Here is a 72087-nt window from a genome sequence, read left to right as displayed (position 1 = left end):
AATCATCATAGCTGGGTCTATTGACTGTTTACCTATGGAAGGAAAGGGTTTATTTCAAGCTTATAGCTCTGCAGCACAGTCTACCATCAAAGGAACTCCAGGCAGGAACTGAAGCAGAAGCCGTGGGGGGATGCTGCTTATTTGCTTGCTCTTTGAGGCTTGCTCAGCCTACCCACTTGTAGCAACCAGGGTGACCTGCTGAGGGGTGGAACTGCCCACAGTGACCTGGACTCTCCCACACCAACTACTAATCAAGAAAATGCACCACAGGTTTGTCCACAGGCCAATCTGGTATAGGGCATTTTCTCAATTGAGGTGCCCTGTCTTTGACTCCAACCTGTGTTGAGTTATTGTTAAAAACAAGTCAGCACATTAGGGTTGAGAAAGATCATTAGACCCCTTTCCTGAGCGTCCAGCCTCCCAATGGAGGTGTATGCAAGTATTCCCTGACTGTTGTCTTGGGGGAGGGGCTAAGGGATACAGAAGGGAGAGGATAAAGGGAGGGAGCACCTTCTACACAGTCATGGGAAAGCCGTCATCCTGCCGAGTGCAGACTCTTCTAGTGTGACCTCTTTAGGTCAACTTGCACCCACCTGGCACTGCTCCCCTGCTTGCTCTGTAAGTCCGATAATACATTTCTTGTTTTTCCTGTGTGAACTTCGAGGAAATCATATCTCCGTTTATCATTAAGCTCCACGGAGAAATAGATGTTATGTATGCCTCCCCCAGAGAAAGAATTTTAGGAAGAGTATGTGAGAGAACATAAGCAATATTTATTTTTCAGTTTTATTTTTCTTAATGATTCCCAGTTCCATTCATTTTCTGCAGATGTCAACATTTTATTCTTCCTTACACCTGCATACAGCTTCGTTGTGTATATACACATTGTTTCTCTATTCATTCATTTGCTGAGGAGTCCCTACAGTGATTTCATGTCTCAGCCAAGTGAAGAGTGTGACTATAAATATGGACCTAGTATTTCTGTGGAATGCTTTTTGAAGACTTAGAATCTTTTGGGTATATGCCCAGGAGGGGTATTGCAGGATTGTATTGCAACTTTTCTTTTAGATTTATGAGACCCCTCCATACTGGTTTCCTTGGTGACTATTTAAGTGTACATCCTCACCGACAATAGGCAAGGACTCCTTTTTCTATACATCTTTGTCATAGTTTATTGTTTGCCTTCCTGCTGTGTGCCCACTGACTGGGACACGATGGAATATCAGTGTTGTTTAGTTTGTTTTGATGCAGTGGCTCATGTAGTACAGGCTGGCCCTGATCTTGCTGTTAGCCTACGATAGCCTTGACCTCTTTTTTTTTTTAATATTTTTGTTTTCTATATTCTTTGTTTACATTCCAAATGATTTCCCCTTTCCCGGATCCCCCCTCCCCATATGTCCCATAAACCTTCTTCTCTCCATCCATTCTCCAATCACCTCCCTCCTTTTTTTCTCTGTCCTTATATTCCCCTCCAATGCTAGATCAATCCTTTCCAGGATCAGGACCTTCTCCATACTTCTTCATGGGAGTCATTTGTTATGCGATTTGTGCCTTGGGTATTCAGGGCTTCTAGGCTAATTAATATCCACTTATCAGAGATTGCATTCCATGTGTATTCTTTTGTGATTGGGTTACCTCACTTAGGATGATATTTTCCAGATCAAACCATTTGCCTAAAAATTTTGTGAATTCATTGTTTCTAATTGCTGAGTAGTATTCCATTGTGTAAATATACCACATTTTCTGTATCCATTCCTCCTTTGAGGGGTATCTGGGTTCTTTCCAGCTTCTGGCTATTATAAATAAGGCTGCTATGAACATAATGGAGCATGTGTCTTTATTGCATGCCGGGGAATCCTTTGGGTATATGCCCAGGAGAGGTATAGCAGGGTCCTCCGGAAGTGTCATGTCCAGTTTTCTGAGGAACCGCCAGACTGATTTCCAAAGTGGTTGTACCACCTTACAGCCCCACCAGCAGTGGAGGAGTGTTCCTCTTTCTCTACATCCTCACCAACACCTGCTGTCTCCTGAGTTTTTGACCTTAGCCATTCTGACTGGTATAAGGTGAAATTTCGGGGTTGTTTTGATTTGCATTTCCCTAATGACTAATGATGTTGAGCACTTCTTAAGGTGCTTCTCAGCCATCCGAATTTCTTCAGGTGAAAATTCTTTGTTTAGATCTGTACCCCATTTTTTAATAGGGTTATTTGGTTCCCTGGGGTCTAACTTCTTGAGTTCTTTGTATATATTGGATATTAGCCCTCTATCAGATGTAGGGTTGGTGAATATCCTTTCCCAATTTGATGGTTGCAGTTTTGTCCTTTTAACAGTGTCCTTTGCCTTACAGAAACTTTGTAATTTTATGAGGTCCCATTTGTCAATTCTTGATCTTAGAGCATAAGCTATTGGTGATCTGTTCAGGAACTTTTCCCCTGTGCCCATGTCCTCTAGGGTCTTCCCCAGTTTCTTTTCTATTAGTTTCAGTGTGTCTGGTTTTACATGGAGGTCCTTGATCCACTTGGAGTGAAGTTTAGTACATGGAGATAAGAATGGATCAATTCGCATTCTTCTGCATGCTGACCTCCAATTGAGCCAGCACCATTTGTTGAAAAGGCTATCTTTTTTCCACTGGATGTTTTCGGCTCCTTTGTCGAAGATCAAGTGACCATAGGTGTGTGGGTTCATTTCTGGATCTTCAATTCTATTCCATTGGTCCACTTGTCTGTCGCTGTGCCAATACCATGCAGTTTTTAACACTATTGCTCTGTAGTATTGCTTGAAGTCAGGGATACTGATTCCCCCAGAATTTCTTTTGTTGTTGAGAATAGTTAATTCAAGAACACATCAAAATGATCATCCACCATGATCAAGTAGGCTTCATCCCAGGGATGCAGGGATGGTTCAATATAAGGAAATCCATCAATGCTATCCACTACATAAACAAACTCAAAGAAAAAAACCGTATGATCATCTCATTAGATTCTGAAAAAGCATTTGACAAAATTCAGCATCCTTTCATGCTTAAAGTCTTGGAAAGAACAGGAATTCAAGGCCCATACCTAAACATCGTTAAAGCAATATACAGCAAACCGGTAGCCAACATCAAACTAAACAGAGAGAAACTTGAAGCAATCCCACTAAAATCAGGGTCTAGACAAGGCTGTCCTTTCTCTCCATATCTTTTCAATATAGTACTTGAAGTTCTCGCTAGAGCAATTAGACAACATAAGGAGGTCAAGGGGATACAAACTGGAAAGGAAGAAGTCAAATTATCACTATTTGCAGATGACATGATAGTCTACTTAAGTGACCCGAAAACCTCCACTAGAGAACTCCTACAGCTGATAAACAACTTCAGCAAAGTGGCCGGTTATAAAATCAACTCAAGCGAATCAGTTGCCTTCCTATACTCAAAGGATAAGCAGGCTGAGAAAGAAGTTAGGGAAATGACACCCTTCACAATAGCCACAAACAATATAAAGTATCTTGGTGTGAGTCTAACCAAACAAGTGAAAGATCTTTACGACAAGAAGTTCAGGTCTCTGAAGAAGGAAATTGAAGAAGACCTCAGAAAATGGAAAAATCTGCCATGCTCATGGATCGGCAGGATTAATATAGTTAAAATGGCCATCTTGCCAAAAGCCATCTACAGATTCAATGCAATTCCCCTCAAAATCCCAACTCAATTCTTCACAGAGTTAGAAAACGCAATTCTCAAATTCATCTAGAATAACAAAAAACCCAGGATAGCTAGCCTTGACCTCTTAATCCTCCAGAAAGATGGATTATGACTGTATACTTCAGTGTAGTAGAGTTTTGTTTGTTTGCTTGTTTTTCTTTTAAAAGAAGCTCTCACTATGTGGCCCTGTCTACCCTGGAATTCACAAAGACCCACCTGCCTCTTTCTCTTAGTGCTGGTTCTAATTTACGTTTCCTTGATGACTAACTATTTTGAAAGATTTTCAAAGATTTATTGATCATTTGCGTTCTTCCTTTAGACCTGTCTATTCATGAATCCCTTTCCCATCTGTGCTATTGTTAATACCCTTGGTCTTGTTGCCCTGGCTAAAATTTCTGGCAGTGTATTGAATAAGAGGGGTGAGAGTGGATACCCCTTCCCTTCTCTTAAATACTAGTTTTAGTTTTTCCCCATTCAGTGTGATGCTGGATGTGCATTTTATCATACACACCTTAATTGTGTTCTGAAGCAATTCTATGCTATTTTTCAAGAGTACTATAGTGAAGGAATATATTTGGTCTGTTTATGTTTTCATGTCTTCTTGGTTCAAATTTGGTAAGTTACATGTGACAAGATTTTGGCTTTTTTCTACATTTGTCTAATTCTTTAGCATATAGCTTTTCATAGTACTAATCATGTTCATATTTTTTGTCTTTTTTTTATATATTCTTTGTTTACATTGCAAATGATTTTCCCTTTCCTAGTTCCCCCTCCCCCTAAATCCCATAAGTCCTCTTCCCTCCTCCAGTTCCCCAATCAACCCCTCCCACTCCTCTGTCCTGGAAATCCCCTACAATGCTGCATCAAGCCTTTCCAGGACCTGGGTCCTCGCCTTCCTTCTTGGGAATGATTTGATATGTGAGTTGTGTTTTGGGTATTCTGAGCTTCTGGGCCAATATCCACTTATTAGTGACTGCATTCCATGTGTGTTCTTTTGTGATTGGGTTACTTTACTTAGGATGGTATTTTCCAGATCCAACCATTTGCCTACGAATTTCATTAAATCATTGTTTTTAATTGCTGAGTAGTATTCCATTGTGTAAATATACCACATTTTATGTATCCATTCCTCCACTGAGAGACATCTGGGTTCTGTCCAGCTTCTGGCTATTATACATAAGGCTGCTATGAACATAGTGGAGCATGTTTCCTTATTGCATGCTGGGGAATCCTCTGGGTATATGCCCAGGAGTGGTATAGTAGGGTCCTCTAGAAGTGTTGTGCCTACCTAGTTCTGGAAAGACTCAGTGCAAGAGTATAGGGGAATTCCAGAACAGGGAAGTAGGAAGGGGTGGATGGAAGAACAGGGGGACGGAAGATGGCTTTTGGGACTTGCGGGGAGTGGGGACCAAGAAAAGGGGAAATCATTTGAAATGTAAATAAAAAATATATCAATAAAAAAAATTAAAAAAAAAAAAAAAGAAACCACCAGACTGATTTCCAGAGTTGTTGTGTCCATCTTGCAACCCCACCACCAGTGGAGGAGTGTTCTTCTTTCTCCACATCCTCGCTAACACTTGCTGTCTCCTGAGTTTTTAATCTTAGCCATTCTGACAGGTGTGAGGTGAAATCTCGGGGCTGTTTTGATTTACATTTCCCTAATGGCTAATGATGCTGAACGTTTCTTAAGGTGCTTCTCAGCCAACCGAAGTTCTTCAGGTAAAAATTCTTTGTTTAGCTCTGTACCCTATTTTTAATAGGATTATTTGGTTTTCTGGGGTCTAGCTTCTTGAGTTCTTTATATATATTGGATATTAGACCTCTGTTGGAGGTAGGGTTGGTGAAGATCTTTTCCCACTTTGTTGGTTGCCATTTTGTCCTTTTGACGGTGTCCTCCATATTTTTGTTACTAGATGTGATGTCTTGTTTTCACCTATGACTGTGTCTTTTCTCTCTTAGTCTGTATCAAGGCTTATTGATATTATTTGTCCTTTGAAAAAACCAACTCTTTCACTTTTGGTGCTGATTTTATCTTTATTTCACTAGTTTGGTTCTAAACTTTATTTTTGCTAATTCTGATTTTGATTTCTTTTCTTTGCCCTTAAGATGGATTGGGTAGTTTATGTAAGCTCTATAGTAATTGCTGTAAAATTTCCCCTCAGTACTACTTTTGCTGTATCTCATAAGCATTGGCCTGCTATATTTCTACTGTCCCTTATTCCAAGAAAATTTAAATTTCCTTTCTGACCGTCTCTATAACCTTCTCTTTTTAGAAGTATATTACTTAGACTCTATGTATCTATGTAACTCCTAAGAGCTCTTTTGTGATTGAATCAATTTCATTCCTCTGTGATCAGGAAATGAACTTCAATATTTTTTAATTTGTGTTTTGTATATTGAAATATGGTCCATTCTTGAGGAAGGAACACATGCATGTGGAGTAATAGCTCAATAGAAGATTCTATAAACACACATTAGATCAATTTGATCTGTAATGCAGTTTAACTTTTGTCTTCTTTCAGTCTTGATGATTGCTACATTAATGAAATTTTTGTATTGGTATTTCTTTTCCTATTGTATTGGAATCCTCCTTTCAGTTTTGGTCTAATAGTGTTAGTTTTATAAAACTCGGGTCTCCTATTATTAGGTGTATGTAGTATTATAATCATTGCATTTTCTTATACAGTTGATCAGTTCTTATATACAGTAATGCATCCTCATGGTATTTTTCTTTCAAGTCAGCCCTTTCTGATATAAGTATAGCCATTTCTGTTTAGGTTCCCATTTATTTGGAATATCATTTTTATTTTTTATCTTTCAGTATTTCTGTGTAGCTTTGCTGCTAAATTTCTTACAAGCAGGACATTGTTGGGTATTAAGGGTATGACTTTTTTCTTTTACTAAAAATAGATTTTCTACATAATATATCCTGATTATCCTTTCTCAACCCTTTACTCCTCCTCCCAGTTCCTCCCCATCTCACCTCCGATCCAAATCTACTCCCTTTCTGTCTCTTATTAAAAAACAGATGGACATCTAAGGGATAATAATAAAACATAAGATAAAACAAAATGAATACACTGAGATTGGACAAAACAAACGGAAGGAAAAGAGCCCAAGAGAAGGTACAAGCAACAGACTACTCATTCACACACTCAGGAATCTTATAAACAGCACTAATCTAGACACCATAATAGACATAGAAAGGACCTGGTGCAAACCCATGTAGGCTCTGTGGACGCAGCTTCAGTGAGTTCATGTGAGCTTTGATCATCTTGGTTTAGAAGGCTTTATTTTCTTAATATCCTTCATCCTCTTCTTCCAGTGTTCCCTGAGCTCTGGAGAGGAGGAATTTAGGGCTGAGGGTTGCAAGTATTCTCTGAACAATATCAGAGTGTTGGTCTTTTTTATTTGTTCCCGTTTGCTAAAAGAAGATACGTCTTTGATGATGGCTGAGCAAGGATATAGTAGAATGTCATTAGGAGTTGTTTTATTTCTGTGTAGTATTTGGTATTACCCTAAGACCCTGGGTGATCTAGTTCAGGTTCTTGGTCACTCACAGTGTCTGGTATGGGTTCCATTTCCTGGAGTGTACCTTAAGTCAAATCATGTTGGTTAGTTATTACCACAAGCTTTGAACCACCATTGCCCTACCATATCTTGTAGGCAGGATAGCATTGTAGACCAAAGGGTTTGTGGCTGACTTGGTGTGTATGTTTCTTTTTAGGTTGTGTGCAGAGTACCTTTCTATACCAAAGACGCTAGAATGTAGTTGTGAAAGCTCTATGTAAGCAGTGGTTTGACTTATCCATGTTCAATGAGTTATATCTGTATTTTCTTCAGCAATGGGGCCTTGCTATCAGTTTGTAGAGCGCAACTTATGTTCTTGGCAACAGCCTTGGTTGCTTGCAATTTGAGATTCCTCTATTGAGAATTCTGTTTAGACCTGCACTCCATTTGTTAATTGGGTTATTTGTTTTCTTGATATCTAGTTTCTTTAGTTCTTTATATATTTTGTATATCAGACTATTAGATGTGTAGTTGGTAAAAATCTTTCCCCATTCATAGGCTGCATTTTGTCCAAATAACAGCATCTTTTGCCATGCACAAGTTTTTCAGTTTTATGGGGTCCCATTTATGAATTGTTGATCTTATGCCTATGCTAACAGTGTTATATTCAGAAGGTTTTTCCTTCTGTTTCAGTGAGTCCAAGACTATTCCCAACTTTCTCTTCTATCAGCCTCAGTGTATCTGGTTTTATATTTATATATTTATACGGCCTTTGATCCATTTGAACTTGAATTTTGTGTAGGTGATTAGTATGGATCTATTTGCATCCAGTTGGATCAGCACCATTTGTTGAAGATGCCCCCCCCCCCAGTGTATGTTTTTTCTTTATTAAAACAAAACAGAAGAACAATGAAAACAAGTGTCCATAGGATTGTGGATTTGTGCCTGGGTCTTCAGTTTGATTCCATTAACCATCATGCCTGTTTTATGCCAATACCATGCTGTTTTTATCATTATAGCTCTGTTGTACAAATTGAGGTTTGGCTTCCTATATGCCACGAATGTTTATGTTTCCTAAGATTGGGGATATTTTCTGTTGTGATTTAATTCAATGGGTCTAAGCTCACCTCTGAATATTCCAGAATATGTGGGTATTTGTACGACGGACTGATGTTTTAAATATTATCAATCCTTTGTTCATTCATTGTTTTTCCCTCTCTTCCTCCTCTCTGTAATTTCACTCTCCCACTTCTTAAGAATCTTTAAAAACCCATCTTGAAGTTCAGATAGTTTCTTCTTTTTGATCTAATCTGTGGCCATTTTCTACAGTCCATTTTACCTAACTCACTAAATCCTTTGAGGTTTCATGCTTTATTTTTTTCCACACTTTTTGCTGAATTTCTCAGACGTATCCCATATCATCTTCCCAATTTCATGGTACTGCTTACCTGTGGTCTCTTATACTTTATTGAGGACTATACATTTTTCTTTAAATTCTTCTTGTATGTTTGTTTGTATACTGTGACCTCCCCCAGCCCACTGTTCTTAAAGAATAGCAGCCAGCAACCTGATCCACCCACCTCATTGAAGAACAAGAAGAACCCCGGTTTCCAGGCTTCAGGGGAGGGGCTTGGCCTGCCTTTGTATCTTGGAAGAGATGGATTAAAGATGGAGACTTGAACCAGAAGCCATGTTTTTGTCTCTCTCCACATGTTACCACCCATTCCTATACCCATTTCTCCTTCCAGGGAACCCGCCATTAGAATGTAGGAGCTGGACTCTACAGTATGCAAACATGCACAGGGTATGTGCAGTAATTATACTGCTGTGTGTTTGGGAGCTCATTAACTCAGAAAGTAGACAAACTTGGCAATCTCAGGAACCCTCAACACTTGAAGAACATAAGGCCCCTCCTCGGGTTCATGTAAATAACTATTGTTGTATGGGAATGAATCTCTGACTAGATTCACTTAAGTCGCTGAGATTCACAGCAGGTCACAAAGAGTGTTCCTGGAACGGAGCCTTCCTGAGCCATCCTATGCTTGCGTGGGCTGGACTGCTGCTGCTGCTTTTGAGACGTGCATGCCTCTATAAGTAACTCCTTACCCATAGGCTTGTAAAAACAAACAAATCAAAACTCAGTAAACTCACTCAACAAGTTAGACTTGGGTACAAATGATTTCTGTCGTCAGTGCTCTGTCTGGAGGGTAGACATGTTTTTACACATCCTCAGGAAAAGCCACTTAACAGGAAGCTGGAGGTCAACCTCTGGTGTTGCTCTGTGCTGGTTTTGTTGTTGTTTTATTTTTTTAAGACCAGGCCTTTATTGGCCTAGAACTCACCAAGCATGCTTGGGTGGCTGCCCAGTATGCCCTAGGGATCCCCATCTGTGTCAGCAGCTCTGGGGAGCACATGCCACTACTCTTGGCTTTCTACATGGGTACTTAGTTTGGGCTCTTTGCTGCCTAACAAGTACTTCAGTATCCCCCAGTCTCCACTCCTTTGCCAGGTATTTTGTCCCTAGAAGTCCGTCTACATTTTTTCCTGGAGGTGTTTTCCTTTGGAGGCACACTGCCTTATTTTCTCTATTTCTTTCACAGCTGCTTTGAGGTTTGTGCATCTGGAAGATGAAGCACATCCTTCGTGGGCTGCCCTTGGCAGCTTCCTTCTCAATAAGTAATACTTACTTATTACTGCATTATAGCAATGTAGTACTTACTGGGGTACAGCTTTGCTATAGTGCAGCCTTTCATTCCAGGTGGGCACCATAGTGTTGTCTCCTCTGGCTTCTTTCGCTGTGTTTGACTTGAGGGCAGTTGTTTACCTTGGTGGCATTGTCTCTGTGAGGCATCTGAAAGTGGGGACGGTTAATAGTCCAGGGAAGTGTGGTACAGGTTTTGGCTTTGGTAGTGGAAATGGTGTACTCTCTGAAGAATGTGAGATTTCCTCTAACACAGCTGACGCCACCTCGGCTACTAGCAAGGCGCTCTGGTGCTGGCTGCCTCAGCAGTTGTGAAGCTATTGGAACACTTCTCCTCTGACCAGTCAGCGGTAGACACAGAAGGAAGCTGATGGACTGTGGTGGTGAGGAAACAGCCCTCCCTGGTGGAGAGGCAGCAAGAGCTATGCATGTAGCAGGAGGCGCCATGGTCTTCTCTGAGGTGTCAGGGCACATCCAGGAGCAGGACTAAGGCTGGTTCCGGGCACTGTTCCACTCAGCCCTCTATACGTGTTGGCATTGATGGTTGGACCCAAGGCTTTTCTCCATCTTTGACTACTTCAGCTGTAGTATGCAGCAAGAAACAGGAGACAGCTGGAGCTATAAAACTGGTCAACGCTCCTCAGACACTCTGGGGTCAGAAAAGCAGTGGAAACTGCATTCCATTTACCCTATCAGCTACATTCCTGAGTGAGGTGCAGCAGCAGCAAGAGCTGAGGTGTTCTCGGCTCCTTTTGCAGTAGTGACTGTCCAAGAAAGGACCCTGGCTAGAGCTGAGGAAAACTGCTTTGGAGCAAGCTGTGGTGGCACATGCCTTTAATCTCAGTACTTAGAAGATAGTGGTAAGTGGACCTCTATGAGTTCAAGGCCAGCCTAGTCTACCTAAGTTTGAGTTCCTAGACAGTTAGGACTACATAGAAAGACACTTGTCCCCAATCTAAACAAACAAACAAACAAAAAACAAAATGCTCCCCCACCCCCAATAAAACAAAAGAAAAAATACCATCTTTAGGCACACCCTCCTTTCTAGAGCTATGCACACCTGTCAGGGCAACAGCTGGAACTCCTGACTTGTTCAGTTCTCCCTTAGTAGGCACCTGTGGGCAGGACACAAGCTGGGAGCAGTGGTCCTTCTGTGCCTGTAATAGGTAGGCACTCTGAGGGAAGTGGGAACATGTGTCTGAGTCCCAGCACTGGCCAGTTCTACATACTCTTGATCCTGTCCTTGCTCTCAGATGACAAATGCCCCACTCTCAGTTTAAATATTCCGCTGTGCCAAGCTGGAGTCCCAGGCAGCTAACACGCCAATGATATCTGTAATTTCAGAGAGGAATATGCAAGAGGTTCTGACCTTCAGACTAGTCTAAAATACTTCATTTCCAAAGACGGCTTCTATCCATAACCCCTGGGCACACATTGTATGATGGGAGAGTCCCTTCCAAGTAGGCTTTCCCACTTTTTTCCTTAATGATTGAAAAGTTCTCACAATCACTTCAAAAAATGCACTACATACACTCGTCTTTTCCAAGTGTTCCAGGCTTAGCCTCCACACAGAATTGAACCTAGATCCTCTGAAATAACAGCCAGTACTCTCAATCTCTGAGCCATCTCTTCAGCCCAGACACTAAGTTTCAATTGGCTAATTAAGCAATACTTAGCTGATATCAGAAAATGTGAGGATAACAAACAGAAATCATTTGCTTTTTAAACATAAGATGAGAAATTGTAAGGATTCCAGAAGTTTTATTCTTTGAGAATATAAACCACTTTGAATAGCAACGGGAGAATGTCTATAAGCCACCATTTTGAATAACACTGGGAAACAAATGTTAAGTTCTGAGAATCACACTCAGCATTTAGCCCTTTAAAAGTCACCAGCTCTAACAATTAGGTTTACACTTGATCTTAGCCAAAAGGCCGAGAAGTGAGAACAATTAGGTTTAAATGAAAGTACTTTAATTTCATATTCATAAAATGAATTAGAACATATCATAATGAGTTCTGCTAATATTCTTATCTGTGGTAATATAAAAATTTCTAATACACCTTGATCCTTTTGTCTGCTCAAAGGAGCTATTTTAGTTCATTACTGAACAATAGTGGTTTTCCCATGAACTCTCACAGGCTATACTCCTGTGCTAGGTGTGGAAGGCACTGATGTCAGGGAAATTAGCTTCTAACCATGGGCTTTATCCCTCTGGCAATTAGAAAGTATTAAAGTGCTTGAGAAATAGACTCTACAATTATGTTCACAGAGGACTGGCAACCTACACATGTGCCAATAACAATACTTTAACATTAGAGTAGGATTTGTATTGTTAAGATGTACAGATTTGCATTGTTGAGGCTTAAACATTGCATAGTTCTATTTACTATGTCTGACTTTGCATTGCTGTTGCAACACAGGAGGCTTTAAGGTAGAGTAACTCGAGAAAGAGAGCATCACTCTCCTAATCCCTACATTAACAGGCTTCCTTTAAGTCAACATTCCTTCCATGTCACATCACCATCCTACTCTCTGTACCGGAGATCTGTGTCTGTCTCTGAGTCTCTAAAGATGAGCGGTGTTCATCAGCTGTATCATATCGTGGAAAGCATGAAAAATCATCTGAACAAGCTTTTTTGCATCTGTCTCTGGACATGACCTCCAGGATGAACATGCCACCACAAACCTGTAAAATAAACAACACATGGATGATTATGTAATAGGTTCCAAGTTGTGATTCTGGATGTTCTACCTGGCTATTCAAAAATAAAATGATGATGTTAGGTATATGTAACAAGAAGACAGAGCCACAGTTAACACATTTATACAATGCTATGGAATCCATACCTCAATGGGTTAGACAATGCCTGAGGACAATAGTCCACAAGCAACGTTTGGAACAGAATTTTATGTCTAAACACAAACAACCGAACAGTCAAATGATCAGCCAACCACCCATCACTAATCAAGCACTAACCAACCAACCAACGAACCAACCAACGACCCAACCAACCACCAACCAACCATCAACTAACCAACCAACCAACCAACAAACCATCAACTAACCAACCAACCAACCAACCATGAACCAACCACGCAATCAACCAACTAACCACCAACCAACCAACCATTAACCAACCAACCAACCATCAACCAAATACCAATCAACCACCAACTAACCAAAGAAACAAATAAAACCCTACAAGAAATTTCTTCCTAAAGGTTGATACTAGAGTGGGCTACACTATGATCTCATATCATTCATTGTAAGAAAATTTGACCTGTTTATCACTTGATAAGCATTTTAAAAAGGACAGATAAGAGACTAAGAAAAGCTATCTCTACATGAGCTAAAATGTTCTCCTAAGACAAGTAAGTCTTGCCTTCCATCATCTCCTAATTGTACAATTCCAGATCTGGAAAGTAAGAAAAGGGATCCCAGGGAGCTCAAGTAAATAGGAGAGAAGCCTGGTTTTTGCTAGACTCCCAACAGAACCCGTAGTTCCTACTTTTGTAGACTAGCCTTGCAAAGTCTCATGGAAGTTTATGGATAAATATCAAAGCCAAATATGCAGGATAAAGATTCTGGCCAGCCATGTAACCTTTACATCATTGGAAATGATGGCAAAGCACATCTTCAATGTGGGCTTTAGCTCAAGCAAAATGAAATGAAGGCATATTCTGCCCCTCTGTCCTAGTATCTAATGATGAAGCTCTTAGGGGGGCATCATCTGAAGCTCTTAGGGGGGCATAACATCAATGAAGTTATACATGTTAGGGAATGAACCTGGCCTCTTTCATGCTAAGAAGTTAAGCTACAGTTCACTTATACTCTCAGACAGAGAAAGCTGGCCTTGGGTGCTTTTAGCATATACTGAAACATACAGGAATTGTGAAGTTGTGCTTTATTTCTGTCTAACAATTTAAGAGAAATGAGTTGTTTTCTAACTACACTGTGAACAAAATTCTTAAATGTTTAGTAATATCAAATGTGTCTAAAATTAATTATTTGCATTTAAGAATTTAGTTTTTCAAAAGACTCAGTTATGTTTCTGAATGACAGATACAGCCTTTTGTACTTGGACAATTCACAGAAAAACAGTGAAAAATGTTTCAGTTAAAGATTTGAAGTTATACTACTTTTGCCTAACAAACTAAAACATACAGTTGGAAATCATATGATGAAATAACAAAGGGTATATTATACCTCTAGCATATACACTAATTTGTAATGGTAGGAAAACATGATTGCAAAGTAATTAAACAAACTGTGGAAATTTATCTCATGGAAGACTGAAGACCGATTCTTTACTACATGAGTAAGCCCTTCATGTGGAAGCTTAAACTATTCAAGTTTATAATATCGAAAGCACAGTTAATGGCAGTGAAAATTACTTGAACTCCGCGAAAATGAGATAAAAGGATACAGCATAATTATGATTTAGAGTACTAAAAATGATGCACATGTATTACAAAATGCAAGTATCAGCCAATGATTGTCTCCATGCAATGAAGTAGAAATGTTAAATAACTTTCTGGTTTTCATATTTTATATCTTTTTCACAAAAGAATATAGTACACTTAAAGGAAAGTGCTATGTCAATCCACTTTAAGTCATATAATCTTTAAATTTAACAATGAAAAAGATTAACACAATCTCCAAGTATTTCATCTGAGAGATAGCACTGCCAATTTACAGTTATGGAAGGGCTTGCAGTTATGGAAGGGCCATTCGTAAACATTTATGTGAATTAATGTTGGGGAATGTCCCTTCATATAGCTCAAGAAAAAGAAAATCGGCAAATAAAATAAATGCACCTGCCTTGAGGAGGGAACTTATTGAAAATTCGAGGAATAAGCTTGGTATGGCTGGAGGAAAATCAATTATGACATACATGCAGAAGACAGAGTCAAAGACAGCCACGGGCGTGATCGTATGGTCTCCGGTAAGACTTCACATTTTACTGCAAGTAAAATAGGAAGCCCATGGAGGCTTTTAAAGAGTCCACCATGTGGGCTATAGAGCCATCAGGATTTGAAGCAAGTCCCTTTAAGCACTGAGCATCTTGCCAGGCACCAAGCGGGGCTTCAGCACAGAGGAAAGCTCATGGCTCATGGGGTAGAGCACGTGAGTGAAGAGATAGTGGCTTGGCTTAGGGAACATCAGCAGAGTCTAGAAAGCTGCATCATCTTGACACCTTTAGTTAACGCTCTTCAGGCATGGTTCCTGACCTCACTAGACAAAGTCCTCCTCCCTACCAGCTGAGCAACCTGATGTGGTAACAGGTTATTTCCTTCCTTCGTGGACTTCATCACTAATTAATCTAGCTCCAAGTTGAGGATAAAGTCTTTAAGAAAGTGGATCTTGTTTGTCTTTTGTCCTTAGCACCCAAAACACAGGGCATACTTCTAAGGTCTACTACATATATTCTAAATGAGTGAACAGATGTTCATGCCAGGATCATTAGAAGTCATTTAAGAAAGTGAGCTATCTGTAGCCTGAATTCATGTCACTGGGTATAACACAGAACCTATCATTTGTCAGAGAATACATTAAAGTTGACATTCTATTATTACTTTGGTCCTTGACCTCCTTTATGGAAAAATATCAAGAGCCATGTGTAACTTGTCATTTAAGTGCTAATTTGTCCATCAAGGTAAACAAACCAAACCCTACTGTGAGATACAACCCATGGCCTCGGAGACCTGCAGTGACACGTGACACTTATATATCCAGCTGTGCACAAACCATCCAGCAGGAACGCAGACAATAAAATTCTCCAGAAGAGAGTATATAAAAACAATCACTTGAAACTAAAATACTAATGATCTATACATATTATTGCCCAGTTTTCTGCATCCCACATGAAGTGCCCCAAGCCTGACTTCAGTCTGCAGGTAGACCCACAAATATGGAGGGCTATACACATTTCCAATTTTAACTTGCCCAAAGTACCTTGTATAGGTCAAATATGTTTTTTTTTAATGTACAGGTTTCAAAGATGATGTCACTGTAACACAGGATGTTACTGAAACATCCTGAAATATCATCTGCGTAAAAGCCCCCAGACAGTGATTTTACAAGGATGTCAAAAGTAGAGGAAAGAAATATCAATACATGTTAAATACTCAGGTGACAAAGTGGCTAGTCCTGTAGCAAATGGTGGGTAACATGAGTAAACTCATAGCGTAGAAAAATACTAAAATCAGAAACAAGTTACTGTACCAGAAGAATAAAGGGGAGTAGGCTTACCTGTCATCTCTAATATGGTAGAAAAATCCGTATCCGTTGTGTACCATGGGAACCACGACTCCCTGAACTCGTAAGTAACCAACCAGACTCGTTGAGAGAACAAAATTTCCACCTCCTCCACTGTGCAGCACAAAGAAGAGATATCCATTAGGGTGCAGATGCCCAGTGTTCTGACATCCAGAGAACTGTGTGATGCACATGACGGACCACTACCCCAACTTACCTTCTGAAGAAAAGTGGGTCTTCAAACAGTTCCGGAACGGGGAGACCTTCCTCTTTTGCTGTGAGCAAAAGACCTAAAAGGTGACGGTCAAATCCTGCAATGAAATCCCAGGCAGACATCAGAAAAAAAGTGTTTCCACCCCAAGCTCTTTTATCCAAGAACAGCCCAGGCGTAAGTACCTTTTCCGTGTGAACACTCCTTCATCATCTTATTATGCTTCCCGAAAGCTTCGAGCATCCTCTGCTGGCGTTCAAGGATCTGTGTTGAAAATGAAAACAGCTAATTTTTTAAACAAATCTATAAATCAACTCAATACCAAACTATATGAAACTCAAAGCAGCAAGAAAAGACTCATCTAGTTGTCGGAATGGGGGGGGGGGGGAGGGAGGAAAGATCCCTGGGACGCTTGCTTCGCTCCTTCCTCAGGCCTACGGCCCTGCCTTCCCCAGCTTTGATTTTGTTTTTTTATTGTCGTCTTCTCTAAAATTGGAAAGAGCAGTGCTGACAAGTGCTTTGAGACACTTGTCATATTAATAAACAAACAGTGAAATTTAAAAATTAAAACATGGGTTGGGGATTTAGCTCAGTGGTAGAGCGCTTGCCTAGCAAGCACAAGGCCCTGGGTTCGGTCCTCAGCCCTGTTTAAAAAAAAAAAAAAAAAAAAAAAAAAAAAATCCGGCATTCAAAAAGGGTGGAATGAGAGAACCAATTCCACAACACATATGCCATAGTATATAAAAATTAAAACATAACTACAAAAAAATCCCTGTATAAACTAACATAATCATGTCTTTCCAAACTATAACAGGCAAGATTTCAAAATAATAGGGATAAAACACACTGTTGTCTAAATACTTAAAAGTATTCAAAACTAACCACATACACCAGTTCTGGTCCTAGTGACTTCAAACAAGAACTAGACACTCAGCTACACAATGAAAAGCATCCTTCTAGAGGTCTTTGGAAAGTTCTACTCTGTACTGACGCTGGTGTAAAGGTAGATGAGCATTGCTGAAAATCTCAGTACTGAAGACATCTGCCTTAGAAAATGACACCAATGGGCTTTCCACATCTGTTGCCTAGTACTCCTGGGCACACACGTCAGTGGCATATTAATGCTTTGCAAACTTTAGGAAAAATGCCTTAAAATAATCCAGGGGAATCGAAGCAAAACTGCCATTCAGAGGCCAGTTCTGCTGGTCTTTTCTGTCCAATACTTACACTGGCAGAGGGATCCTGCATGGACTGGCACCACCTGACGGCCTCCATCGTACACGAGCGCACGGTCTCTGTTCGGCCGTGGTAAAAGTATCTTGTCATAGCTGTTTCATAGCAGCAACCAGGGCTAAAATAGTTTTAAGAGTATCATAAGATAATTTTCTAATGTTATTACAAATATAGTCACATACTAAAACAATTTTCTGATCACAGACCAAGACTACAAGTCAGCCTAAAACTGAAACTTTCAATGACAAAGGCTGTTTTCAAAACCAAAGAGTAAGAAAACAGTCTGATAACATCAACTATTTTTCCTTTTTTCTTTTCTACCTTTCTTTTGGTTTTTGTTTGTTTGTTTGTTTGTTTGTTTGTTTTTTGAGACACAATTTCTCGGTGTAACATCCCTGGATGTCTTGGAACTTGCTCTGTACACCAGGCTGGCCTGGAACTCACAGACGTCTGCCTGCCTTTACATCCTGAGTGCTTGGATAAAGGTGTGTGCCCTGCCACCCAGCTGACAGAGGTCATTTCTTATGGTTCAGTTGCCTTCGGGCTGTGACAGGGACTCTGTACCTAGGCCCCGGGGACCTCTGGCACACTGTTAGAGAGAGAGGCATCCTTTCCACGCCCTTGCTCTGAGAAAAGCCAACTACCATGGTGGGATTGTCCCTATGGAGTGGGCAAGACAGCTGAAAACTGAAGAGAAAGAGCCTCACACTAGAAAACACTGGAGATTCAGGAAACTACACAAGACTACACAGAAATTAACCAGTTTCTTCATCGACTAAAATGCAGCAGGAGGAAGACAGGGAAGGGCATGCTTGTGCTTAAATCTTTAAAGACAGGGCAGAGGAGGGCAGCCCGTGGAGCTTATACAAGCCCGTTGCTCCACGTTTCCTTGCTGGCTGTAGCACACTTGTTTGCAACAGGCTAGTTATATAAGCCAGAAGTAAGGAAGGCTTTCTTACTTTTTTTTTCTTAAAGGCTGCTCAAGGCTTTGCAAAACTGTCAATAAATAAATAAATAAATAAATAAGCCAGCATTTACAGGCCGATATGTGGAGGCAAAATAAAAATAGTTTACGTTTGACAAGCTGTTTAATGCTGCTTTCCCCTCTCTGCCCAAGGAATTTGTTATTTCTTAAGACTCGTGAGCAGAAGGAATGCAGGATGAACAGGAAATCACCGGTAAGGCAGATAAACTCAACAGGGATTTCAATACTATCAGTGCAGGTAATACGAGTGTTCACAGCTACAAGCAGCCAGGGTAGCCATGGCCCAGATCACTGGTAGGCCCATCCATGCAGCTCAGCCTCCACAGAAAAGCATTTGACAAATGTATATTCATTCACAATCAAAGCTCAGTAACTCAGGAACAGAGAGCCAGTTCCTCAATGGCGTGAGGGTTTCAATGAGAGCCCAGCTCACACAGGAGAGATGGTCCACTTCTCCATCTCCATCCACACATCAGCACCACGAGAAAAAAAGGGCAAGCACTCAAGCTGGAAATGAAGAAAAGCAACACTCGTCATAGGGCAGCTGACCTCACATGTAGAAAGCTCAAAAAGCTGTGTTTTAAAAATGGTGAGAGCGAAGACTATACTATTTCAGGATATAAAATCAAGAGGCAAAATCAGCTGTACTTCTTCTATACATTTGTGATGAACAGAAATTTAGAAAACCAATCCATTTACAAAAGCATTGTAAAGGAGATTAAATTTAAGGAAATGGAGAGGAATGGATACTGGAAACTAAATACTGGTGGAAGAAATTGAAGGCTTAAATCTACATTCAGATGGCAGTACAACTAAAGTGGCTTAAAGACTCAAGGCAAATCTCAATATTGTTCTTTGTAAAGTTAGAAAACTTCATTCGAAAATGTATAGACAATTTCAAGAAATGAAAAATAGACAGAATAACCCTGTAAAGCAGAAAATGTTGAACAAGTAACCTTTCCGTTTAAAATGAAGCAACAAATTTAAAAAGAAAGAAAGACAAGTGGAGAGAACTAAAACCAAGGTGCCCACCTCCAGTCAACGGACTTTCAGAAGTGGAAGGAGACCATTCAGCGGGAGAAAGCGGTGTCCTCCACAGAGAGGGGAGCTGGAGCGCCACTGGGAAGGCATGCAATTACTCTCATGTATTAACGTGCTGGGAAGACACAGGCTCAGAAGGAAGGGTGTTTACAGACACTGGCATTGTAGCAGTGGGCTTTATGGACAGTTTGCCTTCACCATGTGGGTGAGCCTCACCTAATCTAATGAAAAAAATAGTAATTTATAGAAAAACTGAGTCGGAGGACAGGAAAAGTCACCATCTAAGCCGGAGTGTGTATCTTTTCCTGCCCTCAAACACTGGTGCTCCGGGTCCTTGGGCCTTCAGAACTGGACTGGGACTGACGACTTTATGTCACTTGACTCTCTTGTCAAGAATGTGCACTCACAGGGAATCAGTGCAGCAAGTCGCTGTTTCTCAGGTTGACAGATCATGGGGCCTCACTGACTCTATTATTATGTAAGGCAATTTCCATAATAAACTTCATCCCTTAAATATCTAACCTCAACCTCACAGACATACGGAATAGGTTGATTCATAGAGTCTGTCCTTACACCATATATAAAAATGAGCTTATACGGATTATAGATCTACAGAAAGAACAACAACTTTAAAGCCTTAAAAGAAAATGGGAAAATCTTCAGTTCTTTGGATTTGTTTGATTTTGTTGATAATCAACACAAGAAAACGAAAACATATCTGGTCTCATCAAAAAGTAACTGTGTGGGTCAAAGGACACCGTGAGGCGAGCAAATGACAAGCTACGGAACAGAGTGCACAATGGTCTCACGTGGGAAAGCACTCTCAGAGCGTAGACCCTTCACAGGGCCGTGACAGAGAACAACAGAAAAGCACACACCACTGTCACAGACTGTGCTCTATGGATGATCCCGAAAGAGAGGATCCACTGAGAAGTTAGGAGGCAGTGGCCGCGTAAGTCAAGATGTGAACCGCACAATGGCTTACCGTCCATGCAGTCTGTAATAGGCGAGCTGAAGAGCGAGTTGGATGAAGGTATCAGGGTGAAGTGCCTCCTTCTTAGTGAGCGTCTTGCCAAAAGACATGAAGGCAGACGCTGCTATCTGCAGATCAGATGCCTAACAGAACCAAGCAGAAGCAGTGAAAAAGCCCAGCACGATGCTTTATGAAGCCATGTTGAGTAATAACCATATTTTCATATATGTCAGCTAACAGAAAAAAACATTATTAATTTAAAAGGAAAACTAAAAACCTACCGCTTTGAGGTGTTGGGCTTTTGCTTGGGAGATATCATTGAGTATTTTCTCATCCACAGTGAAAACTAGCTCCTCTGGCAATGGTATATCCCGGACTTTTTCAGAACCCTGAAAATAGAGGATTTTAAATATATCCGGGGGTGGGGGTGGGGGTGGGGAATCCCTAGTAGAAAAGGGTGACGGACTTGTTCGAACATACCTTCCACCTTCCTTCTGTCTCTAAGATTCTCTCATCAATATAATGTGCAATGTTCACCATAACCATGGCATCATAAGGAGCATGCTAAAATGAAAACACAAGAGTTTGAGTAGTTTGTGTCAAATTAAAATCTGACCCAGAATTTTTCACTTTCTTTTCATTTAAGTGATAAGGTATGCCCGCCTTCCAGTATCTGATTCCAGAATGATACAATTCTGTCCTACAGAACAGGAACTGCTGATTTTTCAAGACAAGAAAAATTGAGCAAGTATTAAAAAAATAAAAGCACACAGTAGGGCTCTTAGAGTTTTGGCTGTAACCACAATCCAAAGAAATTACTGGGAATTGGAGTAAGTATACCCTGTGTCTTGTGAAAATATTATGGAATTATAAATACAGTGTAGTAATCAGGTGAGGACTCCAGACTATGGCAATTAAGAAGAGTGTGAACATCTCTAGCTAAGAGAGGACCACTAAGAAAGAACTAGAAAGCAGGGCTAGAGTACACAGATCTACACGAATGCCTAGATTCTACAGAAATAACTCGCAATGTTAAGTGCCATGGGAAAGATGGGCTGTGCTACTTTTATCTCCACCTACTTGTGGAACAATAACTACGTCACAATTCTTTAGGTAACCACCATATTCTCATATTAAGTTGAAAGAAACCGATCTGCCCACAATGGTCCACGGTTAGACTGGTGTAAGCCAGGTGAATGGGGGCACACCTAACTCCCAAAGACTACGATGCACACAAGCCAATAACAACAATGACAACTACTTCAGGGCCTCTTCTGGAGCTCCTGGAACATGCTGGCTGGTCACACAGCGAAGAGCGCTACAGTGACCCCAAGTCTGAAACTGCAATAACCACATTGGGCACTGCATCTGAAAAGCAGCTCCAACTGCAAAAATGAGGAAATATTTTTTATAATGAAAATATTTAGACACTTTATACATGGGTTATCCACATCTAAGAATATGACTATGCCAGCATCTTCTTAGGCTAATGCCAGATTAAATTCCATCAAACAAAACTGAGTAAGTTATGATTAATAAAACCGCTGTCACAAGATCAGGGATGTAGCTCAGGGTAGGTCACTTGCCTAACACGCACACAGAGCCCTCTGTTTACTCTCCACCCCACTAAGGCAGACAGAAGCCCACTGCAAGCCAGACACTTGGGGGTTTTGCAAAGACAGAGCAGGGCAAGTCCATGGGAAAAGAGACAAGAGAAGCAAGGAAGCAGTCATTTTGTGAAGGGTAAAATGGCAGTAGTCTCTAGATTTTTTACTATCCACGGTCGACTGTCCTACACACCCTGCAATTTTGGGAATAGTTTCAGAGTCCTTACCCTAAGCGGTAATACCTATATAATGCCACATGCTATCATTCAAGTTAGGATGGGAATTTTAGCAAGAAAATAGGTTTTTAAGTTTTTCACTGACTTTTAAAAATACTTTTCCTTTCCTTTTGAGATTATAATATCGCAACATAAATTCCCCTTCCCTTTCCTCCTTCCAAATCCTCCTGTGTACCCCTCCTTGCTCTCTTTGAAATCTGTGGCCTCTTTATCATTGATGGTTGTTATTTGCATATATGCACATGTATATACATATGTATTTGCAAATACAGCCTTTCCAGTCTGTATACTGCTATTTGACTGTTTTCAGGGATGACCAGTTGTTACTGGGTGATCAACTGGTGTGTTCTTCCCCAGGGAGAACTATTCAATAACAATAGGTTTTAAGAAATTACTCTGCATAAAAATTATATTCAAAATCATTTTGGTAGACAATGCTCCAAACTGTTGGCCTACAACAGAGGAACCTGACCCATGTTCTACTTTCCCTGACAATTCAGAACAAAAGCTTTATTATAATAACTTAAATCTAAAAAACTGTCTACTTATAGTACACCACAGTATGGTGAGTCTTTGCAGTTGTACCCTTTGTACCCTCAAGTTAATGTAAAAAGTTAAAATGGGAGTGGGGTCACACCCTGGTAACAACATACTCACATCACAGCAACAGCCAAATATCCCATTAGCAAAGGAAATCAAATTATAGGACTTGTCACCCCAGCGTACTGCTGGGTCTCCACCGAGAAGCATTTCAAAGACCTATAAAACATTTTATTTTTCCAAAATTAAAAGTGTTTTGACACTGGTTTACAAGCAGTATATGTATCATTACACTTTGATGTCAACCAAGTTTAATGAAATGGTAGTTTTGTAAAGATTCAACAGGTAATTCTGGATCTGGCTTAGGCTATTTCTTAAATCTCAAATTATGAAAATCTAACCAGAAAATAGAATGTTAATGCATTACTCGCTAATGTTTTCAGAGTATACATATAATTACAAGCTGAAGCCTTCTGAAACTTGGATAGTATAAAAAGCCTAATGAGTTAAGAGTAAAATATCGTAACAACTCATATACCACTAAAACAATGTTTTTCAATCTGTATATCCTTACACACTGAGTCATGAAAGTATCTACAGCAGAATAAATACTGTTCCTTACATATAATAAAACAAAATAGAGTGCATGACAGACAGTAAAAGCATTCACTGTTTTATGAAACTTCAATGAAATGTGTGTGTGTGTGTGTGTAACTATACTGGGCTACAATCTGTGTTTGCAAGTATAGACTATGGTTTGGATAACATTGAATTATTCCTTAAAACGGTATTTCAGCAATTTCTTCCTCTCTGAAATATGACTAAAAACTGTTTTGTTTTGTTTTTTTAACTAGAAGGTTTTAATCCTGGATTCTTCTCCCCTATAATTTAATGCTGATTAATGTACTATGAAGTCACAAATTCTTCCAAAAGATGAAAATTGCATTGGTTGTATAGTGGTGAGCTTAGCTGCATTCCTAAAGATGAGACTTTACTAATATGTTTCTCAGGAAGTAAAACTATTAGTTGGGAAATAAAAAGAATAAATAAGAGCCACATTTACACTTAAACTCACTTAAGCATTCAATGTGTTCAATAAACCTGAATGATATAGCCAAGTATTTGCAAGGGTGACGTAATCCTTAAGATAGAATCTCCACCCCGACTGGTGCATTAACACTGGTGTGGGCTATAGAGTCTTACATCACCTTTGGAAAGAGAAGTTAATTTATCTCAGTGCTTCATGCAAATATTCTATGCATGCAATTGATGTAAAAGTTTAGAAAACACTGACATGCATGCAAATAGTAGCCACTTCTTTAAACAAGGTTCGAAATACATCTAAACAGACCTGAGCATTAAGAATTTAAGAGCTCCCCTCACTGTGTGTGACTCAATTTATACACAATGTATTAATAGCTGAGAAAAATTCTAAGACCCTGATTTAAAAAAAAAAAAAAAAACAATCTCATGTTTAACAAATGCAAAGAGTCCTCCAGAAAGCTGTGTAGGAAGATAGCAGAATGAAAAAGTTACCTGAGAAAAATCTTCTGGGGTTGCATGTGGACTCATGTCTTCTATGGAATACACAAATAAACTGGTTTGAATTTTTTCTAATAACGTCAAGTTCTTTGGATCAAGACCAATCAGATATTCTCTTGCCTAAAGGGCAAGATGATGATTAAATATTACCATTTAAATATAACACATCTAAAAATTATAAAGGGTTTGTTAGAGAAAGTGTATTAAGAACAACATGAGACTGTAACTAGCACTGAGAACCACAATTGGACAATGAACAGCGTAATAGACTTCTGGGGTGCTCAGGACTGAATGGGATGTCTTTGTCACTCCTCCCCTCAAGGCTCGGGGCCTCTGCAGAAGAGAAGCCAGAGAGACTGTAAGAGCCTGAGGTGGTGGACAAGTTTAAGGAGACAGCAGTTTCTAGATAAAACAGCAAAGGCACACAGGAACTCTCAGAGACTGCAATAGCATGAACAAGATCTGCACACGTTCAACTGGACATAAGCCCAGCGTGATGTGAGGGAGATGGGCACAAAGTCACAGCCTGACCAAGCTCCTGGGACAGGGGAGATCAGTTTTCTCCAAGGGAATGGACCAACCATGGGTTCATGCTCAGGAGTTGACAAACACAAATATGACTGTGGTTTTAGTGGCTTGAAGTTGGATAGAAAGGGGGAGAAAAATCTAAGAGGGAAAGAATATAATATACTATTTGAAATTCTCAAAGAGGGCTGGAGAGATGGCTCAGTGGTTAAGAGATGGCTCAGTGGTTAAGAGCATCGACTGATCTTCTACAGGTCCTGAGTTCAATTCCCAGCAACCACACGGTGGCTCACAACCATCTACAATGGGATCTGATGCCCTCTTCTGGTGTGTCTGAAGACAGCTACAGTGTACTCATATACATAAAATAAATAAATCTTAAAAGTTTAAACAAAAAATACATTAAAAAATTCTCAAAGAATAAAAACAAAAGATGAAATTAGCACGTGCAAAGAAGAATGGCATAAATTATTACCTTTGCCCACCGAGTCCGTTCCTCACTAGTTAATGCTGCTATACTGGATCCAACAGGTTCACTCCAGCACTTCTTATGGATATATGTCAGTTGTCTTATGGAAGATTAAAAAAAAAAAGCATACTCAAAAAGAGAATGGACAGGACACATAGGAGCTACAGAAGCCTGTAACACACAGACAGACACAGACACAGACAGACATACACACACACGCACACGTACTATATATAATATATATATATATATATGTGTGTGTCATATATTATATGTATAGTGGTTATTCTATTTATACCAAAAATACATTGGACAATAATTTGTATTTCAAAGTGGGCTTAGAGGATAGAATTAAACCTTAGAAAACATGAGCATTCCCAGGGTTTAGATAAATAAATGCCTTCTCTGTGGAAAAAACCTGAAAAAGAATTTTTGGCAGTTAATCTTATAGCTATTATGTACTTCTAATTAAAAATTGTGTACACAGACATAAAACTAGAAAACTTACTATATGCTCAATTATTATATGTGCTTTACCAAGAAACAGAAGTACCATGTAGCCAATTTTAAATGGTCTCATAAGTATCACTTATTAATGCTGACAATTATATTTAAAAGACTTGACTCTGTGTGGTGGTGCGCAGCCTGTAATTCAAGCACTGCAGAAGGCAGGGCAGCACAGCGAGCCTGGATAATACAGTTAGGCCTTGTCTCAAAGAGAGACAAGGCGGGCAGGGAGCTCATGTTGTCTCAGGAGTCGATGGGATGAGGAAAAAGTGTCTCTCTTTAAACATGGCGCAAATGAGTGACAGGGACTGCATGTAAAGACACTTCTGTGTGTGTGTGTGTGTGTGTGTGTGTGTACAATATACAATTAAAGAAATAGAGGCCATGAATTTGAAGACAGCAAGGCAGGAGTGGTGCACATGGGAAGGGTCAGAAGGAGAAAAGGCAAAGGAGGAAATGACACACTTCTATCTTAACTTCACAAGATAAAGCTTCTTCAAAAAGCTATGGACACCTACTATCTTACAACTAAATTAAAAACATAATTTGAAGGGAGATACCCCACACGGGTTACATAATGATGGTTCTAGAAGCAACAAGTCACTAACTAAAAGGCCAGCGAGAGGTATGGGGCACTTCCATAGAAGCTTCTGTTCAGGGAGGTCCCAGAAAGACTCCCAAACAATAGTCTCTTGCTATTTCTCTTGGTTGCTGTGCTGGCTAGTTTGATTTCAACCTGACACAAGCTACAGTCCTTTGGGAAGAAGGAACCTCAAAACCTCAACTGAGAAAATGCCCCTACCTGATTGTCCTGTAGGATAGGTATGGTGCATTTTCTGTTAGTGATTGATATGGGAGGCTCAGCCCACTGTAGCACGAGGTCCTGAGTTCTACAAGAAGCAGGCTGAGCAAGCCATAGGGGTGAGCCAGTAAGCAGCATCCCTCCATGACCTCTGCCTCAGCGCCCGCTCCAGTGCCCACCCTGACTTCCCTTCATGAAGGACTTGAATATAAGCTGAAATAAACCATTTTCCAAGCTGCTTCTGCTCATGGTGTTTTATTATAGCAATAGAAACCAAGACAGTTATCAACCGAAACCAGATAAGACATCATAGACCCTGATCGCAAAATAGAGGAATGGAGCTGGAACTGAGCTAGAAACTGCCCTCAGTGACGGCTAGCTCTCAAGAGTGCTGGAAGGTGCTTTGCAGGCTTCTGGGGAAGGAAAGGCATCAACAGTCTCACCTTGTTACAAATTCCGTGAACAATACCGGGCCTGTGTAATGAAAGCTGTGGGGTAACAACTGCTGCCATATTGGCTCTGAATCCATACCTAGTACTGTAAACCAGTCAAATGGAAAAGCACCGGCCCTAGCGGGCCCCATGACACCCAGTGGGGAACTTTGCACTGTTGCTCAGTAAAATGGGCAGTTCTAACTTGCTTGCCTGTCTGCCACTCTGCTGCCCCCCTCGATGACAATGCACTAACCCTCTGAAATTGTTGTCAAACCTTATAATTAAATGCTTTCTTCTACAAGTTGCCCTAGACATAGTGTCTCTTTCAGCAGTAGAACAGTAGCTACAACAACTGACTACTGACAGATTCTCAGAGAATAAAGCTCATGGTCTTGGCCTGTGTATTCTCTGCTGAGCTCAGACAGTCCGAATCACAACAAAACAAAATGTCATAAATGTTCGAAAGAGAGTTGTATGGAAGGGGGGAGGGGCTGACAGCGATGCCAGGAGTGATGTCAAAGTGGGGAGAATAAGAAGAATACATTTTATACATGTATAGAATTGTCAAAGAACAAAATTAATTAGAGATACACAATTTCTTTAAAAGGTAGTTTAAAGACCTGAGAAGTTCTGGCGGGGTGATCAAACATCCCTCATGTAGCACATCAAAGACAAACGCTCTGCCTCGACACAGCACGGCAATGTGCGATGGACAATGCCCTTCGCTCTCTGGAAAAGGACAGAGGACATAGGCTCAGTAAAGCTACAGTCAGCCGAGAGATTATAGTTATGTGAATAGTTTATTTATCATAAATGATACATTCATCATATGTGATATGTAGAATGTATCTCCTAGACAAAGTGTTCACGGGAGAGAACAAGTAGAATCCACCAATGAAGCTACAATCAAGTAACAGTACATTCTGCTGTGCTACCAGCAGGGTAACCAGACACCCGACCATGAACTGCATATTTCAAAAAACTAGAAGGACTTTCATTTGACATAAAGAGTGGCAGATGTTTGAGAAGTTGGGCATGTTTAACTTGATTTCATAATGAGGACATATACTGATATCATAGAGTAGTTAATGTGGGTAAGACATAACTTTTATGTTTATACTTTTTAATCAGAAAACAATTTAACAAAAAACTTCAAGACTATAGGCATAGCTCAGTGATAGACTGCTTTCCCATGATGCCTGAGACCAAGTGTGGTCCCTAGTATGATAAGGAAGAAATGATAAGTCAACAGAATTTCAGTTACTATGATATAAATAAGTACTCTTGAACTTGTCCATGTGAATCTTGAATTCGTTGTTTCAAGTGTCTGTGTTCTGTGAAAGATACCAGAGTGCTGCAAGACGTTTTAAGTTTTACTGAAGAGAAAGAAAGGGGAAGCAGTAGCTGGATGGTGGTGGAGCACACCTTTAATCCTAGCACTGGAGAGAAAGAGGCAGATGGCTCTTAGTTTGAGGCTAGCCTGGTCTACAGAATGAGTTCCAGGACAGTCATGGTGACACTGAGAAACCTTGTCTCAAAAAAGCCAACCAACTTGTCGCTACAGCGAAGGGAGATGCTAGAGGGTGAGTCGGGAGTGGGTAGGTGGGTGCGGGAGCACCCTCATAGAGGCAAAGGGAGTGGAATGGGGTGGGAGGTTTATGGAAGAGGAGACAGGGTAGGGGGCCAACATTTGAAACGTAATTAAAAAGTAATAATTAAAAAACAAACAAACAAGCAGGAATGGAAAGAGAAGATGGGGATCTGAATATAGTCACCAAACTCAGACTTTATTGCAGATGCCAGGAAGTGCTAGCTGACAGGAGCCTGATAAGGCTGTCTCCTGAGAGACTGCCAGAGCCTGGCAAATACAGAGGCAGATGCTCACAGCCATCCATTGGACTGAGCGTGGGGTCCCAATGCTGGAGTTGGAGAAGGGTCTGAAGAAGCTGAGGGAGTTTGCAGCCCCAAGGGAGGAGCAACAGTGTCAACTGGACAGACCCCTTCCCCCACCCAGAGCTCCCGAGGACTTAACCACCAACCAAAGAGCACACATGGAGGGACCCATGGCTGCAGCTGCATATGTGGCAGAGGATGGGCTTGTCAGACATCAGTGGGAGGAGAGGCCCTTGGGCCTGGGGCAGACATCAGTGGGAGGAGAGGCCCTTGGGCCTGGGGCAGACATCAGTGGGAGGAGAGGCCCTTGGGCCTGGGGCAGACATCAGTGGGAGGAGAGGCCCTTGGGCCTGGGGGTGCTTAATGCCCCAGTGTAGGAGGCCAGGGTGGGAAGATGGGAGTGGGGGGGTGGGCACCCTCATAGAGGCAGATGGGGGAGGAGATGGTTTAAGGGGTTTTTGAAGGGGAGACTGGAAAAGGGAAAACATCTGAAATGTAAATAAAGAAAATATCCAATAAAAAAAGTTTAAAAAAATTAAAAAAAAAAGGATGGGGATCTGATCTGAGGAATCCTGGACGAACCACTTGAGAGAACACGATATTTGAGATTATTTTAATATACATTTATCACTGAATAATTATTGACATCTATACCTACACCACTCTGATCCTTCCTAATCTCTCCCTAATCACCAACTGAAGGAGGGTTGGAGCACTGCTCCTGGAGTGTTTATACTTGAATGGGAGACAGGTTAACTGCAGTACTATCAAGCAACAATCCGTCAATGAATGCTCTCAGTAGAGAAAAATCAAATGCCTGAGTGTCAAGGGGAAGAATGTTAGCAGTCTATGTCCCTGCTCCTTGTCTCTCAGACAGGACAGGGAGACGGGATGAAAGGTGAGATGCACAGTACACAGAACAAAGTTTATTGGCTGGAATTTATTCATGGCTTTACACGCGATTTCTTGACATCTATTTCTCTACTATGAAGAAAGACCATTTCTTGATAACCCTACCACTTCCTCTTATCCTCTACTTCCTCAGTATTTAGGAGATAAATGTTTTTGTTCCAAGCCATCTATTCTTTCTGACCCTTTAGACACCCCAGATCCCGCTACACTTCCCACACGTGCCCTTTATTACCATCTTCTATCGACATCCTCCAAGACGAGGCTCATCCCACTTAATCAATACATACCGGGGGAGTGTGCGTCAGGAGTGTGGTACCTCACAATGCACTGATGGGGATGTGTGGAAAGGGAAAGGACAAGGCATGGAGAGTCTATGGACAGCACCAACCAGAGCTCCCTCTGTGTGCAGGAGCTGTGAGCGGATCAGGACAAAAGTGACCTGCTTTGCTAAATGCAAAGGAGCTCAGTGGAGGTCAGCAGAGAAAGGGCAGAGGAGTGGGCCAGGCTGAGGCCGGACCACCTGTGCCTCGGGCAGGGCTGCAGTGCTGAGGATGACGAAAGGAAGCTAAGGGAGGTTTTACTCAGGAGAGTGGCAATGCCATCTGACCAGTACTGTAAGTCCTCCGGGACTATCTCAATGGGTCAGTGGGGAGAAGGTTAGCATAGCCAGATCAGTCAGAGGTAAGGAGAGGGGTTCAGGGGAGATGACCTAATGGAGGTGTAATGCTGGTGGGTTGGTTTTTGAGGCAGTGTTTCAGTATGCAACTCAGGCTTGCTTTGAACTCCTAGTCCCGTCCCAGCTTACTGTCCAATTACATTTCAAAAAGGAATGTAAACTTACACAAATGTGCAATTACATAACACTACAAGAAAACAGGGTGGACATTTGGGTATTTGAGGGCTGCTGGAAAACCATCCCCAAGTGAGTTGAAACAACAAATTTATGATATCTTCAGAGGTTAAAGGATGAATCCAAAGTTCCTTTTTTTGTGATGAAGTGAAGGTGAGACTCTCTTCCCTCTCTAGAAAGACTGTTTCCTTCCTCAGCTCAGGAGCCCCTCCTTCCACCTTCAAAGCCGTCAAGGGGAGGTCACAGCCTGGCTGTGGTTTTCTTGTGAGGACTCATAAGACTCTCAGATCACATGTGTGATTAGTTCAGCATATCGTCATCTCTAGATCAACTCACTAATGGCCTTAACCCTCCTTGCTAGGAACTGGGACATGGCATCTTTAGAGTACAGTTATTCTCCCTATGTAGATGGGTTGGTCATTCTGATTATATGAGCTTTTATTAAATAACTGTCAGCAATTGGAAGGATTAATTAGAAGGGACACTCTGCCTGTATCTTTTTTGGGCACAGGAAAGGAAACTAAACAAAAAGAACAATACACATGACATTCACAGCTAAAAGAATAAAAAGAATGTCATATTTCCCTCAACTTGTGGGAAGTTTCCAAAGTAAAAGAATTATTTTTTTACTTCCCGCAAATGGGAAAACAACACATTCAAGGTGTTTTCACAGGAGTTAGAAACGTAACAGGGAACATTCCTACTGGCCACAGTCGCAGGGCGTGCAGAGGTCAAACAGTTTGAGTAGCTTACACAAACTTCAATCCACCTATGTACTCTCCATTACTCAGCATGAGATAAAGATTTGGGAATCACGGTCACTCTGAGGAGGCTGAGTGAGGAACGTTCAAGTCCTTGCTTCATGAGGTCAAACAGAAGAGTTAGTTAATAAACTCTCCGGAGAGCGGAAGGCACAGGGACTTATGGAAGCTAGCCATAAGTCTGTTCTTACCACCGACATCAGATATGGGTAGGGCCAATCTTACTTTAACATGAATAAATGAAAATAGGATTCCTTCAGAAAAAGAGGCGCAAGGCAGAAAACAGTCCTACCTTTAAGTGCAGGAATAAACTAACAATTATAGCAAGACACCATGGGCCACTGATGGATGTGGGTATTCCCAGTGATAACGGAAAAAAGTGGCAACATTTGGGGTGATGGGTGTTTAAGTTAACGGGCTCTTGGGTATATCTGCAGGAAAAAGACCTTACTGAAATAAAGGTTCTGGTGAAAATGAAAAATGAGGCCTTCTTCTATAACTAGAAGCTAAAGTCATTCTCCCTATGTTCATTCTCCCAAATATTTATCAAGAATATTACTGAGCTAGTAATGGGAGAGAAGATAGTTTCATAGAAAGTCTCTGATAAACTTATCAGAACCCAATTGTTTAAAACAGTATCTTAGAAATCACCACAAAACTACTCAAACTTCAGTACCTCCCCCTTGCCCTGCCAAAAACCAACCACATCCCAAGTCTTTACTTACCAGTCTTAAAATAATTCATAATCGAATCTCTAGTAATTCCTGGAACCTTACAGGTAGAAAACAACATTCGGAACTGGTTCATGTCTAGAGGAATATTTCCAGATTTATGTACAGGCAATTTTTCTCTATTAAAAAAGCATAAAAAAATCATTGTTAAAACTTGCTATCTAGCTACCACAGCTACATATTCTTCCCCCAAATAACCGAGTTAAGTCGACAGAATCTGCTTATTTCCCACGCTGGGCAGGCCTTCCTCTCAGGCTGGGTCAGGCCCTCCGTGCCTGTCCCTTCTCAGCCCAACCCAGGCCAGGGCCCTTGGCACTCTTACCTTCTTAGCAGCTGCCAGTAGTTCAAGTTGTGCCACAGCAGCACACTTCCTCGTTCTAACTGAGTGCCTTCCTTGGCAGGCCAGTGGTGTTCGAAGTGGGGAGACGGACCCACAAAGTTCACGTTCAGTTGTGATGGAATGCGCACGTCCAGGTAGGCCACATTGAGCCACCACTCCTCCAGCTGAGGGGAATTAGGAACGTTACTTCTTCCAAATGTTCCAGTACACAACTGCTGGCAAGAGAGCACGCTACCCTTGCCCTGAATCCTTTCAGTTCAAAACCACATTTTATGTCATCACAGATAATGAGGCATGCTGCTATAATAACCTCCCTTTCTCTCCCCCCCTCCTCCCTTCCTCTTCCCCCTTCCCCCTTTTGGAACTATTAACTCCTAAACACTGCTTGGTTTAACTCGACCATCAAGCCCTACTAACCAACTTTCCCCATTAGCCAACATGCTATTTAGGTGAGTCCTAGACTACAATAACAGTTATTTAGTAAGCCGTTTATAATGTTCCTTTACAAAACAAAGAAAAAACAAAAGACACACAAAGCAAACAAACAACCCTAAAATCATACTTAGAAATGCAAGACCCTTCCGTATGCTTCCAACTAACTTACACTTTTCTCTGACACCCCTTTTTATGTGTCCCCTGTCACAGCAAGTAACTGAATTTCTTACTTAAGCAATCTGATAGTATCAGGTTACCCGGCATTCTTTTTTTTATTTTTAATTGATGACACGAACTGCAGTTAGTCACTCAGAAAAAGACATGAGTGAAACAAATACTTCTTTACTTTTACTCTCATTTTAATTAAAATTTCCTCAAAACTGAAAACAAAGACATTTGGGAGCAGATTTTTTTTTTTTATTACAAAGATCAATGTCTCAATGAAAATGTCAGACTTTTTTTTCTCTATAAAATTGTAAGTCACCATCATTATTTTTCAACTAAGGCAATGCTTTCTAATTGTGAACCGTCACCCTCTAATTCGTGTACTGGAGAACTGGTTGAGTTAAAGGAGTGGGGGCGTGAGGGATGCGGCTCGGAATGGAGACTAGGAAATTAGAGTGGCTTCTCCTTCAGTCTGTCGACCTGAGCTACTTCCCACCGCTCCCACGCTGTTTAGATATGCTGTGCCACCTGTGTGACACGTCTGCCTTGGTGTGTGAGGATTCTGCCAGGCTACAGTGGCCTGGACAGCAGTTTCCAGCAAACACGCTCTGCTAATCAGCACATGGACGGACGGGTGAGGACATATGTGGCTCAGTGGAGAGCAGGCCCAGCATGTGTGACTCTGGATCCTATGACAATATTGATCCACACATAATCCGCACGGAAGAATCAAAATAGGGGTTCTGGGCTCCGTTATGGGCTTACTGAGTAAAAACTACTGATTCCAGGAAACCTCCATTTTAACACTGCTTAGGAAAGAGAAAAGCTCACTTATGAAATAAATGCTTTCCAGTTAAGTGAGTCATGCTGTTGTGACCGTAATGACAATAACTTCATGCATTTTATAACGATGATGTAAACATAAAGCCACACGCACTTTAAGTTCTCCTTTAAATATCAAGTTTTCAATTATAAGTATACAAAATAAATACCCAGTTCCTTTTTCCTTTAGCCCTTTCAAGTAACTTCTGATGCAATTTTTTGCCAACTCCATCTTGAAACTTTTGAACTATTTCTTCAGTTTTCTTGTATTCTTCTTCATTTGCAAATGGCTTCACTATAGAAAAAGTGATTAGACATAAGTGTCTCCACATCACCTTAAACATTCTTATATAAATATAAACATTCTTATATAAATATTACTATGTTTTAGTAATGTTTAGTAAACACAATAAGGTTTTAGTTTGCAACATGAAAACTGTAATTCTTTAAAAAAAAATAAAACAGTGGGTATTGTAATAATGCAGTCACAATATTCTGAAATTATCCCCAAATTATTCTAGCTAATAGTTAAAGAGGTGAGGCTATCATCTAGCTAGTATTGCAGTAGAAAGTAAGTCCTATGTAACCACAAATAGGAGAAATTACAGCATTTTTCATTAACATTTATGAAAATCAATTGTTTTGAAAATTAGTTTGTTAGAAATCAAATCAATGTATTCTTTTTGTTTCATGTTTACTTATTTAAAATCTGAACTAGCACAATGTATAATCCATTTCAAACTATCTGTTTTCAAAGAGAAGTAAAGTAAATACTCAAGAGTCAATAATCTGTGAATTTAAGATATGCTACTATAATGGGTTTTAAAAAAAGAAAGAAAAAAAAAAGAGGTATTTGAAAAGCAAAGCAAAACAAAATAGGTCTGAGATGATAGCTACTTTTTAGCATAAGGACCTGGGCTTGATACCTGGAACCCATGTTAAAATTAACAACCAAACAAATGTACAAATAGCATGAGATAGAGGTAAGCAGGTATACACCATCCAAAAAATAATAATTAAAAATACAAAGGGAGGGCATACATACCCACACCCCTGCCTCCAGTTCAGCCAAGGAAGCAAACGTATTTATCCCCACTCCTTCTAGAATCCCACTAAAATAACAGCCAAGCGATTTTAAAAGGGAGTACAGGGACGTGAGAGAGCTCAGCAGTTAAGAGCGCTGGCTGCGTGCCATGGGTCCTGAGTTCCGTTCCCAGCACCCACGTGGCAACTCACAACCATCTGTAATGGGATCTGATGCCCTCTTCTGGTATTCTAGATGGACATACAAACAAAGCCCTCATATACATAACATACTTAAAAATAAATCTAAAAAGAACAAGGGACAGAGTGCAATCTGAGAGGGGGGTAAGGGGGGAATGGCCGAGAAACAGAAAACAACAGACAAATTAAGGTAACATTTCAAAAGTCTGGAAAACACTGTGAGGCAGACACAGTGGCAAGTCTGTAAAGTCCCACCCACTCGAGAGGCTGAGGTGGGAGAAGGTGGAGGCCAGCCTGGGCAACATACTGGGACCCTGCTTCAAAAATCCCACAGTAAACACAGAAATACTTCAACTGGGGGAAAGGATGGCTGCCTTGTAAAATAGAGAAAATAAGTACCGAAGGCCTGGAAATAAAGGTCACAGAAAATACAAAAGAGGTCAAATGTAAATCAAGAAACAAGCCATTTCTGAGAGTGGAATCCAGGGTCCAAGAATTCAAGGCACAAGGTACTTCCAAAAACAACTGGAAAGCCAAGGATGAACAAGACAGCTGCAGAGTCTTCACCCAAACCAGAGACAGCCACCCCGTCCACACAGCTCGCTCTCTCTCTCTCTCTCTCTCTCTCTCTCTCAGTGCCAGGAAAAACACTGAAAGATGAATCGAGCGAAACAGAATGCCTGGATTCTGTCCACATTAAATAAGCGGGGTTACACTGAAAACACACATCCGATATCCATAGTCACAAAACCCAACAGAAGCAAACAGCCTCAGTATCTCTCTGTACTACACACACTGACATGATCCTGAGCCATAGAGAAAACAATGAATCCTAACACTGGTTACAACCCAGGTGAACTGGAAATGCTAAATGAACAAAGTCGGGAACAGAAGCCAGCACCATCCGGAAACACTGGTACCTGGAGAGGGAAGAGCAAGGAGGCTGTGGAAGGCGGCCGACGGCTGCCAAGTGAGACACAGGCTCTGGAGGGCTGCTGCGGACAGCCATTACTTACTGAGTGTCTCAGACAGCAAACTTTTTAATGTTTTTAACATAATGAAACAATGACAGAAGAGACAGATATTTGACTTACTATAAACAGCATATAGTATGCAGACTGTGAAATCACACAGTCCCAGGTAATGTGTGTGTACAAGTTTTCAGAACAGAAGCAGAAGAAGGAGGGCTGTGAAATGCCGTCCCCTGGACGTGGCACGGCTGACATGCTCATGACCTCGGCCATGTGTGGCCATGTGTTTATCTGCACAAGACCAAGATCAAGAGAGCTAATTCCAGCCTTGGGGGCCCTCCGCTAGCAGAGGCTGATGGCTACTGAGGGAGAGTTACTCTTCTTTAAGTGTAGCACCTAGTCAGCTCCCCTGTCCCATTGCAGGGCTCAGACAGGCAGCACTAGCTGGAATCTGTGGGTTAGTTACACAAATTAATAAATCACTTTCAAAGGTACAAGAAGTTGGGAAGGAGGGGAGGTGGGAGGCACTAGGATCTTCAGTAGGAGGGACCTCAAAATCAGAATGGCACCGGATTTCCCACAAGGAACAAACAAGGCCTGCGAAAGTCTTAAAGCACACCCAATTCAGAAATTTACAGTCAGCTAAAAAAAGAAGAAAAAATCAAATAAAAACATTTAGTTTTTCTTTCCCTCCTCAAATATTCTGTCACAGGCAGGATGAAGCAATGTAAGAACATATACTAAGAAAGAGTACATAGAAGAAAGTAATCTTCTAACAAACCCAAAAGAAGATACCCACACAAACATAAAAATAACATAAAAAACAACAGGAAGAAACAATCACTATTCCTTAATATCTTTTAACAACAATGGACTCAATGAGAAGACATAGACTAGCAGAAATATTTCTCATGTAAATCTTCAATTTTATCAGAAAATGTTTGTAATTCCCCTTATAATTAATTTAGTAATGTTTTATGTGTCTACCCCTTTATCTGCATTATTTTTCATGATAATCTTCAATTTTAGTGTCTTTCTATATATCTCCTCTATTTTATCAGAAATGTTTTTAATGTAAATCTTTGATTTTATCACAAATGTTTCTAATTCCACCTTTAATTAATTTAGAGTTTTTAAATCTACCATTTTATATGTAAAATCTTCCACAAAATAGTCAATTTTAACATGTTTGTCTATATATTTCTTGAATTTTACCAGAAATATTTTCCATGTAAATATGCAATTTTATCTGACAATGTTTATAATTCCACCTTCAATCAACTTAGAATTATCTTTATGCCTATCATTTTATCTGTATAATTTCCATGATAATCTTTAATTTTAACATGTTTTTCTATAGATTTCTTCAATTTTATCAGAAATATTTTCCATGTGAATCTTCAAGTTTGTCAGAAAATGTTTATAATTCCACTTTCAATCAACTTAGGAATACTTTTATGCCTACCATTATTGTATCTATATAAAATTTTCCATAATAATCTTCAATTCTAGTATGTTTCCTACATTTTTCTACAACTTTATCAGAAATATTTTCCATGTAAATCTTCAATTCTGTCATAAAATGTTTCTAGTTCATATTTCAATTCATTTAGCAATGTTTTTATGTGAACCACTTTACTCTTTAATTTTCCATGTAAATCTTTGATTTTATCATAAAGTGTTTTTACTTCCCTTTTCAATAAAGAAAAAGAAAAGAAAAAGAATATGTAGGAGAAGTGACGAGAACTGCAGGAAGGCTGCCAGAGGAAATGCTCCGCACAACATGTGCAGCAAGAGCAAACAAGTCTATCTTCTGGAGCAGCTGGGACACAAGTCTTCCTGCCACCACCATTTCACAGGGTCGCCTGAGACCATTGCAAAACACAGACATTTACACTGTGAAAAGATTCAAAACAGTAACAAATGTACAATTACGAAGTGGGAACAAAAATAATTTTATGGTTGTGGGTCTCCACAACATGAGGGGCAGCACGGCCGCAGCATCAGGGAGGGTAAGGACTGAAAGGACTTTTGGCACCAGAATGAAAGGGCTTAAAAGGGGGGAGTATGGGGGTTAGGTGAGTGTGGCTAGGCGGTGTGGGGGAAGGTGTCCAGGCGGGCCCTTGCCTGGCACCTCTGCCCCTGAGGGACCACACACACAGAGACATGGTATAGAGTTTATTCAGAGTAGGGGATGGGAATTAGTGGTAGAGAGAGGTAGAGAGAGAGAGAGAGAGAGAGAGAGAGAGAGAGAGAGAGAGAGGAGAGAGGGAGGGGGCCGGCCATGACCACGTGGGGGGGGGGAAGAGCCCCAGGGGCAGAGAGGTGAGAGAGTGTGGGAGAGCAGAGAGCAAAGAGGAAGAGGAGGAGCAAGTAGCCCCTCTTATAGTGGGCCAGATCTCAGGGGCGGGGCATACCTGGCTATTGCCAGGTAGGTGTGGGGTGGAGCTTAGACAAAACCCCAACAAGGACCTCTGCTCTGGACCCTGAATGGCCAGATGAGGTAAGGTAAAGATCTATTAAGACAGGTGATTTAAAGTGGTGATTTTATAGCTAGATAATGAGAATGTGAGGGAAATTAGGATATGACGGATTATACATATGCTCAGGACAGGTGTTAGGGAACAAACCTCAAAACTATTTTAAGGAATTAATGTATAATATCAAAACTGCGAGATGCAAGAAATGTTAAGATTACTTCAAATATGGTGACAGCAAAAGAAACACAGAGGATTTGAAAATCTTTGCCCTACGTGGGACTTACTTAGTGCAAGGAGATGGAGACAAAGGACTTACATTTACACTGCAGGCCTATTAATACTATCTGACTTTTCAAACCTGGGGGGGGGGGGGAGGGAAGCAACTTTCAAAAAGTTTCGCATGTTTTCAGGATGAGCCCAGAGGCACCCGCAGAGAGACCCTGATCAAAGTCGTTCCTATGTTGCCAGCGATATTAATCTACACTAGAAGATTACGAACGTACCTGATTCAAGGTATTTTTTTAATGACTCTTCAAGTGAAGGAACAGGTAATGATGGAAGAGAGTCTTGGTACTGAAAGGTTCGTTCTTCAACTGATTTAGCCAATTGATTTTCCATGGTATAGTCACAGTAAGAAAACTAAAGAAAAGGAGATAAAACAAGACATCAGTCATAACTTCAAACCCATTAACTATCTGTAAAGTTGTCAGATAAGTGAAACCAACTTTAATATTAAGAATGTGAACTTAGTGTGCCAGGAACAAACTGTCATCAGGAAGACGAAGGGCCGTGACCACCAAACACCAGGTAGTGTGGTGTTACAGCAAACACGCTTACTCCCAGCCTTCACACTGTCTTCCACCTCACATATGAAAACAAGCATCTCGGGTTTAGTCATGTTTAAGAGGTTTATAATCTCCCCACCGACAGAGGCGATATTACATGGCATTAGGGAACCTGCAGAGCGTCTTGCTGGGTGGGTAGGATTAGATGTGTCGAACAAGATTATGGTCTGAGAAACTCTGAAAAGCATATGCAGAGGTGTGGAGCAATGGGCCATTGGATATTATAGACTGTAAGAATTCACGTCACCGGCTGATGTCATTTAACGCTGTGCAGATGGCATGGGCCCTAATCACATTGGCTTTGAGTATCACAAACCAAACTTAATATTTTCTACATTTGTGGTAATTTTCATCAAAACAAAAATAACACCATTTATGAATATAGGCTATATTGGTATTGAATTAAAAAAAAAGATTTCTGAAAAAAAATTATTTACAGTTCTCACATAAAACCAGTAACCAAGAAAACAAAAAATTGATACTGAATGAAAACTCCCTGTCCCTTTTTTTTTATATCCCATTTTAAAATAGCAAAGTTAAATAAAATATACTATTCATATGTTATAAAAGTTAACAATATCAAAAACAAAGGCATGGCAGATTTTTTTTTTTTTTTTTTTTTTTTTTTTTTTGGAGCCAGTGTTTCTCTGTGTAGCCCTGGCTGTCCTGGAACTCACTCTGTAGACCAGGCTGGCCTCGAACTCAGAAATCCACCTGCCTCTGCCTCGCAAGTGCTGGGATTACAGGTATGCGCCACCATGCCTGCCTCATGGCAGATTATTTTTAACTAAAACCCTTTTTTCCCATTCTTAACCAAATCTAGAAATTTTGCTGTATGTATATAGTGACCTATCTCTTTCTCCTGCCCTGTGCATGTGTCACCTCCCCGCCATAGTCCTCAGAGGCATGACGTATGCTTTCCTTACTCTTTATCTCCTTCTCAGTGCTGACCCAGCTGGCTGCCGACCAGATCAAGCGCCTTGGACCCATTTACAGAAGCCATTTTGTCAGAATCACCTTTCTGGCCCTACTTCTAGATGAGAAAGGAAAGGAAAACAAAGAGAAGATGGGGCCCAGGGCTGGGCATGGTGGCACGTACCTAGCTGCAGTAGCAAGAGGATTGCTCCAGCCCAGGGGCTGAAGTTCTGACTGGATGTGAGACCAGATGATAACAACAAAATCTTTGCCCTCCGTGAGCCTCAGGGCAAGAAGTAAATAAATAATGTATAGCGTTAATGGGTTTCAAATGGTGACTGAGGTCTTGTTTTCTTAATACCATTGTATTGCTGGCTTTGTTAGAGGTTAGACTATTTTTGCAGTAACACAGTAATACAGTCAGACTGCGCATAGAACCTCAAAGTTCCGCCCCTTGTGCTTTAATGGTTTCACTTACATCCTATTTGAATATTGATAAACCACTTCGGGCCTAACGGAAATATAGTTCTTTGTCCTTAATATAGACTCAGCCATTTTCTAACCATTTTCTCCTAGGCAAGTGACTGGAAAAAAAAAAAATAGGATCATTTATTTGGAGGTGGGCTGCTGTGCACACACGGGGAGTCAACGGGCAGCTTGCAGGAGTTGGGTCTCTTTTTCCACCATGTGGGTTCTGGGGATTACACTTGGGCTTGCCTGCAGGTGCCAATATTCAATGAGCAATCTCACTGAGCCTCAAAATTTGTCTTTTGGGGCAGTGTGTGTGTGTGTGGGGGGGGGGGGGTCAGAATATCACTATATACTCCAGGCAGGCTTAGAACTACTACTGTAAACCAGGCTTGCCTGAATTCCTGTGAGTCTGCCTGCCTCTGACTCCCTGGTGCTTGGGATAAAGTTATATGCCACCAACACCCATCTGGCTCTAGGCAAGTAATTAATTGAATCTCTTTATCTTGGAATGTATAACCATATAATTAGTCATCAGACTTTTTAAATGCCACAAAAAAGCATGCTATAAAAACAACTCATCCTAAAACAACTATATTATAGACTACAGTGGGCAGAATTGTTACAATGACCTAAACTCCTGCCTACCCTTTTTAGTCCCCAGAACTTGTCATTATGATAGAACATCATTACTCCTATGGTTAATTTTCACCTCAAAAAAAAAAAAAAAGAGCTTAAAATAGACAGGACCTAATCTAAACCTTTGAGTCCATGGGGAAGAGATACTGCCATGCCTCTATGCCTACATCCCCGTCCTTAATGAACTCAGAGACAAACAGGACTGACAGGAAATGGGAGCCTTAATCCCAATGCTAGTGAACAGGAATTAAACTCTGCCAACTTGAATGAACCTGAAAAGGGATTCTCTCTCCCCCACCCCCCAAAAAAAACTTCAGAAAGTAACTCATAACAGAAACTCTGATCTCTCCTTTTGTGCTTCTGTGTAGGGTAAGCATCTAAGTTCACCCAGACTTCAGATCTACAGAAACTCAAAGTCTGTGTTCCTTTCACCGCTAAACGTGTCACTGTCTGCTGTAACAGCGACGACGGGGAATTAATACAAGCAAGCCGCTGAGCAGGCTCTTCTCATTACACTTCCTTGTCACTTAATAGACCCCACGAAGAAGCAGACAACAGTAATAATTTTAGGCTTGCTGTATTGCTTTGCCCCAGCAAGGTTAAGCCGCTTACAGATTCTTTAAGAATTGTCTTAAGTTTTCAACTATATAAACGAAGTTAAATGATTCCAATAAAATTAAGAAAACGAAGACAACGGACTTTCCGAAAGCAAGGTGATGTGAACGCGAGAAAGGTGGACAAAGAGAACCAGGAAGTAAACAAATAGAGTCACATACCAGTAAACCAAGATGAAGGTCTTCCAGGAGCCTGCTTGAACAATTCTGATTGGAAACCACAGGGAGCCTGAACTGCCCAAACCTGGTGACTGTGGGAAGGAAGAAATACACTTCAAGTAAAGATCGGGAAAGAAGAAACGGGCAGTGAAAGAAGCTGGAAACACAGAACGGACATCTGCTAGACATCAAGTTTATATCACCATAGAGCTAGCTATGTTCCAGGAAGCCTATCAGATGATCCAAGGGGCACAGGGAACCTTGTGGTGCCCGCAGCGAGGTTGCAGCAGCAACAGCAGAAAGCAATAAAGTTCAGAAACTCCTCCCACCAAAACAAGGGCAGCTCCGCACCGAGGATGAGCACAAGGGGAGAAAATCCTAGAAACATGCACACGCAAAACCAACCAACCGATCAAGCACCCCGACACACTCTAGCAAGGCTGGTGCAACTAGGGGGAGGGGACACCCCAAACCAGAAGAGCAAGATGCTCGGGGGACACCACGCCAGCAAGCAGACCAGGGCGCCTCGGCGCACAGCCCGACTGCATTCAGCCCTGCTCCGCGCTCCTCCAGTACCCTTCGAGCCCTCGCCGTGTGGAAGGGAAGGAGAGCGAGCAGCCGGCCCGGGAATGCTCACCTCCCGCACCCTGCTACGCCCTCCGCACTCAGCCACCAGCCCGGTTGGCCTGCAAGCCCTGGGCAGCCCTGATGCCGGACTGGAACGGAAAGCCGCAAGGGTCCCGCCCTGCGCGCGTCGGGACACGGGATTGGACGGAAAGCCGCGAGGGTCCCACCCCGCTGGAAGGGGTGGGCTGTCGAGGCTTGCTGGCCCCGCCCCCGCCGGTTCCCCTGCTCTGGTTGTGTCCTAGGCAGCCGACCCCAAGAACGCGAACAGAAAATCGGATTAGCGTTCTGCAGTCCCGGGTACAGCAGCTTCCTTCCGGATAGTGCGGGGGCATTGGCCTCGGTCCAGAGATGGAGGCAGCTCCGCCCACGCTCGGGCACAGCCCCATAGCTGGGTAAGGAGGCCCCGCGGTTCAGCCTGCTTTTCACCAACTCCTAGGGCTTGGGCGCTGCTGTTCTTTCTTCCCAGTCGCTCCCCCTTGCGAGTGCGAGCCTCCTTTGCGTGGCTCAAGCAAGAATTTATACTGGAGTTGTACTGAGACATTTTTATTTTGTCTACCCCGTGTGCTGGCAAAGAATAGCGGGCGAATGGATCCGGTTTGGCCTCGTTGCCTCTTTGAGACTAAGATTTGGCCAGCTCCAGCCCTCTGGGGCAAGCCCTTGGAATCTCTAGCTATGCCCAAGCTTCAAACTCTGGTCTTGCCTGATTTTTTTTTTTTTTTTTTTTTTTTTTTTTTTTTTTTTTTATCAGTCCAAGAAGTAGCGTTTTTTAATCCAGGAAGCTAGCACGTTCTAGAGGAAGACTATGAGGCCAATTTAGTTTCACAGGTCAATGCATTTTTTTTCATTTACCTCCTGAAATAAATTGTTACAATGTTAAGCTTATATACACTGTTTATTTGTACTTCTGTTAGATTTTCGTGGAAGGAAAAACATTTTACATGCTCATGCCTAGTTATTCAATACAGTTTAAAGACTTCATTCCAAATTAGTATATTAAAAGCTGTTGTCTTTCTGAGATCCTTTTGGTAGTAAAGCCTGCCTGAACTGAGTTAAGACTGTGTCATTGAAGGACTTGGTATGAATGGTCTTGAGTTTCCTGCAGAATTACTAATATGTTTCATGACTGTACAGCTTGCTGGAGGTGTTACATAATCAGACTGAATAATAAGTTTGTCAAAGTGACTGTGCTAAAGAACTTTTTCCCCCTCCTAAGTGTGTTAAGTGTTCTGTTCTGGATAACGTTATATTGTGCTTAGAAGATAGAACTCTTAGACTAACTGGATTTCTCAGAAACCTTCATCATCTTTTTTTTTTTTTTTGTAAAAAATTTTGGCACCTCTTTAGAAGTTTATGCTTGCTGAATGTTTGCTGGTGGCAAAGAATTTAGGATCACTCACCTTCACTATTTTTGTGAGTTTGGTAATGGGACCAATCCAGGCCTTTATACAGGGTCTCTACCACTGAGCTGCATCCCAGTCTTGCTTGGCTTTTCTCTTCTTCCTGGTTTTGTTAAGCAGAAACAGTGTTTCCATGAAGATTGTGCCTTCTCAAAAAGAGAAAGCCATGTGACGGAAGAAAATCAGTGGAGTTTGTGAGGAAAATGACCGTCTACGTAAAACTATAGATAAGCAGTATCCTCAAAATGTCTTCTACCAAATGTATAATAAGTATTTTAATGTCGAGTTTCAAATGGTGTAGCACTCAGATTAACTTTGAACTAGCTTGTATTTCTTAGTGCAGGAGAGACAGATCTGAATGGCTTAGGAAGATGTTCTAAGCTTTTGTAGTAAATCTTATAGCAGCAAGTTGTCCCAAGTCTTAAAATTGACTATTAGTGGTGATTATAACTTTTTAAAGTTTCTATAAAAATCATTCATTTATACTACTGTGTATGAAGGGATCCTGATGGACCCAGGACAAGGAACTCCCTCTAGATAGGAAGGAGACAGATGTGGCACATAGGCAAACAACGGTTTATAAAGGTAAAGGGAAAACCCAGAGCTAGGGTGAGGGGATTACTTTAATTCGCTGTGTTAGTGGAGTCAAAGTGGAGGGGGCGTGGGGAGGGCTGATTGCTGGACTGCATACTTTGATAACTAGACTTTGGTAGTCAGCCTCAGGAGGAGGAAATGACCAAATAAGGGAACAGGCCTTGTTGGGTAGCTTTGGGGATGTAATCTAAAGGTTTTTAGAAAGACAGTGAGAATCAGGGAGAAGGTCAATGCCTTCCAGAGGCATGTTTGACAAGCTCGGACTGGCTAGAGTCCTTTCAGTGTAGCTCTTTCTCCATATGCCACAAAATTCTAAGACCTTTACAGACAAGTGTGGATATAGTTGACCCCAAAAATTGTAAGAGTATTCTAAGTTCTCATATCTATCATCAAAGCTAGCTTACTAATAAGGCTTGTGAATTTAATGGAGTGTAGTATATAGCCTTAATCTATGGGATAGATCTCTAACCTAAGTTTATCCAAAATGGGCATATTGAAGAAATATATTTTCTTATTTTTAATGAGGAGATAGCATGGGCATAGTTATTTTGGGGAACAGCCAGCAGCAAACTGGAGTTTGCTAGATACAAATAGATGATGTTAAAAATTAACTGTGGTGTCTCACTGGGCTCTCCAAAAACTGATCCCCCCCTCCCAAGGGCACATGCATACTGTTTCATACAGATGGGCTCACTTTAGCACTAGGGATAGATTTTGATTGCCATTGTATGTAAAGTCTGCTTCCAAATCCTAGGAGAAGTGTAGCTTAACTATGAACTCTTCATACCTCAAACAAGTTCGTTACTCTTAAAGAGGGCATTTAAATGTTTACAGCTGGATTGAGATGTAACTTACATAACAACAACAACAACAACAAAAAAACCACTCCTTTAAAGTGTACAAATACATATTTAATTATATTTGTAGTTATGTGTTGGGAACCAGCGAGCTTGGCTCAACGCCCCCAGCTGAGCTGTTTGCACAGGTTTCTTGAGAGCAAAACATCCCGTGGCTTAGCTTGATTCCTGCCTTCCCGCCCGGTGTGGTACAGACTTCCCAGGTGCCTGACCTATGGCTATAATTGTTTTTTCCTGTTCCCTTCCCTGGCCTCTAGTATATATATTGCTGGTCTCTCAGTAAAGTTTTGGCATTCTCCTTACAGAATAACCCATGTCTGTGTTTTCTGTTAATCCCCCAGGCCTCCGCCAGATACTTGGTACCGTGGCAGCGTGGGTGCTGTCAGTTGTCTGTGTCAATTTGCTCTCTGGTCCTGTGGTAAAGCACTGATCAGCTGTTAAACCAGGACTGATGGAGGCGACAACACAGAATTAAGAAGAGACCAACCTCTACAAAAACTAATTGTGCTTTGATCAGAACAGTCAAGGGCGGAGGTCTCTCCAGCTCTGATCCTCTGCAGTTTCAATGTTGCAAATATCAAAAAATAAAACTAAATTAAAAACGTCTGGAGTGTGTGGTTTCTACTGCCCTGCATTAAGTTCCAGTGGACCAAGCTACCAGTCCCTGCCCAGGTTCCCTTGAATTTACAGATGAACAACACACACACATATTAGCTTATTTTTAATACACTTCTAACTCGATGACCAGAATCTTCTCAGCCTCATGTCATGGTTTCAATATACTTGCTCACAGAATGGCACTATTTGGAGGTATGGCCTTGTTGGAATAGGTGTGTCACTGTGAGCATGGGCTTTAAAACCCTCATGCTAGCTTCCTAGAAGTCAGTATTCTGCTAGCAGCTTTCAGATGAAGATGTAGAACTCTCAGCTTTGTCTATACCATGACTGCCTGTATGCTGTCATGCTCCTGCCTTGATGATAATGGACAGAACCTCTGAACCTATAAGTCAGCCCCCAATTAAATGGTGTCCTTATAAGAGTTGCCTTGGTTATGGTGTCTGTTCACAGCAATAAAACTAAGAAAGGAGTTGGTATTAGGGACTGGGGTATTGCTTTGATAGGTCTGACCATGCTTTTGACAGGAAGAATGTGGATTTGGGGACTTTGGATTTGGAAATCAGTGAAATGCTTTAAACAGGGCTTAAAGGGCCATCCTAGTAGGAATACGGAAGACTTTGTTACTGAGATGATTTGATTGTACAGACCTAGCCCAAGAGGTTTCCATAAAGAATTTCAATATGTGGCCTAGAGACTGTTTTGTGGTATTTTGGTGAAGAAGTGGCTACATTTTGCTCTTGTCTGAATAGTCTGCCTGAGGCTGAGGTGAAGAGGCTCAGATTAATTGCATTGACAAGGTAAGTCTCAAAAAAGCCCAGCAGAGACTTTGTTTTCTGGCTAAGTCTCATGAAGAGCATTTTGAACAAGCAAAGCAAGCTTAGAAAGGAAAAATATAAAATATGTGGCTCAAGTGATAAAGAGGCACGGGACTGAATGAAGTGAAATGGAACTGAATCCTATGTTCTCGGAGATAATAGTTAAGGGAATTGGAGGCAAGATCCTACACGGCTAAATTTAGATCTAGGCATGGTGGTACACACCTTAAATCCACCATTACAGGAGACTGAGCCATGCAGATCTCTGAGTTCAAGGTCAGCCTACAGAGCAAGTTCCAGGAAAGCCAAGCTTAGGCAGAAAGGGAGTTGGAAAACAGAAAGATGGTAATAGAAAAAGCAGGGCCATGTTCCAGCCCCAGCAAGCAACAGAACACGGCAGCTTCAGCCATGTGGCTCTGGCTTTAGAGTGAAAAATAGAAAAGACTACTGGGACAATTGATGCCAGTTAGCCAGAGCTAAGAAATTAGTGGTGATTAAGAAGAGAACAGCATCACTGAGGTGAAGACTTCTGGGAAGTGTTTTCTAAGAGCCCAAAGAAGCTGTGTTCTAGAGATAGGTACTTCATGCTTCAGCTGTATTTGATAATGTGCAAGAGTCACCCAGGTGGTACTGGTTTTGAAGGCATGAAGGGATCATGGAGAGCAGTGAGACTCAGCACTGTGAGAGGCCATAGAAGGCCATTGATGAAAGAGCAGTCTCAGTTATAGTTGATGGTCCAGGACTGAAGGGGTCATGCAAAGGAGTTGAGGCTTGGCACCATGAAGAGAGTCTATGAGAGGCTATTGGTGAAGCCTACTTGCAGGCAGAAGACCCCAGCATATTGGAGATGCTGGTACCATAGGATGATCACCAAGAACAGCAGCGGCAGTGCAGTGGAGTGGATCAACCTGAGCTTAAATAAAGAGGGCAGAACTGGAGAAGTGACACCAACCCTTTGGAGGAGCCCGGAAGATCATGTGTGGATTCCACACATTGAAACAAGAAGCTGTAACATTGAAGGCTGCCTTGGAGGCCCCAAGGTTTTTGAGATTCCAGAGCAGTAGGATATCTCCTGAGTAATGCTGCTAACAAGGAGTGGAAACAGCCTAGGAAAAGAAGTTTGTTGTAGTCAACAAAGATGAAAAAGGAGTTTGAGAACTGAAGACTGCTTTAACAGCCATGGAGATGCAGTGTTTGGAGTTTGCCCAGCTGGTTTCCTGTCTTGCTTTGGGGATTACAGTTAAGTGATTGGATGGATCTCAGAAGAGACTTTGAACTTTGGACTTCTAACATTGTTGATACTGCTATAGACTATGGGGACTTTGGAAATTGAACCATGGACTGACTCATGTGTTTAAACAAGTCTATGGGGACAGGGAGTGGAATGTCATGGTTCAAATATGCTTGGCCCAGGGAGTGACTCTATTTGAAGGTATAGCCTTGTTGGAATAGGTGTGTCACTATGGACGTGGGCTTTAAGACCCTCATCCTAGCTTCCTGGAAGTCAGTATTGTGCTAGCAGCCTTCAAATGAAGATGTAGAACTCTCAGCTCTGCCTGCAACATGCCTGCCTGGATGCTGCCATGCTCCTGCCTTGGTGATAATGGACTGAACCTCTGAAACTGTAAGCCAACCCCAATTAAATATTGGCTCTGACACTGTAAGCTACCCCAATTAAATGTTGTCCCTATTAGAGTTGTATTCATCATGATGTCTGTTCACAGGAGTAAAACCCTAAGACACCTCCCTTGACCAGCATGCCTTTCTCCCAGCTCAATGCCTCTAAATCTTCCCTCAACTTAGCTGCGCAGTTACCTTCTCCTTTCTCAGCACCCTAAATCTGCCGTCAGCTTAGCTGTGTTTCTAATCTCTTGCCTGCTACCTCAGGCCCAATCAGAGAAAGCAGCCAATGGCCACTCCACCTGAGATCTAACATGTCTGGTGGCTCTCTCTCCCTTTGAAGCGTGGTGAATTTTCTTTTCCCCTCCTGTATCTCCTAGCCTGCCTATGGGAACCTGAAAGTCCTGCCTCTTCCACCCAGACATTAGCCGCTAGCATCTTTAGTGATCAATCAAGAATCAATTGGGGAACAGAGCCTTCAGTGTTCCCACACAGACTCCCAATCAAAGCATCAGAACCATTCCATACAGTGGAGGTTGTGTTTCTCTTATCTGGAACTTTCCAGATCCTAGCCTGCAAAAGCTGTTAGCAATGTGTCAACTTTCCTGTCCAGTTTCTCAGCTCAGCTGAGGTTTGGGAGCTAAAAACCAACTTGAGCAAGAAAGGGCTTATTTGGCTTATACTTCCACATCACGGTCCATAATTAAGAGAAGCCAAGACAGAAACTGAAGCAGAGATCATGGAGGAATGCTTGCTCTCGGTGGCTTGCTCAGGCTGTTTGTTAACAAGACTGCCAGCCCAGAAAGTCATATCCCATTAATCAAGAAAATGTCCCTACAGACATGTACACAGGCCAATCTGAATTTCTCAATTCTGTTTTCTTCTTGCCAGGTGCCTCTAATTTGTGTCAAGAAGGCAAAAACTAGCCAACACGTAGTCATAATGTAATTTTTAGAATGTTTTGTTAATCCCCCCAAAGTGAGCAGTCACTCACTATCCAACCCTGCCCTTAACTTCCCAGCCCTATGTAACCAGCCACGTACTGTCTGTCACTGTAGAGATACCTAATCCAGGAACTTTGTAGGAGTTGAATCATACACTGGGTGGCCTTTTGTAACTGGAATTCTTTCACTTATATTTTTCAGATTCATCTGTGGTTTTGCCTATAACCGTACTTCTTTATTTTACTGGGCTAAATAATATCACAATCTATGGATGAACATACCATATTCTGTCTATCCCTTCATCAGGTAACTGTTACCACCTTTTGATTTTCTTTGTATCTGTTTCTGTTTGTGTGCATTAGTATGTGCAGGAGTGCATGTGTGTATCAGAGAACAACATTAGATACTGTTCCTGGGTTGCCATCTATCCTTTCCTCTTCCTTTTTTAGATAGGTTCTCTTACTGGCATGGAACTCCCCACGTAGGCAAGGCCAGCAAACCCCAAAAGTCTCCCTGCTTCCACTTGCTTCTCCGGCCCCGGACTGCAAGTGTGTACCACTACACCTGCCTTTTTTATTTTAAACTGGGTTCAAAGGTTGAAACGCAAGTCCGTATGCTTGCAAGTCAAGCCTTTATTGGCCAAGCTCTCACCCCAACATTTGTTTTTGTTTTCTGTTTTGTTTGTTTTTTGAAATAGGGTCTCCTATAGCCCAGGCTTGTCTTGAACTAAAAAAAAAATCAGTTGAAGATAAATTTGAACTTCTTGAACCTCCTGTCTCTGCTCCCCAATTCTGTACCACCATGCCAGCTTTCCTTTTGATTTCTTTAAAACCATCCTACTATACACATACAAGTTTAGATGGACATATGTTTTCAGTTACCGTAGGTACATCTTAAGGGTAGAAATGTATGATAATAATCCTGTGTCTAACACTTTTAGAAAATATCAAACTGTTCTGTAAAGTGGTTGTAACATTTTTACATATCAGCCAACACTTTTCTGTTTTTCTGATTACACTAAGGTAACAATAAATACCATTTGCTCCTGCCATTTTCACTATCACCAGCCTAGTGGGCACAGCTTATAGGTTTTATTTGCATCTCTGCAAACACCATCATTGACTAAAGTTCAAGCACTTATTAGCCACTTATAAACTTCTTTAAATAAACATCTCTTCTGATCTATCACTCCATCCTAATATTGACTTAAAAGTTGTACTAAACTGTCCTTTGACCCACACTACCATCATTTTCAGGAGTTCTGTTGGTCTACTCTCAAAACACTATCATAGCTGGGGTTTTTGACTACTCGTGTTCCCTCTTAAAAGGAGAGAGGAGAGTCATGAGACCCTTTTCTTACTAATAAGTCATCTCTTGCAACAAACTGTTCTGGTTACAATTCTGACAAAATTATACATGGCCTTAGGGGAGGGCTAGAGGATATAGGGAAGGACTGAGGGAGGCAGTTCTATCTACAGGGACACAGGGAAGTCGTTTGTCAAACTGATAGCAGACTGTCCAGTGTGACTGCTTTCTGATCAACAATACTTCTACCCAGACACCCACACTCATTGCTCTGTGCATAAGTCTAATAAATTTATTGGTTCTCCATTGAGACCTTAGAAGGAGGGGCAAATGTTTCTTATGTCTCCTCCAAGGACGGAATTTTAGCCACACAACTGTTTCACCTATATTCTGGATACAAGACCCTTCTCAGATAAATGATTTACCAATGTTTTCCTCCCACTGTTTGTGATGCCCTTTCACTTTCTTGATGATTTCTCTGTGGGGTGGATGAGCACAGACCCCTAGGTTCATATATTTGAATGCTTGGTCCCCAGTGGTTGAACTGTTTGGGAAGGATTAGGAGGTACAGTCCTGTTGGGGGAGGTGTGATACTTGGAACAGATTTTGAAGTTTCAAAAACTCATCCCCCCCCTCTCTCTCTCTCTTTCACACACACACACACACACACACACACACACACACATTGCCTCACATTTGGTAATCAAGATGAAAGCTCTCAGCTACTGCTTCAGTGCTATGGCTGCCTAACTACATCATGTTTCCCACCATAATGATCATGGATTCTAACCCTCTGAAACTGTAAGCGCCAAAGAAACTCTTTATCTTGTAAATTCTTTTCAACATGGTGTCTTATCAAAGCAATAGAGAAGTAACTAAGCATGTTATAGTATATGCTTTTTATTTCATGAAGTCCAAGTAATCCATCTTTAAAAAAATCTTTTGTGATGATTTATCTAACCAATCATTATGTCCTCTAAAGGTTTTTATAGGACTTTTTTCTTAATTTATGAATACAGAGTAATTTTTGGTGTGTGTGTGTGTGTGTGTGTATGTAGTAAAATAGTGGTACAAATCCATTTTGTGTGTGGAAATTACATTTGTCCCAGGACTACCTGATACAAAGACTCTCTTTTGCCCAGTGATACCTTTGGTCAATTTATCAAAACTCAACATCTACAAATGTTAGAGTCTGTGTATGGACTCCTGGTTGTATTGGATTCACCCATGTGCCTAGCCTTATCCAGCACAGTTTGTCTGAGACCTTCAAACCTGTTTTCCTTTTCAAAGTTGTTTTGGTTATTCAGGATATTTTTCTAAGACACCGGATTTTACAATATAGCTAGAGACTCCAGAATACAATATTTATTTTTCATTTAGTACATAAATATTGACTTTCTTGTGCACATTATGCTTCTTGGAAGTTAATCTAATTTGCTTACTAAACTGTAAACATTCTCTTTTTTCATTATTACTCAGCTATATCTTAATTTACACAATTACTATGATGATAATAGTATTTACAATGTAAAGCTTGGTAAGAATATTTATTAATAGCATCAAATTTATACTCCATATGTTGTATAACATTCAAGCTTATGATATCTAAGGAATATCTCAGTGCGGAACAGCTATCCTGAAAAACAATAATGAAAATGATATCTACTTATTCTTAAATAGATTCCAAGGTTGTTTTGTTTCTTTCAGTTTAAATAACTATGTTTTATCCTTTCCACATGCTATAATCACCCCATATATTTAAATAGCAGTAGCGTAAAGAGCTAATCAAAGAATTCTCAATTGAGGAATATCGAATGGCTGAGAGCGCCTAAAGAAAGGTTCAACATCCTTAGTCATCAGAGAAATGCAAATTAAAACAACCCTGAGATTCCACCTCACACCATTCAGAATGGTTAAAATAAAAAAAAAAAAGTGACAGCAGATGCTGGCGAGGATGTGGAGAAAGAGGAACACGCCTCCATTGTTGGAGGGATTGTAAGCTGGTACAACCACTCTGGAAATCAGTTTGGCGGTTCCTCAGAAAACTGAACATAGTACTACCTGAGGATCCAGTTATACCACTCCTGGGCATATACTCAAAAGATGCGCCAACATATGACAAGGACACATGCTCCACTATGTTCATAGAAGCCTTATTTATAATAGCCAGAAGCTGGAAAGAATCCAGATGCCCCTCAACGGAGGAATGGATACAGAAAATGTGGTTCATTTTCACAATGGAGTACTACTCACCTATTAAAAATGATGAATTCATGAAATTCTTAGGCAAATGGATGGAACTAGAAAATGTCATCCTGAGTGAGGAACCCAATCACAAAAGAACACACATGGTATGCACTCACTGTTAAGTGGGTATGAGCCCAAAAGCTCAAAATACCTAAGATACAATTCACAGACCACATGAAGGTCAAGAAGAAGGAAGAACAAAGTGTGGATGCTTCAGTCCTTCTTAGAAGGGGTAGCAAAATATTCACGGGAGCAAATATGGAGACAAAATGTGGAGCAGAGATTGAAGGAAAGGCCATCCAGAGACTGCCCAACCTGGGGATAATTACAGTCTATCTTATTTGCCAACATTCGAAACCTAAAATTTCTGTTGTTTATTTTGTTGTTAAGATAAGAGTCTCACTGTTGTTAGGCCAGTCTCAAATTCATCAGCCTTAAAGTGACTCTCTGGCTTTTGTCTCCAAGTAACTGGAACTATAGACAGATACAACTACCTATCCTGCATATCTTATTCTTTAGTAATATGTTTCAAGTTCTATTTATGTCTTTAAAATTAACATGAAATATTGTAGCAATATAAACAATTCCAGTTTCTCATGGATCATTAATTGTGGTTTGTAATCTGTCCTCTTTCTTATAGAGAAATTTGTTTTGGTGCTAGAGATGAAACCCAGCACGTCCAATCTGATAGTTAAGATATCTGCCTTGAAGCTTTACCTTCAGCTAGCAGACTGTGGTGGTTTGGTTAAGATTGGCTTCCATAGACTCCCATATTTGAATGTTGATGAGGGATTTGCACTATTTGAGGAGGAGTAGAAGGTGTGACCTTGTTGAAGGAATTGTGTCAGTGGAGAGGGCTTTGGCCTTTCGAGAGCCCACCAAGCCCACTGTCTCCCTCCCTTTCTGTGAACAGACTATAGCTCTCAACTACTTCTCCAGCACCCGGCTTGCCCTACCTGCTGCCAGGCTTCCTTCGATGATCATAGTAGAACAAGCTTGAAACTGTAAGCAAGCGGCCCGCACCCCCAATTAAATATTTTCTTTTAGCTGGATGGGGTGGTTTAAGCCACCAAATCCCAGAACTCATGAGGCAAAGGTCTCTAACTTTGAGGCCAGGCTGGTCTACAGAATGAGTTCCAGGACAACCAGCACTACACAGAGAAGCCTTGTCTCACATATGCCCCTCCTGCAGCCAAAATGCTTTAATAAGAGTTGCCTTGGTCAACGGTCTCTCTTCACAACAATAGAACACTGATTAAGACAGATAATTCATCTTCCTAGATTTTGTAATATAAGCTATCTCGTGCATCATATTGATACTATACTTTGTCTATTGAGAATGCATGTACATTTTCTCTTACGAATACTAAGGCTATTGAATTATTTTTTAAAACTTCTGGATGCTTAAGCATCATTTCTCCTTTGTCTTCTGTCCTACATTATCAGAAAATAATCCTAAACCAAAGAAAGACTCTGAGGAAAAAAAAGAAAGTATTATATTTGTCTTGGTCTGTTTTCAATTATTATAAGTGAGAACTTCAGGCTGAGTAATTTAGGAAGAATAATTTATCCCTTACACTTCTGTGGTCTTCCACAGAGAGACATTCTACTGTGGAAGCTTTACACAGACTCGTGACACTATAAGAAATCACAGTGGTGTGAGGCATCCTGAACAAAATATCATGAAAGTGCTTCCTTTCAAACCACTCCCTGGATAATTCATTAGCTCATTCATTCATGACATGCTATGAATAAATGAATTAGGTTTGCAACAGGCTAAATTTGAGGAACACATCTAATCATAGAAATATTATTCTCTCTTACCTCCAACAAATTATAGCTTCTCTATAGTTCTCTTTGATTTGTTCTGTTTGTTTGAGTTTTTGTTTGTTTTTTACTTTTTATTTCATGTAACTAAATCCGCAAAGCTATAAATTATCTGGTACTTTTAGAAAATCTTGTAGTAAGGATTCTTATATCAGCTGGGAGATGAGGACTCATCCCCCCAAAGTTAAGTAGCTTTCTTTTTACATTTTTTTAAAGATTTATTTTATGTGTATGAATGTTCTCTCTCTCTCTCTCTCTCTCTCTCTCTCTCTCTCTCTCTCTCTCTGTGTGTGTGTGTGTGTGTGTGTGTGTGTGTGTGTGTGTGTATTATGTCTCTGGTGCCCTCATAGGTCAGAAGAGGGCGTCAAGTGCCCTTAGAACTAAAGTTACAAATTGTTGTGAGTCATCATGTAGGTGCTGAAAACTGAACCTAGACTCTGCATGAACAGCAAACACACCTACACACTGCCCATCTCCCCAGCCCCAAGTTGTGCAACTTTAAAACCATGCAAAGGGCTCAGCTGGTGAAGAAGTCTTCTTGTTTACAAGACTGATAATCTGAGTTGAATGCCTCAGACCTAGATAATAGAAGAGAACTGTTGTGTGACAACTAAGAAGTACCTTGGCGTTTAGACTTTTGGAACCCAGAATATCTGATATTATTCAGATAACATTAATCTGTGCATCAAAAAAGTAGACAAGTGTGGGATTGGTGATTACACCAGCACCCATATATCTGAGGCTAAATGTAGCTGCCAACATCCACAATCGAACTGGGTACCTGGAAAAGAAGCTGGGGGTAAATGGGAGGGCTGTGAAATAAGGATGGATACCAGGACAACAGTTGCTGTTTGAGGTTCAGAGTTTATTTGGTGTTCTGACAATTTAAGGATTATCGGGGTGAATCACTTCTTTGCAAAGTGGAGAATCACACACACAATTCCTCCCTTTCCATTAATATTAAGATGAGGAGGTAACAAAAAAGGATAAATAATCCATCAAAAGGCGGTAGGCCTTAACCAGGCAAAGGAAACGGTGACGTTAATTCCTCTTAAATATTTTACGGCATCTTTTGCAGAGGAGAAGATATAGGCTCCCTTATCATTTGAAGGACCGCCTCTTAACGCCAACCTCTTTTTGAGAAAAAATGCAAACAGAACCTCTTCCCCAAATTAAAGCAGGGTCTGGACTGTTCCATGTATTAGTTAAAAGGTCTCACAATTTAGCCATGGAATAAGAATTCGAAGTGACTGGATGCCAATGGCGATCTGCTGCAGACTGACCTTTAGCATCAGTTTGCAAAAAATTCAAAACAAATAAGACAAAAGCAAGGTGTGCTTTGGGTGATCTTGGAAGGTACAATTCTTTGTTTTAAAAAGCCAATTTTTAAGAGTGCAATGTGCACGCTCGACAATTCCTTGGCCCATTGGGTTATAAGGAATTCCAGTTTTATGTCTAATACCAAATTCTTTACAAAATGAGATAAAGTTATTGCCAGTGTAGGCTGGTGCATTATCTGCCTTAATGACTTTAGGTAATCCCATGGTATTGAAGGCTTGTAAACAATGATCAATTACATTTTTAGTGGCTTCTCCCAAATGCAGAGAAGCAAAGAGGAATCCTGAACAAGTATCAATGCAAACATATATATATATATATTTTAATTTTCCAAATTCTGCATAGTGAGTTACATCCATTTGCCAAACCTTTGCGATTTTGTGTTGGAGCCTTAATGTGTGGCTAGAAGATGGAATTTATTATGATCACATGTGGCCAATTCAACAGGTTCTAAAACCAAAGCCGCTCCTATTAGAGCTCTGTCAATGCAATGATTGCCTTCAGCTAACGCTCCAGGAAGACTGGAGTGAGCTCGTATATGGCCAATATAAAGGGGATTTTTTTCCTAGCAAGAATGATGTTTGCAATTATGAAAACAAAGATCCTGCTGGCATATTAAAATTAAATGTGCCACAGGTTTCTAAAAAAGGAACAGATTCTGCAACATACAAACTATCTGTAAAAAAATTAAAAGTACTGTTTACAGACTGAAAAACACTTAATACTGCTGTAAGCTCTGCTGAGCTGAGAGCCCAGATGTTTCTATAACCACCTGTTGATTATTAAGATATCCAGCTCTTCCTTTAGAGGAGCCATCTGTGAAAATCAAAAGCACTTTATGTAGTGGATGTAAAGATGTCATATTAGGAAATACAACCTCATGCACTTTTAAAAACTTTATTAACTTATCTTGAGGATAATGGTTATCTATAGTTCCCTCAAATCCTATTTGAGCAAGCAACCAATCTGTGCTATGCTGCTTCAGCAAAGTATCTTTTTTTTTTTTTTTGGTTCTTTCAACAGGGTTTCTCTGTGTAGCTGTCCTGGAACTCACTTTGTAGGCTGGCCACGAACTCAGAAATCGGCCTGCCTCTGCCTCCCAAATGCTGGGATTAAAGGTATGTACCACCAGCGCCTGCTTCAGTAAAGTATCTTGATCTACGTTAAAAGGCTGAATAAGGATATCTGGTTCTTTGACAAAATAAGTTAGTGCCTTCCAAGCACAATTATCTGGACTACTGCCTCATAATATGGCAGGATATTACGTTTAGGAGACACCCTCAAATGAATCCACATAAGAAGAGCCTTTTGCCATAATAATCCTGATGAATTTTAATATGATGAATAAGTCATATTAAAAATTAACAGATGTAAAGGTAAAGAATAATCTATATAGGTAACAAATTGGTTTTCAATAGCTCTCTCCACTTGCTGTAAGGCCAAAAGCCCTTCTGAGGTTAAGGATCTAGGGGATGCAGGATCAGCACTCTCCTTTAGAATATCAAATAAAGGTTATAATTCTCCTGTAGTAAGTTTTAAATAGGGGCAAAGCCAATTAATATTGTCCAACAACCTTTGAAAATCATTTAAAGTTTTTAAACTATCCCTGCAAATAGTTATCTTCTGGGGAAAATCAGCTTTATCTGTAAGTTTGAAACCCAGATGATTATAAGGATCCTGGGTTTGTACTTTCTCTGGACCTATTTGTAATCCTTTATTGGCTAAACCCTGTTGCAAATCTTTAAAACACAAAAGCAAATCCTGAGGATTTTTTCCCCACTATCAAAATATCTGTGTAATGAAGAATGTATATCTCTGACCATTGCTGTCTTACAGGCTTAATGACCTGTACCACAAACTTCTGACATAAGGTGGGACTGTTGGCCAGGCCCTGAGGAAGAACTGTCCATTGGTATCTTTTCATAGGTTCCATGAAGTTAACCAAAGGAACACTGAAAGCAAATCTTTCACAATCCTCAGGGTGCAAAAAAACAGTAAAGAAACAATCCTTCAAATCTACCACTATTTTATACTATCCTCTAGGAATAGCCACAGGAGATGGAAGACTAGTTTATAAAGTTCCCATGGGTACCATGGTCTCATTAAACTTTTTTAGATCTTGTAACAATCTCCACTTACCAGATACTTTCTTTTTTTTATTTGATATATTTTTTTATTTACATTTCAAATGATTTCCCCTTTCCTGGCTCCCCACTCCCCGACAGTCCCATAAGCCCTTTTCCCTCCCCTTCTACCCCCCTCCCACACACACACATCCACCCCTTCCCACTTCCCGGTGCTGGTATTGCCCTATGCTGCTGCACTGAGTCTTTCCATAATCAGGGACCACTCCTCCGTTCTTCTTGGACATCATTTGATATGTGGATTATGTCTTTCTTGGGTATTCCAAGTTTCTAAGCTAATATCCGCTTATCAGTGAGTGCATACCAAGATTGATCTTTTGAGACTGGGTTACCTCACTTAATATGATGTTCTCCAGCTACATCCATTTGTCTAAGAATTTCATGAATTCATTGTTTCTAATGGCTGAATAGTACTCCATTGTGTAGATATACCACATTTTTTTGCATCCATTCTTCTGTTGAGGGATACCTGGGTTCTATCCAGCTTCTGGCTATTACAAATAGGGTTGCTATGAACATAGTGGAGCATGTATCCTTATTACATGCTGGGGAATCCTCTGGGAATGTGACCAGGAGTGGTATAGCAGGGTGCTCCAGAAGTAACAAGCCTAGTTTTCTGAGGAACCGCCAGACTGACTACCAGAGTGTTTGTACCAATTTGCAACCCCACCAGCAGTGGAAGAGTGTTCCTCTTTCTCCACATCCTTGCCAACACCTGCTGTCTCCTGAGTTTTTAATCTTAGCCATTATGACTGGTGTGAGATGAAATCTCAGGGTTGTTTTGATTTGCATCTCCCTAATGACTAATGATGTTGAATATTTTTTAAGATGCTTCTCAGCCATCTGAAGTTCTTCAGGTGAAAATTCTTTGTTTAGCTCTGTACCCAATTTTTTAATAGTATTATTTGGATTTCTGGGGTCTAACTTCTTGAGTTCTTTGTATATATTAGATATTAGCCCTCTGTCAGATGTAGGGTTGGTGAAGATCTTTTCCCAATTTGTTGGTTTCTGATTTGTCCTTTTGATGGTGTCCTTTGCCTTACAGAAACTTTGTAATTTTATGAAGTCGCATTTGTCAATTCATGATCTTAGAGCATAAGCCATTGGTGTTCTGTTCAGGAACTTTCCCCCTGTACCGATGTCCTCAAGGGTCTTCCCCAGTTTCTTTTCTATTAGTTTCAATATGTCTGTCCTTATGTGGAGGTGCTTGATCCACTTGGAGTTGAGCTTAGTACAAGGAGATAAGGATGGATCAATTCGCATTCTTCTGCATGCTGACCTCCAGTTGAACCAGCACCATTTGTTGAAAAGGCTATCTTTTTTCCACTGGATGTTTCAGCTCCTTTGTCAAAGATCAAGTGGCCATAGATGTGTGGGTTCATTTCTGGATCTTCAATCCTATTACATTGATCTGCCTGCCTGTCACTGTACCAATGCCATGCAGTTTTTAACACTATTGCTCTGTAGTATTGCTTGAGATCTGGGATACTGATTCCCCCAGAATTTCTTTTGTTGTTGAGAATAGTTTTAGCTATCCTGGGTTTTTTGTTATTCCAGAGCAATTTGAGAATTGCTCTTTCTAACTCTATGAAGAACTGAGTTGAGATTTTGATGGGTATTGCGTTGAATCTGTATACTGCTTTTGGCAAAATGGTCATTTTAACTATATTAATCCTGCCAATACATGAACATGGCAGATTTTTCCATTTTCTGAGGTCTTTGATTTCATTCTTCAAAGACTTGAAGTTCTTGTTATACAGATCTTTCACTTGTTTGGTACTTTATATTGTTTGTGGCTATTGTGAAGGGTGTCATTTCCCTAACTTCTTTCTCAGCCTGCTTATCCTTTGAGTATAGGAAGGCTACTGATTTGCTTGTGCTGATTTTATAACCAGCCACTTTGCTGAAGTTGTTTATCAGCTGTAGGAGTTCTCTGGTGGAATTTTTTTGGATCACTTAAGTATACTGTCATATCATCTGCAAATAGTGATAGTTTGACTTCTTCCTTTCCAATTTGTATCCCTTTGATCTATTTGTCTAATTGCCTGAGCTAGTACCTCAAGTACAATGTTGAAAAGATATATATAGAGGGGGCAGCCTTGTTTAGTCCCAGATTTTAGTGGGATTGCTTCAAGTTTCTCTCCATTTAGTTTGATGTTGGCTTCCGGTTTGCTGTATATTGCTTTTACTATGTTTAAATATGGGCCTTGAATTCCTGTTCTTTCCAAGACTTTAAGCATGAAAGGAAGCTGAATTTTGTCAAATGCTTTTTCAGCATCCAATGAAATGACCATGTGGTTTTCTTCTTTGAATTTGTTTATGTAGTAGACTGCTTTGATGGATTTCTGTATCTTGAACCATCCCTGAATCCCTGGGATGAAGCCTACTTGATCGTGGTGGATGATCGTTTTTTATGTGTTCTTGGATTCGGTTGGCAAGAATTTTATTGAGTATTTTTGCATTGATGTTCATAAGGGAAATTGGCCTGAAGTTCTCTTTTTTTGTTGGAGCTTTGTGTGGTTTTGGAATCAGTGTAATTGTGGCTTCGTAGAAGGAATTGGGTAGTGTTCCGACTGTTTCTATTTTGTGGAATAGTTTGAAGAGTATTGGTGTTAGGTCTTCTTTGAAGGTCTGATAGAATTCTGCACTGAAACCATCTGGTCCTGTGCTTTTTTTTGGTTGGAAGACTTTCTATGACCCCTTCTATTTCTTTAGGGATTATAGAACTCTTTAGATGATCTATTTAATCCTGATTTAATTTTGGTATTTGGTATCTGTCTAGGAAACTTTCCATTTCCTCCAGATTCTCCGGTTGTGTTGAATATAGGGTTTTGTAGTAGGATCTGATGATTTTTTTGAATTTCCTCAGTTTCTGTTGTTATATCTCCCTTTTCATTTCTAATTTTGTTAATCTGGATACTGTCTCTGTGCCCTTTGGTTAGTCTGGCTAAGGGTTTATCTATCTTGTTAATTTTTTCAAAGAACCAGCTCCTGGTTTTGTTGATTCTTTGTATGGTTCTCTTTGTTTCTACTTGATTGATTTCAGCCCTGAGTTTGATGATTTCCTGCCTTCTACTCCTCCTGGGTGAATTAGCTTCTTTTTGTTCCAGTACTTTCAGATGTGTTGTTAAGCTGCTAGTGTATGCTCTCTCCATTTTCTTTTTGGAGGCACTCAGGGCTATGAGTTTTCCTCTTAGCACTGCTTTCATTGTGTCCCATAGATTTGGGTATGTTTTGCCTTCATTTTCATTAAATTCTAAAAAGTCTTTGATTTCTTTCTTTCTTTCTTCTTTGGCCAAGGTATCGTTAAAGTAGAGTATTGTTCAGCCTCTATGTGTATGTGGGCTTTCTGTTGTTTTTTGTTGCTATTGAAGACCACTCTTACTCCATAGTGATCTGATTGGAGGCATGGGATTTGTTCTATCTTCTTATATTTGTTGAGGTTTGTCTTGTGACCAATTATATGGTCAATTTTGGAGAAGGTACCATGAGGTGCTGAGAAAAAGGTATATTCTTTTGCTTTAGGATGAAATGTTCTATAAATATCTGTTAAATCCCATTGGTCCAAAGCTTCAACAGATATTTTCTTGATAACTAATATGGGTGTATTCCATGGTGAAGGAGATTTTCTTAAATGTCCTGCTTCTAATAGCTCCTGTACTAGTGGAAAGGTGGTTTCTATTTTTTCATTAGATAAAGACCACTGATCAACCCACACTGGATTATCATTAAGCCATTGTATTTTATCAGCATGGGATGCAGGCAAGATAGTGGCCATTATGGAAAATGTCCCCAAACCTCTAGTGTTTGGGTTAGGCTTAGGACTTTCAAACCTTTTAATGCCTTGTCCCTCTTTTCCTAGCCCATGACCAGGCAATAATCCTTGTTCTAGCATTTGCTTAGCCACTACCTCTTTAGGACTACACATTGTAAGGCCCATCTGTGACAAAATATCTCATCCCCAAAGGGTAGTAGGCAATTTTGGCATAACATGTCCTGAATTTCCTTCTTCATCTTTCCAGGTTAGAAGTTTAGTGATCTGCTTAGGATTATTAGCATAACCAATCCCTTGGAAGTGAGTGAGCATTTCTGACAAGGGCCAAGTTGAAGACCAATCTTGTCCTCTAATAATTGTCACATCAGCTCCAGTATGTATTAATCCTTCAAAGCTTTTTCCTTCAATTGTTAATTTAAGGTTAGGTTTCTTACTAGCAATAGACTGAACCCAATACACACCAGAGGAGCCAAAGCCACTCTGTCCTCTCTTACTCTTAATGAATTTGGAAGGTAGCAGATGCAAGGGAACTAAGGCAAGTTGAACAATTCTTTGGTTAGCAGGTACAGTTATAACACCATGAGGGGAAGCAGCCATAATTTTAATTTCTCCCTCATAGTCATTATCTATGACACCTGGATAAATCTGCAGCCCTTTTATAATAGTACTACTTCATCCTAGAAGCAATCCCCAAGTTCCTACAGGCAAAGGTCCAAAGACTCCTGTAGGCAGAGTCTGTACCCCCATTTCTGGAATTAATATGATATTGGAGGTTGAATACATGTCCACTCCTGCACTTCCTGGTGTTGCCCTGATAAGTTCAAGGACAGATTTCCCTGGCCTGGCAACAGCTTCATGGCCCTATAAGCTGCTTGCCATGGTTGTGTGGGGGCCTGAGGCTGGCCCCTCTGCCCGTTTCCCTACACAGGACATCCCTGAATATCAGTCTTGGATTTACAATCTCTGGCCCAGTGATTACCCTTCCTACATCTAGGACAGATTCCTGTGGTGCAATTTGATTGCCCGCTTATAGCACCCCTGTTGCTAGGGCAATCACTTCTAACATGACCCAGACTACCACATTTAAAACACTTTCTATTCCCTCGTCTCTCGTATCCCCTGTATGGTGGTTCCTTTCAAAGCTGCAGCTATGGCTAGACCCTGATTGTACGAAGGCCCACTTTCCGAACAAAGGTGAATATAACCAGCCAAGTCTGTCTCTCCCCTGTGAGGTCTAATGGCTTCGTGACAAGCTGCATTAGTGTTCCCATAAGCCAGCTGGGTGACTAACGGATTTTCTGCTTAAGAATCTCCAAAAATTCTATTGGCTGTTTTCAGTAGCCTATCCACAAAATCCTGAAAAATCTCATCAGGAGCCTGTCTGATGCTAGTTAAGCTTCCATTAAGATCCCCTTTTGTTGGTAATTGATTCCACGTGCAGCGGGCAGTCATTGCAACCTGCACATACAGTCTAACAGGAAACCCAATCTGATTAGTATCCCCTTCATATAGACCTTCTCCCAGTAGCATTTCAATGTTCCAATCTGGATTGCCTACCTGAGCAGTCCTCTTACTAATTTCACACCATTCAGAATGCCAAAGCAAGAAATCTCCTCCTGACAAAATAGCCTTACATAGAGTCCTCCATCACAGTATCCAATTAAGCTTGTGTAAAAGAAGCTGTAGGGCCATATTGTGCCACAGCTGCCTTTAATTCTTCTATCACCTTGAACTCCAGTGTCTAATATTGTCTAATCCTATTCTCCTGGTCTCTGATCTTAAGGACAGGGAAAGCCAACAGGTCAAACGTATCCTATCCTTCTCCGAGAGCCTGAATTACAGGTCTTTCTAGCAGTGATTGGTGCATCTCAAAAGCACTGCTCTTTCTAGTACTTGATACTCTTTTTAGCTCCTGTAGCTCATTATTCAACTTCTGCAACTTAATCTCAAACACCAATTTTTGTAGTTGAAGGCTTAAAAAGGGAGCATTGGGGTTAAGGAAGTGTGGCATGGCAGTGTGGGGGAAGGGAGTGCCCAGGCAGGCCCCTGTCCACCTCTTCTCCCTGAGGGACCACACACACATAGGCATGGTATAGAATAGAGTTTATTCAGAGTAGGGGATAGGAGTTAGTGGTAGAGAAAGGCAGAGAGAGAGAGAGAGAGTAGAGAAGTGGAGGTTGGCTATGACCACGTGGAAGGAGGGGGGAGTCCAAGGGGCAGAGAGGTGAGAGTATGTGGGAGAGTGGAGAGAGCAAAGAAAGAGAGGAGGGGCAAGTAGCCCCTTTTATAGTGGGCCAGATCTATGAGGTGGGGCATACCTGTCTATTGCCAGGTAGGTGTGGGGTGGAGCTTAGACAGAATACCAACAGTAGTTGCATATCCCTCTGGGTATCATCTCCTACAGTAGAGGTCATTAGGAGGCCAATCCTTACTATGATATTTGGCAGCTCCTTCCTTTGGGTGATCTTCCTTCTCTATAGTCAGCTCATCAGTACTATCTCTATATCTTTCTAATTTAGGGTTAAGAGGACTCTTTTCTGAGAAAGTCCTCTCTGGCAGGCCTTTTTCTTGAGATTCCTCAAGTTTTCCCTGTATGATATCTAACACCTTCAAGGTCCCTTCACCAATAGGGTCCTATATAGGTGTCCAGAGGCAGAGGGTAATATTATCTGCTTTGGTGGCCTTTTGCGCTTTACCAACTCTTTCCCAGGTTCTTTCATTTAAAGTTCTTTTTTCTTGAAACCATGGGCAGCAAGTATCTATCCAATCTAAAAAATTTTCTAACCTTTGTTCTTCAAACCCTATTCCTTTCTCCAGGAGCAGCTCTTGAAGGCTTCAGACAAAAGCCTGCCTAGAAGGTTCCTGTCCCATTTTCCACTGTCCACCCTTAGGCGAATTCAGCATTGGGTCAACGCTGTTCCACTTAGCTGTATCCTTCTGCACCTACAACAACACTTTCAAAAAGATGAAATTTTACACTAGCGCTAGTATTTAACTCCTGTAGTTGCTTACCATGCAGGATACCGTCTTTTTCCATTTTTCTGCGAAGCTTTGCGAAGACAGGGTCACCTCAGGAGATCTTGTGTCTGGCCCCACATTCGAGGCACCAAACTGTAGCTGCCCCAGCCACAATCAAACTGGGTACCTGGAAAAGAAGTCAGGGCTAAATGGGAAGGCAGTGAAATAAGGATGGGTACCAGGACAACAGCTGCTATGCGAGGTTCAGTTTATTTGGTGTTCTGACAACTTAAGGGTTTTAGGGGTGAATCACTTCCTTGCAAAGTGGATAATTTGAGTTGAGTACCAGAATTGAGAAAGGTTCAGTGTGTGTTGGCTCCACACTGCGTGATTCGGGAATCTGCAGGTCTGGCAGATCAAGTCTTCACCATGATCCCAGTGCTTGGCCCCAGGCTAGCACCAGGTGTTGGCTAGCAGTGGCTCCCAGGTAATAAACAGGAAGCTGCATTGTTCTATGGAGAACCAAATGCCTGAACTTCAAAGGCTGAGAGATAGTGGCTAGCCCAGAGGTTAGAAACAACCCCAACCCCCCAAGGCTGGGGTGGGGACACAGCTAAAAATACTACATTCATTATTTTTCTCATCACTCTGATAAAATTTCTACAAAAGCAACTTTGGAAAAGAAGGATTTATTTTGTCTTAGAGTTTCAGGGGATTTCAGTCTATGTGGCGGTGTCGGTGGTGAGGACTAGCTTTGTCTATGTTATTAGGAGTCTGAGACTGATCACATCATGGTAGTTGACCACTAATGCTTAAGTCAGTACCAGAAATGACTATGACCTCAAAGTCCTGCCCCTTGTCACACATTTCTGCCAACCTGCCTATTAGACATATGTTCCAAAGAGTATATAACCTCTTAAAACCATATTGCCTACTAGAAGCTAAGTATTCAAATACAGGAAATAGAAGCGAGGGCGGGGAGTACTTTATAGTCAAGCCATAACAAATATACCTCCCTGAATTTTTAATATAATCTTTTAACTTGTGATTGTTGCCCACTCTTATAGTAATTATTTGGGGTTTCTACCTCAACATTGATCATTTATTTATGATAAGACTTTAAAGTACCAGAGCTGGCAGATATCTGCCCTCTACGCTATTTTGCCTACTTCCCTATCAATAACCCTGAGTTAAATTGGCCATGATCTGCCTGGACCACTCTTCCTCCACTTGGCCAGCCCTCATGACCATGTTTTCATGATTCCCCTAACCCAGGGCATCTTCTCCTCTCTCCACCTTCTCCTCTCTTCCCTCATGGTTCTCAGACCCCAAGCTGGGGAGCCAAAATCTCACCTACCTCTCTTCTGCCCAGCCATAGGCTGTTGGCATTTTTATTCTACCAATAGTTTTACATTAAGGAACAAGGGCACATAGCAGCACTTGGTGTGAGGATTCTCTACTCCCTGAGGCAACCCGGGTCAGTATTTGGCATTACAATGTAAGCAACAGATCACACCTCAACAGCCCACAACGGTCTTTAGAATGATAATCCAGCCATTTCATAATCATACTAAAGTTGTTGCTAAACTTACTTATTGGAAAAGGTGTGACAGTAGTATAGGTGACTCAAGAATACTACATTATCAAAAAAAAGTCCCATCTTGGCATAGATGAAGACGTCAAGAAAGCTGCACTATGAAGTCCAGCCCTTAGTTAACCTTCCAAATCCTCTATACTCATATATCATATATATTGATATACTCTATATATCATTCCCAGGAATGCAAGAGGGAGTGGTAGGTGTGATCACAGGTAAACTCTTAGGACCCTTCCCACCTTTTAACAGGGAATTTTGGCAGCCCTGTTTCTGTTGTACAGACCTAGATATCACTGGTTATTCTGTCAGTCACTGCAAGAAACTCAGCTGCATGATGCCCGTGGCTGTTATTCCTAGGGAAAACTGATATCTCTGAACAGCAGTACAAACTTCTCTTTATAGTCTTGGAGTGGCTAGAAAAGGAGGATCTCAAATTCAAGGCCAGTCTTAGATGCACACTAAGTACCAGGCCAGCTGTCTTAGTTAATTTTATTGCTGTGAAAGACACCACAAGCAAAACAACTATTAAAAAGAAAACATTTCATTGGGGCTGGCTTACAGTCCATTATCATCATGGCAGGAAGCATGGCAGGATGCAGGCAGACATGGGGTTAGAGAAGGACCTAAGAGTTCTACATCTAGATTAGCAGACAGCAGGAAGTATCAGTAAACCATTGGACCTGGCTTGAGCTTCTGAGACCTCAAAGCCCACCTCCTAGTGATGCACTTCCTCCAACAAGGCCACACCTCCCAATGGTGTCACTCCCAATGAGCCTATGGAGCCATTTTTATTCAAACTACCAAACCAGCTTAGGTTATATGAGTTCTTGGCTTACCTTCCCCCCCCCCAAAAAAAAAAAAACCAAAAAAACAAAAACCCAACAACTTGGTAGTTGGGTTTCCTGTGGCCTTTATACTGATAAACATCGAGGACATTGCTCATTACAGCAGTATAATGGCCCCATTCAACCTTTGTTTCATGTCAGGGCATGTTTTGGCTTCTCTTTACTAATAAGAAACTCACTGGATTTGTCTCAAGCTATTGATGCCAGCAATTCAGCAGAATTTCAGTTGTGTAATCTTTTCTTGCTTGTATTCATGACACAGATTTAGAAACTCCCTTTGTTACAAATCACTGACCCTTCACTTGTGTCTGTAGATGCCTGAGAGGTGACTAAAAGCAGAACAAAGCATGCTTTTGGTTTGTATTTGTCATCTTTATTCTCAGACTCTTGGGCTTCTGCTCAACTCTGCATATAGACATATAATCATATAAGGGTATGTCTGAAAACCCATGATTCAATGTTGGTTTGCCCTAAATTTGCCTAACCTGTCCCCAAACCCTTCAAGGTTGAATGTATAAAAATAAAAGTAATGGAAGTGTTTTACTTTCAGGTTTTAAATGTTCTTGTGTAGTCCACCAAAAATGTAACTGGAAGTCCCCAGTCATTGTCCTAAACTTGGAGTCACCTTGGATACCAGTAACCATCAAGTCTCTCAGATAATCCAATTAGAGCACTGTGCTACCTGAGAGCACTTACCTCAGAATGAGAATTTGTGCTTCCCCCAGTACCCCAAACTGTAGCAGTCATTTCATGGGAACCTGATAGTCCTCTCAACTGATTGAGACTGCTCTGGAGCCACTTTTAGACACCAGGGCTAAGACAGCGTTCAGCAGATCCATTTGACTAGATTGTTTAGCTACATGTACCTCTGTCCTCTGATTAAAAGTGTATCTGAAATGCTTATCCATCTTCTTAATGTGACTGTATAGATTAAAATTCTTTCCAGCCATTCACAACTTCTTACATTTGCTTTCTTTCGAGGGAGATGTGGCTATGAGGTAGGAGAATAGGTAGGGGGTAAGTTCTGGAAGACCTTAAACCAAGGCCAAAAAATTGGAAAAGATGAAAACGTAGGTGAGGCTCACTAGAACTGAATGGAGCATTAGAGCAAAAGCAGGAGCACCCTAGGGTGTCAGAAGGTAATCTGTGATGACTTAGAATACAAAAGCCCATGTCCCTGGGTAGAGATTTAAGTAGCTAACTAGATCCAGGATCCTAATATGTAACAGAAACGTGGATGAAAAAGCCTGCACTATGCAAATGACCCTTAGAGCTACAAACTGTGACAAGAATACTTCATTGTTTGTATAGCATTGCCTTTGAGTTGCTGAACTCTTTCTCCCTGCTCTGGCCCTGGCCCACTTCCTTCCTTGGGAGTGTGTCTTTTTCTACTGCACTGTCCCAAGTTTTGCTCCTGTCCACATGTCATTTTGAAAAGTCTTATTCTGGACATGGAAAGCTTGGCCATTCCCAAACCCCAATATCTATTATATTTTATTTACTAGAACTTTGAGACTAGGGCCTCTGACTTGAGACTTTAGTTGTATATTAAAATTTTATTGAACCCATTTTATCTTTTAAGCATTTGTTAATTAAATATAATAACATTTCATTATGTTTTCATACATGTATATATTTTCTTTATATTCACCTCCCCCAATTGTCTCTCTTATTCCCTTCCCAGTCTTGGTCTCTCTTTTCCAGCTAGTCTTTTTTCTTTAATTGTGTGTGTGTGTGTGTGTGTGTGTGTGTAAAGCAATGCGTTTAGTTACAGAAACATGGGACAACTTTCCAATGGATACACCACTAAAGAAAATATTTCTTCCTCCTACAGAAATGATTAACTGTGTATATACCCTCCAGCCAAAAAACATTTCAAATCCCATATATTAGAGATATGTATGATTAAAAACAAGAGCTACAAAAAAATGCATGCAGCTGAGGAATCAAGAAACAAGTGTACATGCAATGAGAACTGGAGATGTGGTGTCTCTTTAAAACTGAACACTAAAGAATCTTGCATAGTCCATACCATAAGCATAGATTGTTAAAGAATGGGTGAGACTGTGAACTGAAATAAACAGACATTTTAGAGCAGGTGGACTGCAAAGGAAATATGTCAAGGAAAGGGGACAGTGTGTAGTGATGGCAGCCAATAGGAGTCATATGGTAGACGGAAAACTAGTGTCTTTCCTCCCACCCCAGCATTTAATGTTAGTTGCCTTGTTGATCTTCGCTGTTCTGAGTGGGGTAAGATGAAATCTCAAAGTAGTTTTGATCTGCATTTCCCTAATAGCTAATTTTTGAGATATTTCTTAGACCTCTTCCTCTCTTCCTCCTCCTCCTCCTTTTCCTTCTCCTCCTCTTCCTTCTCTTCCTCCTCCTCCTCCTCCTCCTCCTCCTCCTCCTCCTCCTCCTCCTCCTCCTCCTCCTCCTCTCTGTTCAGGTCCTATGCCCATTTTCCAAATGATTCATTTAGGGTTTTGACTTGTTTTTTAAGTACTTTATATATTCTGGATATTAATCCTCTGTCAGGTGCCTAGCTGACAACAATTCTCTCCCATGCTATGGGCTTCCTCTTTACTCAGCATACACTTTACTTGCTTCAACTTGGATTTTTAGTTTTATAAAGTCCCTCATCCATTTTGGTCCTAATTCTTGAACAAATGGGGTCCTTCTCAGAGTGCCCTTCCCTGCACCTATGACACATAACTGCCTGTGTTTTCTTACACCTACAAGGCGTACAGCCCTGCCTGCATTCCTACACCTACATCACATACAGCACTGTCTGTGTTTTTCTCCCAGAAGTTTCCGGGTTCCAGGTTTCTGTCTTAGGTCTTGGATGTATTTGGAATCAGGTTCTGTGCATGGTGACAGCTACAACTTTAATCTCATTCTTCTGAATGCACACATCCAGTTTTCCCATTTCTTGAAGATACTTTTTCTTTTCTCTAGCATATGATTTTGGCATCTTCGTCACATATTAAATTGCTGAAGGCCGGTATCCTCTGTTTGAGTTTTCTATTTTTGTTCCATTGGACTACATATCTATTTCTGTGAAAGGACCATGTTGTTTTATATCTATGACTGAGTATTATATCTTGAGATCTGGAATTATAATTCCCCCAAAAGTATTGTTTTGTTATTCATGATCTTTTGTAGTTCCATATGAATCACAACAATGACCAGCATAGCACAGTAACCTTAAGGATGAAGTATTAGCACACATATTGTGCCCATAACCAAAAGCACTCTTCATTGTTCTTAAGACCCTCAGACCTGCACAACAAGAGGGAAATCATGCCTGGTATTGGAAAGCTAGCTAACTATCCCAATCTGGTGAGGTCATCTTGGAAGAGAACCTTCAATCACCCATTTACTAATCCCTAACTACATTCTAAATATTTGTCCTAATAACCAGAGGTAAATGTAGTCCTCACTTCCATCAAGGAAACTTCTGATTGCAACAAAAGGAGACCATCACAGAAAATCATAACCAATTAAAATGCAAAGTTGTGGAGTCAGTGCTAATTGATCAATCTGCACACAAGTCCTCAACCCAAGGCTCAGGGATCATTGCAGAAGAGGAGACAGAAAGATTGTAAGAGACAGGGGAACTCAGAGTTTGCCATGAGATTGTGTCTCTTAGAAATGTTAAAAGCAATGCCCTTGAAGTCTCACCAACATAGTTTTACCTACAAACGACCTGAACAAGGACAACACATAAACAGACATGCTGACATGTGTCAGGGAAGCCCAAGAAGACTCTGCTGTAGATAAAGAACTAGGCAACTAAGGAATCCTGAGAGTGAGAGAAATGTTCTTCCCTATGAAAGAGCACAATTGCTTATCCAATGCCATGTGATTAGCCCTGAAAATATCTACACAAATAACATTATTCAGACTGAGCAAGTCTTATGTATGCATTCAGGAATATAAGTTCAACAACTAATTCTAAAAGAGGCTATAAATTTGAAAGAGATCAAGGAGAGGTATGTGGGAGAGTTTGGAGGGAGGAAGGAAAGAAGGGAATAATATAGTGATAATCTCAGAAAAAAATTTTATATGTAAAGCTGGAAATACAACCTTCCTCATTT

General features: G+C 40.9%; 1 protein-coding gene across 2 annotated transcripts; it reads right to left on the bottom strand.

Moving 5' to 3' along the window:
- Positions 1–11631: 11631 nt before the first annotated feature.
- On the bottom strand, positions 11632–43205 carry Crot (carnitine O-octanoyltransferase). 2 transcript variants are annotated; one of them, XM_052173140.1, is made up of 19 exons: positions 43120–43205; positions 42486–42574; positions 40787–40885; positions 39346–39481; positions 34338–34462; positions 32728–32909; positions 32400–32524; positions 27879–27987; positions 25522–25615; positions 24516–24641; positions 23097–23198; positions 21077–21160; positions 20878–20985; positions 20609–20739; positions 17592–17715; positions 16550–16628; positions 16371–16464; positions 16148–16267; positions 11632–12580 (listed from the first exon to the last, which is right to left on the bottom strand). In XM_052173140.1, the coding sequence occupies exons 4-19, from the start codon at positions 39458–39460 to the stop codon at positions 12460–12462; spliced, it is 1839 nt and encodes a 612-aa protein (XP_052029100.1). In that variant the 5' UTR covers positions 39461–39481; positions 40787–40885; positions 42486–42574; positions 43120–43205; the 3' UTR covers positions 11632–12459. The 2 variants fall into 2 exon arrangements, with proteins under 2 accessions (XP_052029100.1, XP_052029099.1); XM_052173139.1 differs by lacking the exon at positions 40787–40885.
- Between the last annotated feature and the right edge of the window lie 28882 nt (positions 43206–72087).

Source organism: Apodemus sylvaticus, chromosome 2 (assembly GCF_947179515.1).
Source record: "Apodemus sylvaticus chromosome 2, mApoSyl1.1, whole genome shotgun sequence".
NCBI lineage: Eukaryota > Metazoa > Chordata > Mammalia > Rodentia > Muridae > Apodemus > Apodemus sylvaticus.
This window is presented reverse-complemented; position numbering and strand designations above follow the sequence as displayed.

Bases quoted from the DNA above. Each gene is read 5' to 3' on its own strand.
- Crot (XM_052173140.1), bottom strand. From the start codon at position 39,460: ATGGAAAATCAATTGGCTAAATCAGTTGAAGAACGAACCTTTCAGTAC. The intron at 21,161-23,096 runs GTGAGTATGTTG...TTTTCATTTTAG, and splicing joins TATTTGGCTGTTGCTGTGAT to CATGCTCCTTATGATGCCAT. The intron at 20,740-20,877 runs GTAGGTTTTTAG...TGGTTCTGTTAG, and splicing joins AAGCCCAACACCTCAAAGCG to GCATCTGATCTGCAGATAGC.